We start from the raw sequence: 72,089 nt of genomic DNA, 5'->3' as shown, positions 1-72,089 counted from the left end.
AATGAAATCTTGCCATTTGCGACGACGTGGATGGAACTAGAGCGTATCATGCTTAGTGAAATAAGTCAATCGGAGGAAGACAACTATCATATGATCTCCCTGATATGAGGACATGGAGAAGCAACATGGGGGGTTAGGGGGATAGGAGAATAAATGAAACCAGATGGGATTGGGAGGGAGACAAACCATAAATGACTCTTAATCTCACAAAACAAACTGGGGGTTGCTGGGGGGAGGTGGGGTTGGGAGAGGGGGAGGGGGTTATGGACATTGGGGAAGGTATGTGCTATCGTGAGTGCTGTGAAGTGTGTAAACCTGGCGATTCACAGACCTGTACCCCTGGGGATAAAAATACATTATATGTTTATAAAAAAAAAAATTGGAAGGGGAGGCGAACCATAAGAGACTATGGACTCTGAAAAACAACCTGAGGTTTTTGAAGGGTCAGGAGTGGGAGGTTGGGGGAACAGGTGGTGGGTAAGAGGGAGGGCACGTTTTGCATGGAGCACTGGGTGTTGTGCAAAAACAATGAATACTGTTACACTGAAAAAATAAATAAATTTAAAAAAAAAGACAGTCTTGGGGTGCCTGGGTGGCTCAGTGGATTGGGCCACTGCCTTCGGCTCAGGTCATGATCTCAGGATCCTGGGATCGAGCCCCGCATCGGGCTCTCTGCTCCGCAGGTGAGCCTGCTTCCTCCTCTCTCTCTGCCTGCCTCTCTGCCTACTTGTGATCTCTCTCTCTGTCAAATAAATAAATAAAATCTTAAAAAAAAAAAAGACAGTCTCTTCAATAAATAGTGCTGGGAAAATTGGACAGCTGTGTGTAGAAGAATGAAACTCAACCATTCTCCTACACCATACACAAAGATAAACTTGAAAGGGATAAAAGACCTTGACATGAGGCAGGATCTATCAGAATCCTAGAGGAGAACCATAGGCAGTAACCTCTTCCATGACTCCTAAATTTAAATGAGTCCTGTGTCCTCCTGTTGTAGATATTCGGGGCCCATGAGATGAATGATGGGACAAGAACACGGGAAATGTCAAATAATAGGTTTAATGCTATATATTAGAAAACAGTATGAGGAGAGGACACCATACTCCACTCTGGGGCAAAAAGGAGGCTAAAAATGGCTCTGTTTCCCTGCTACATTTCTACATGTCAGAGAGGGAGGGCAGTGATTACAAAACCAGGTGATCAGAAAAGAGAGAGAGAGTTTTAGACTCGGGTGAGTTAAATAATGCTTTGTCTTTTATTCATTCTGGTTTAGGCATAAAAACAAAAATCGATCATCATCACCTCTTACATTTTCATAACCCTCACAGAATTTGAACGATCTGGGACACTCTGGTAGGCAGGATAACAGACCCCCACAGATCTCTCGATGCTAATCCCTGTGAATATGCTGAAAAAAAGAGACTTTGTAAGTGTGGTCCAGGGTCTTGAGATGGGGCGATTATCCTGGAATATATCAGAGGGGGACAGTGTGATTATAAGAGTCTTTATAAGAGGGAGGCAAGATGGTCAAAATTAGAGGGGCGCCTGGGTGGCTCAGTGGGTTAAGCCGCTGCCTTCGTCTCAGGTCATGATCTCAGGGTCCTGGGATCGAGTCCCACATCGGGCTCTCTGCTCAGCGGCAAGCCTGCTTCCCTCTCTCTCTCTCTGCCTGCCTCTCTGTCTACTTGTGATCTCTCTCTGTCAAATAAATAAATAAAATCTTTAAAAAAAAAATGGTCAAAATTAGAAAGAAAGATGTGATGTTGGAATCAGAGGTTGAGTAGTGCTGCTCTTTGAAGAGGAGGGATGGGGGCAGGGAATGTAGGTGACTTCTAGGAGCCTGGAAAACAAGGAAACAAATAGATTCTCCTTCAGAGACTCCAGAAGGGAGGCGCCCTGCTGACACTTTGATTTTGGTCTTCTGACTTCCGCACTGTGGGAGAATATATTTGTGTTGTGATAAGCTACTAAGTTTGTGGTAATTTGCTTTGGCAGCTATAGGAAAGTAATACAGGATCATCTGGGGGAGGATGGTACATTGTAAAGAAGAGTAAGTGAAGGAACACAGAACTTGAGTGTCTCAATTTCATATACTTATTAAACGACAAGGCAATTTCTTCATTTAATCTTGCTTTTATTTTGGTGAACTCACCGGTATATACGTATTAAGTATCAAAAATGCTCCTAGCCCTGCTCCCTGGTTTCCCATTTTAGGGGCAATGAGGGTGTTTGAGCCGCACAACAGATCTTGAAAGGCTTTCGAGTCATCATGGAAATATGCTGTAGGTGGGAAAATAGGAGCTCTCTGTTGGGCTTTTTTTTGAGGAAAGAAGAACAAGAGGCTGGGCAGGACTCAGTATAAAAAAAGCAGGGCTGGGGGCGCCTGGGTGGCTCAGTAGGGTAAAGCATCTGCCTTTAGCCTGGGTCATGATCTCAGGTTACTGCTATCCAGCCCCACATCCGGCTCTCTGCTCAGCAGGGAGCCTGCTTCCTCCTCTCTCTCTGTCTGGCTCTCTGCCTACTTGTGATCTGTCTGTCAAATAAATAAATAAAATCTTAAAAAAAAATCAGGGCTGGTGGGTCAGGCGTGGGTGCTGGCTTCACAAAGACAGGAAGGGAACTTTAGGCTTGCTGTCTGTCCTCCCTGGGTAAGGAAACTGGGGGCTCAGGCAGGATACTCCATATCCATATCCATATTAATATGAGTATTCAGGTACTCATACCTGGTAGACAGAGTGTGGGTAATGAAGGAACCAAAAAAAGAAATTTATTGCCCTTGGGCACTGTCAGATTTGCCCCAAGAACTTAGATCCTCCTGGCTCCTGAACCAGTGCTCTGCTCCCCTCCCCCTCCAAATCCACAGCCTCCAAACAAAAAGCACTTGGCACATGTAATTCAGAGGTTGTAATGGGTCTAGCCGAATTTCTGGCTTTTCGCTGAATAGCTGAGTATCCCCAGACAAATGGTTGAACTTTCCCAATCATCTTGCCATTGTGAAAGACAGGTGTGAAAGCTGTTGGAAATTGGAAGCTATTTTACATGGTAGGAGTTAATTGTGCTAACCCTCCTGGGAAATTGTGTGCATTGCTTTTTTTTTTTTTTTAATCTTAAACTAACTCCCTTTATGAGAGGTGAGAATTGTATATATCCTTCTTTGAAATAGATTATTCTTAGGAAATGCCTCTGTAAAATTATAATATTGTCTGTCATCAGGTAGGAATAACAATAGCCAATATTTATTGGGCACTTACAGTATAAATTGCCAAATGGGTAAAATTGCCAGATAGGTATATAAGAATATATATATTATATACATAATATATATAATATAGACTATATATATTATATCAATATATATATTGATATAATCTATATATATTATTATATATAATTATAGAATTATATATAATATAATTATGTATTAATTAATATAATTATATATAATTCTATAATTATATTATATATATGTATATGTATATATATATAATCAATTATCATTGTACCTCACAACAGTTAAGTAAGGTAAGATGTATCATTATACCTATTTCATTGATAAGGAAACTGAGACTTTAAAGGAAAAGGCTACCTGCATAATAAAGTCAGACTATGGTGGAAAAAAAGGTTGCAACCAAGTTTTCCCAAATTGTGTACTGGATCCAGGGAATCATGCTCTTACTTCAAAGTGAGAACTTCATTTTCTTTAATTTTGAAAACCCAAGGCATCGCCTAATTCAAAGCCGACAACAGATATTTAAACATGTTTCTTGAACTTAGCTTTCACTTGGAATTCAGGCACTGGCTTTGTGTCAGGGTGTCATGTCCATTGCAAAAGGCTGAGCCCAAGAAGCTCATGAAAAGTCAACACTATGGAGCTCTAAAATGATGGTAAGGAAATGTAAGTTGAGTGCATCCTCTTGGGTTTGTCCTGTCATGCAGATGATGAAACATGCATACCAAAAGAATTGGGTGGATGGCCCTGGGTCCCTCATTTGAGGAGCCTGCCAGGTAACCCCTCCAGCAGTCTCCCGTGCCTTGGGAGAACACTGGTATACAAGCCCTTGACCCCCAACAGATATTTCCCCCCACAGACACATTAACCACAGAAAGCAAGTGGTAAATATCAATTGAGTAGAGATTGGCATTTCTATATCAGAGGCAGCATGGATCCTGCCTCTGGCACTTTTCCACGCTCTTCTCAAGATGTCCTCCTACAACACCTATTACAGTCTTCTCCACCCCTGTCCAAAGACGGCATGACAGATCACACAAACAACTTTGGCTAATTGTCATAAGCAGTGACTTTATTGAGTAATTGGTTGATTGATGAATGAGGGTTCTGGTTCTAAGAATAAGCTGCTTGTAAAAGAAGAAAGTGTAGAAGGAAATCACTGACAGTTTGCACAAGGGATGGATGCTATTTTCTTATCTTAGAATGAAGAGAGAAACTGAAAAAAAATTGGAAATGATGTGTTGACCTATCTCAGAAACCCTACTGGGGTCTTTTCTTGATCCACTGAGAATAATATTTTTAGTAGGAAGAGTTTATAACCAGTAGCCCTGTGTGTGAAGAGCATCTTTTATTCATTGGACACAACAAAGAGACACACTGGGATGAATTAAAAACATGGGTTCTCATAAGCCACTTGAGACTTTCTTAATCAGCGTTCAAGTGGGGCTTTGAAAATTTCTCCTCCATGATGCCTATGATGTAATTAAGTTGGGGACTGTTAAACCGGTGCCCTTTTCTTTCACTCTGCCAGTGACTCTGCTGATCATAGGTTATGATGTCCTGCCACTTAGGCAGTCCATCTCTCAAAAAACAGGTGATAGAATACAGTACATGTGTATAGAGGGGAAGATCCCAGTAACTGTGATATCTCACACTCGAGCAGACTTTTACAGAGAAAAGACAAAGTTTGGCCTTTCTGTTCTTCAAATCCTATAGCTCTGTGGATTAGGCAAGACAGAGATCATTTGTTTGGGAAGACAAGGATGCTGAAACTCAAAAAAGTTAGGAAACTCAAAAAAGTTGGGAAACTTATCCAAGACTGTGTAAGTTAGAAGTGGTCCCAAGTAGGAACCAAACTCAGCTATCCTGACTCAAATTGTTTTCTTCTATAATTGGCTGTCACTGATTTGGCTATAATGGTTAAACTTGTGCGTAAACACAGAAGGATCAACAAACACCCTCTGATCTTGATCAATGAGGTGTACTTATATAGCGATCTGCCCTATAGCTAGGCTAGTAGAGCATGACTGGTATGTCTCTAGTAAATACACATTTTCCCCTATAAAGTTTCTGCATTTGTGTTTAGCTAAGTACATAGTCATACATTAACTATAAAATGTCTTCTAGAAGCTTGCGTTAAATATTTAACAATATAAGTGACTCATCACTAATCTTCCATCCTGCTAATTCTCCACCAATGCATGATATGGCTTATGCTTTCCATTTTCAGAGCTCTGGCTTTCTCTTGTAAAAAAATAGGATAATCTTTGGTACTCAGCTTTGATGTTCTGTGGCCTTTGCTTTTATTGTTTTCTCTGTATGAAATGCCTTTTACCACTAACTTTGCGGTTCCTATCCAGATGGTATAGCTACTGACGTCAGCCGCAGGATCTAGGACAGGCAAAAATGCTACGTTTTGCTCTTGCTCTTAATGATTAGGACATATAATCTGTACTTCCTTGTGTCTCAATTCCTACCTCATTGTAGTCGTTTTTGTAAACATCTTCTCTATCCTGTTGAACTGTGTACGTGCCTTATTCTTCTGAGAGATTCATGGTCCAAGCACAGTGGCGGGCTACCATTTTTTGAGGACTGTGATATTGGAACTATCGTTGTACCCAACTGCTAGCCGAGGAAACCAAAGCACAAAGAGGTTAAGTAAATTGCACAGAGTCATGAAACAATTAAGCGGCAATAACAAAATCTACTCTTGTGACCACCATACCATGCTGCCCCACCCACTGTTATTGAAGGAAGCTTATGAACTCACCTGCGTCCAGTCTCCTTGATGCCTTGTAAACCCATTTACTTCTTCAGAAAGGAAGGAAGCAGGAAGACTGATCACGTGTTCTACCAGGGCACCAGGTAAATCTGTGGCCCCGATGGCGAAGGAATCAGCCAGGTGGAAACTGAGAGCACCTTGGCCAGGTTGGTGCGATTATTTACTTTCAGGAGCAACTACCCTGTCAGTCTTTATAAATCCAGAAAAAAAGCTGCTTTTGGCAAATGTTAATAACCACAAATAAAGGTTCCATTGTCTCCTCACCTCCTCATTTGTACCCTGTGTCTCAACCAGGACTTAGGAAAACAAAGAAGCAGACTCTGCGGGCCTGGACCTATCTCCTGGGGCATGTTGAAAATGAAAGAGAAATCAGCAGCGCCGGATGGAATCACTTTCATGCTTGTTTGATAACAGTTGTGCCAGGGAGAGTATTGAAACACAGTAAGTCTTTGGGATTATTGTCAGAAACAGTTTTGAAGCTCACTTTGTAAAGAGAATGCTCTACTTCAGGGCAACATTTGGCAATTTTTTTTTCTCTAGAAACAAATGGCAAATAGTTTAGACTTTGTGGACCAAGAGGTCAAACTGAGGATATTTTGTGGTTATTTATATGACCAGAAAGATTAGAGAAAACTTCTACCCTGGGCTCCATTTGCCTGGTGTGGTCCAAGGCCATCCAGGCCCAGGGCCTGACAGACATTGTTCAGAGGAAGCATGAGTGGAGGAGGGAGGGTGTCCAGCTGTGTTCGTGGGGGTGGGAGGGTGTTCCCTCACTTTGCACCTCTGTCCCAGGACCAGTCAGATCCAGGCATGTCCCTTTCTGCTCCCAGAGAGCCTGGTCTTCCTAACTAAGGAAGCTGGCTGGAGGCACAGCTACTCACTGAGATTCTAGATTGAGCTTGCACCACCCAGTATCCAACAGTTGCCAAACGGCAGAGACCCCAACCCATAGTGGGCAACCAGTCCAGGGTGTAGCCAGTGGCAAAGCCAACCTCTGGAAGCAGAATGGGGGAAATGGAATGGAGGTTACCCTGGCTTGGTTTCCATGGATCAAAATGCTAGTCCATTAGAGCTGTGCCACGGGCTGTAAGAAACAGGCAAGCCCTGTTCTAGGGCATGGCTGAGCATGACATGATTCTATTGAGGAGACACAGTGAAAGTAAATAGAAACTAGAGAAAAATGTTCCTACAAAGAACCTGAGAAGACAGTTTGAGCTACACCTACCTGAGCATAGTCCAAAAAGAAGAATTTGAAGGTGTAGGCATAGAAAGTAATTGTCATCATGGACAGTACCACAAAGGCCAAGGCTAGCACCGTAGGCAGGGGTTTTATAGTGACTGGGATCTCAGAAGCCAGTGTGGCTCATTGCTTCCCCCTTCCCTATGAAAGGGTTGGACATTGCTGCCCTTCACCATGTAACTTGGGTTTTCCTGTGGGGGCATTGCTTCCATCTCACCATCTGGCTCGGCCACCTGGTTGGATTTGACAAATGAAGTTCAAGAATAAATGACACAGTGTTAGGTTGGAGCAGAAGCTTCGTAAAACTTTTCATGCTCTCTCAGTGGTTCTCTTATTCCTTCTGCCAAGAGAACATCTGCACTCCTTTACCTGAGCTTTTGGACAAGCTGCAGAGCCACACTGCCTCTCAGCCCATTCGTCATGAGGTCAAGAGATAACAGTCCATTTTTTATAAGCCACTGAGATCGGGACATCACTCATTACTGCAGCAAAGCAGATACATCAGTGAAAATCAGAAATGTACGACAGAAACTGTTAGGGACAACACCAGGCTAAGGGTTGGGGCCAGGACTCCAGCTCCTATGAGGATAAAATAAGCCAGGACATGAAATCTAGAAGCCCTAATCCAGGATATGTGATAGGATACCAACACAGGAATTGAGATTGAAGAAAGAATTTTTCTTCCTTGAGCCACAAGGTTATGGTTGGCAGTAGTAACCTGACCCCAGGCTGAGCTAGCTACTCTCTACCAGTAAGCAGACTGGGAGCTAAGGGATCAGAGTCAAGTAAGAATGACGGGGAGGGGACATCATGAAGTTTCTGTAGAGGACATAGGGTCTCAATGGACGAGTAGATGAGTAGGTTGAGCAGCTACCACATATAGCAGCACAGAAATGAGAGTGGGCCAAGTTCCTGAAATCCTTGCCGAGCTGAGGCTGCTCTAAGAGCCGTTCCTCAAGGGCTGTTTCATGAACCACTTGCACCAGAAGCAGCTTCCTAGAATAAACAAGTCCCATGCCCCCAGACCTACTGAATCAGAATTTCTAGATCTGAAGCCTCAATGTATCCCAAACCAACTGACCCTCTGAGGGACTCTTTGCACACTCCATCTGAGACCCAATGGTATAACCCATTCTCAAACCGGCTATGTATTGAGTCATCACAGCACCCTTTAAACAGAAGTCGCCTGGGCCTTGCCCCAGAGACTCTTAATTTGATTCAGCGGGCATAGGGCACGGGCACTGGTGTGTTTTAGAAGCTCTGAATTTATTTTTATGTTCAGTCTGTTTGAGAACCATTGGTACAGAGAAAGAAATCAATTCATATTACTGCATATCCATCATGTGAAGACAACATCCAGGGCACTCTTGTAACTACAGTGACAAAATTGCTGCCAGTCTTTCTGAAAAGGACCTTGCCATAGTAAAAGCTGGTAGGAAGGCAGCGCCTGGCACAGAACAGATGTCCGAGGTCGTACATTGAGTGAATAGTTGAGGAGAAACATATCCAAGGAGGACGTACACTTTAGCCAAGCCTTCCAGGTCATTCTTGAACGCCCTAACTGAAGTTCAGGAGCCACTATATTGGAGAGAGTCAGGGAGCTAGCCCTGAGTCATGGAGTAAAAGAGGAGAGAAGCAGCGTGAGTGCAGTCGGGCTCAAGACTCCAGGAACCAGGCTGACTGGGATAGGACAATCTGGCTCTAAGAGCATAGGAGGCTCCATGCTCCTGGCTTTGGGGGCCTGGAGCTTTCTGTGTTCTGGCTTCTAATAGAGAACGTATCCTCAGAACACATGTGAAGTTATCTTCCAGTTTTGGGTTTTGCTTATTGCATTGTCAGAATCGAATTTTTCAAGAGCAATTGCCACAGTACAATTTTGTGAACTTGTAGCACTGAACATTTCTAATTAGGTTGCTATAGCCCTTAGCCAAATTACTGCAAATGTCATCTCTCTGCTCTCTTTTTGATGCAAGAATGTGGGGCAGTCAGCAATATACACAATTTAATCTTAATGCAGGCAGATGCCGCTCATGGTAACAGAAGGGTCTGTTTTCCATTAACCCAAAATTTGCTTAGTCAAGCAACTCCCTCATTACACAGCTTGCATCCAAAAGGATGTTTCTGCCTTTCAAGCAAGCTGCTACTTTAGCAATTAGCTGTCCATAAAAATGTGAGTAATTGCCCTATCTCTAGATGGTTGGTGGGTTGATCATGCCCACGGGCCAGCCTTGGCCATTCTGAGTCTCCTCTGTTGGCACAGACCCAAGCTGCAAGGACTGAGTGCATCATTAAAACACGTGACAGCATTGACAAGTGATTTTCTGGCCTTGTCATGTTTCCTTCAGTGGAAATCAGTATTCATGCAGAGGAAACATTGATTTATAAATTCCAATTTGTCAGCCCCATGATCTAACTCCCTTAGTCCTAGGGACTTAGGCCTAAGTCCCATCTTTTCAAAGCTAGTTCCATTAATTTTTCCAATGGGAGGCTCACCCCTACACATCAGCCTAGACCAGTTCATGTGCAAACAAAGCACAGGGAAACAAAAAGAACAATCAGTCAAATGCAATGCTAGTCATCAGCCTTGAGTACTCACGATATATGAGACATTACATTAGGGCTTTTATTATTAGTTTTTAATTTTTATTTTTTTATTTTTTATTTTTTTTTAGAGAAGGAAAGAGAGGGAAGGGAGGGGCAGAGGGAGAAGAAGAGAGGGAACGTAAAGCAGGCTCTATGCTCAGTGCAGAGTCTGACACAGGGCTCAATCTCACAATCCTGAGATCATGACCTGAGCTGAAATCAAGAGTAGAAAGCTTAACTGACTGAGCCACCCAGGTCCCGCATATTAGGCCTTTTAGATCTCAATTAATTCTGACTACAGTTCAAAGAATGTGCATTATTGTTCCCCATTAACAGATAAGAAAACTGAGTCAGTAGAAGTAAGTGGCCTTCTTAAATGTCACACAGCTGAGTCATGAAACTGCTTGTTGTACAACCTCTTGATTCTATAGCTCTTTCAAATACCTCCTAAACATTGCCATGGGCTTTGAAAATAGTCATCCTCTCAGACGTGGAATCCTCAGCCCCAGTCATGAGCTGAGAGCTCTGTGGATGTATACCCCACCCTACTGTGCACTCTTTTGGAGATGAAGCTGGCTTTTCAGGGATGATTTCCCTGGTCTTTGGAGTCCGTTGCCTATGAATCATTATCTAAAATGAAGCTTATTTAAACCCACAACTCCTGTGAAGTGTCTACTTCAGATTCTTTATTGCTGAGATTGTTCCGTCAATTAGAGCCAGAACTGATCCTCTGATGTCACCATTAGACACTTTGTGTCCTGATCTAGGAGATGGGGAAGAAACCCATGTTTGTGGGAACTGAGATATTTTCATTCACAAAGTCAGCATTGCGTAATAGCAGATACTTCATATCTTCTTATTATCAATCACAGCCTTGATGATGAACTGATTTTTCTGATCCATTTCTTTTTCCCATCTCAGGTTCTGATTGTATAAGATTTTTGTTTCATGAACTCTTCTGTATTTTTGACCTCATTTCCTTCCCTGTTTCTCTAAGGTGATTGCAAGTTTTTCCCTTGCCAATGATTTGGTTTCTCTCACTGGCTCTATGGCCTTCAGATAATTCATACCGGAATTGTCACTAGCTTCGGTTTTTATTTTCTACTCAGCACAACTAAAAATCTCAGAAGTACTCTTAATAATGCTTTCTTCTCACCATTGACTTTCAACCAGAAGAGTGTCCTATGGATTTTTTTTCCTATATATCTTTGAAATTCTTTCCTTTTTCTCCATGATCTTTTTGACTTTTCTAGTTCTAACCATCATCACTAACTATCTAGATTATGGAAATTCCTGCTAAGTGCTTTCCACATCTTCATCTTGACAGCCCCATATTCTATTTTCTCCTTTTCCAACAGAGTGATCTATCTGAAGATCATGTCTCTTCTATTTAAAACTCTTCAGTGTAGCTTGGAATCAGCCAACGTGATGCCCGCAGCTTTGTTTTTCTTTTTCAACATTTCCTTGGCAATTTGGGGGCTTTTCTGGTTCCATTCCAATTTTAGGACTGTTTGTTCTAGCACTTTGAAAAATAATATTGGTATTTTGATCAGGATGGTGTTGAAAGTATAGATTGCTCTGGGCAGTATAGACATTTTAATATTGCTTATTCTTCTGATCCATGAGCATGGAATGTGTTTCCATATTTTTGTGTCTTCTTCAATTTCCTTCGTAGGTATTCTGTAATTTCCAGAGCATAGATCTTTACCTCTCTGGTTAGGTTTATTCCTAGGTATCTTAAGGTTTTAGGTGGTATTGTAAATAGGATCAATTCGCTAATTTCACTTTCTACAGTTACATTGTTAATGTATAGGAAAGCAACTGATTTCTGTGCACTGATTTTGTACCCTGCCACATTACTGAATTGCTGTTTGAGTTCTAGTAATTTGGGGGTGGCGTCCTTTGGGTTTTCCACATAAAGAATTATGTCATCTGTGAAGAGAGAGTTTGACTTCTTCTTTGCTAACTTGAATGCTTTTATTTCTTTTTGTTGTTTGATTGCTGTTGCTAGGACTTCCAGGACTGATCTGAACAATAGTGATGAGACAGCCATCCTTGTCATGTTCTTGATCTTAAGGGAAAGGCTCTCAACTTTTCCCCATTGAGAATGATATTTGGTGTGGGCTTTTCATAGATGGTTTTTATGAAATTGAGGAATGTTCCCTCTATCCCTACACCCTGAAGAATTTTAATCAGGAAAGGATGCTGTATTTTGTCAGATGCTTTTTCTGCATCAATTAAGAGGACCATGTTTTTCTTGTCTCTTCTTTTATTTATGTGTTCTATCACATTGATTGATTTGTGAATGTTGAACCACCCTTGCATTCCAGGGATAAATCCCACCTGGATGAGATGGATAATCCTTTTAATGTACTGTTGAATCCTTAGCTATGATATTGTTGAGAATTTTGGCATCCATATTCATCAGGGATATTGGTCTGTAATTCTCCTTTTTGATGGGGTGTTTGCCTAGTTTGGGTATTAAGGTAATTCTAGCTTCATAGAATGAGTTTGAAAGTTTTCCTTCTGTTTCTGTTTTTTTTTTTTTTTTTTTTTGGAACAGCTTCAGGAGAATAGAATTCCCCAGGAAATCCATTAGGCCCTGAATTCTTGTTTTGGGAGAGTTTTTTTTTTTTTGAATATTTTATTTATTTATTTGACAGAGAAGGAGATCACAAGTAGGCAGAGAGGTAGGCAGAGAGAGAGGGGGAAGCAGGCTCCCTGCTGAGCAGAGAGCCTGATGCCGGACTGGATCCCAGGACCTTGCGAGCATGACCTGAGCTGAAGGCAGAGGCTTTAACCCATTGAGTCACCCAGGCACCCCATGTTTTTGATCACTGTCTCAATCCCATTACTGGTTATTGATCTATTCAGGTTGTCAGTTTCCTCCTTTTTCAGTCTTGGTAGTTTATGGGTTTTCAGGAAGGCATCCATTTCTTCCAGGTTGCTTAATTTATTGGCCTATAGTTGTTGATAAGACAGCATGGTACTGGCACAAGAACAAACACACAGATCAATGGAACAGAATAGAGAGCCCAGAAATAGACCCTCAACTCTATGGTCAACTAATTTTCAACAAAGCAGGAAAAAATATCCAGGAAAAAAGACAGTCTCTTCAATGAATGGTGGAGGGAAAATTGGACAGCTATATACAGAAGAATGTAACTTGACCATTCTCTTACACAAAGATAAACTCTAAATTGGTGAAAGACCTCAATGTGAGACAGGAATCCATCAAAATCCTAACCTAAAAGTAACCTTTTAGACATCAACCACAGCGACTTCTTTCAAAACGTGTCTTCAAAGGCAAGGGAAGCAAAAGCAAAATGAACTTCTGGGACTTCATCATGATCAAAAGCTTCTGCAAAGCAAAGGAAACAGTCAACAAAACAAAGAGACAATTCATGGAATAGGAGAAGATATTTGCAAATGACACTAGAGATAAAGGGCTGGTATCTAAGATCTATTAAGAACTTCTCAAACTCAACACCTAAAACACAAGTCAAAAAATGGGCAGAAGACATGAACAGACACTTCTGCAATGAAGACATACAAATGGCTAACAAACACATGAAAAAATGTTCAACATCATTAGCCATCAGGGATATTCAAATCAAAACCACACTGAGATACCAACTTACACCAGTTAAAATGGAAAAAATTGACAAAACAAAAAATAACAAATGTTGGAGAGTTTGTGGAGAAATGCGAACCTTCTTACACTGTTGGTGGGAATGCAAGTTGGTACAGCCACTTTGGAAAACAGTACAGAGGTTCCTCAAAAAGTTAAAAGTAGAACTACCCTATGACCTAGCAATTGTACTACTCGTTATTTACCCCAAAGATACAGATGTAGTGAAAAGAAGGGCCATATGCACCTCAATGTTCATAGCAGCAATGTCCACAGTAGCCAAACTGTGAAAGGAACTGAGATTTCCTTCAACAGATGAATGGATAAAGAAGAAGTGTTCCATACATGCAATGGAGTATTACTCAGCCATCGGAAAGGATGAATACCCAATATTTGCACCAACATGGATGGAACTGGAGGAGATTATGCTAAGTGAAATAAGTCAATGAGAGAAAGACAATTATCATATAGTTTCACTTATTTGTAGAACATAAGGAATAGCATGGAGGACATTAGGAGAGGGAAAGGGAAAATGAAGGGATGAAGTCAGAGGGGGAGACACACCAATGAGAGACTATGGGCTCCAGGAATCAAACTGAGGGTTTTAGGGGTGGAGGGGATGGGTTAGCCCAGTGATGGGTATTAAGGAGGTCACGTATTGCATGGAGCACTGGGTGTTATCTGCAAACAATGAAACATGGAACACTGTATCAAAAACTAACGATGTACTCTATGGTGACTAACATAACATAATAAGAAAACAGACAACAACAATAACAAAAAGCCTGCAATGGATATCCATGCTTTCTGGATAATGTCTAAACCCCTTATGGAATCTATCTTAAATATTTCAAACAGTATTCAGCTTTCAAAACCCAATACAAATTTCCTCTCCAAGCCTGTCAACTTCCTCCATCCCCAAGTATTACTATTACAGCATTTCTTAAATTGGACCGTAACTATTTATAGAGAAGCCTTTCTGCCCACTCTGAATCTAGATCCCTTGACTAGGTAAGGATCGTGTCTAGTTAACCTCTATCCCCAACTACAGTGCACTGCCTGGCACTTAGTGGATATTAAATAAATGCTTGCTGGAGGAAAGAATGAATGCATTGGTCAGTGGGGGAAATTGCCCATGTCCACATATAGGGTGGAGAGTTACTTACCCAGATATGGATGGAGGTTGCCATTGAAAAGTCAGTGAAACTGCCCAGTTTCTTGCAGAGTGGATATAAGCCAAAGTAATTCATTCAGCCTTTATGATTTAGAAAACTTTCATCCAAAGCATTTATGTATTAAATTCAAATTTGCATATGTCCTTAGCTTGTGGAAGAAGAGATGATGTTGCAGAATTATTATAAGTTTTTGTAACTCCAATAGATGGAGGATAAAAGCAGGAGGGTTGAAAATGTTGATATCTGAGAGAAAATGAAAATTTGCTTGTGGGTGGAGAATAGGTTCAATGAGTGATTTCCTCTCATGTCTAGCTGCAGTGTGTTCGGACAGAATGAAGTGGAGTGGAGGGTTTTGGAGGGGTCCCGGGACCTGTCATTCCACCAGTTCCTTACTGAACCCCATCTGGTGTGAGGCACTCTACTAGGCTCTCAGCTTAAATAAACAATGAAAGTGTGCTCCTGCTCCTGGTGTGCACGTGGGTGGGGGGAGGCACACAATAGGTAATTACAAGACAATGTAGAACAAGCTAGACAAATGAACTAAATGCACTGGAAATACTTTGGAGAATTTACTTCGTAAATTCCGATTCATCAGCTCCACAACCTAACTCCCTTGTTTTTATCCTACTGGTGTGCTTCTCTCTACAGACCCCAGGAGAGCTCTGCAGAAGTGTCATTGGCAGTGAATGTAGAAGGGTACTTCCGGGTATATAGCATTCCAGCTAGAGAAAACAGCTGGTGTTAGATTCCCAGAGTGTGACACGGCATGGTCAAGGAATGACACAGGGTCATGGTGAGTGGAAAGATGACAAATGAGGAGGAAGATGACAGTCACTGGCACTTCATACATAGGGAGCAGGGAGCCAGAGGGTTTGAAAGAGAGAATTGGTTTGATCACACTAATATATTGTATATTCAGGGGTGTTAAGATTTGAAGTTTATGTAATTTATGGAGTTCTTTATAACATAAAGAATATTTTATATTTGCATTTTATATTAATATAAAATTAAGCCCATGCTTGTGAAAGTAAGCAGCTCTAAATTCCTTAGCTATAAGGTAAATCCTTCTGTTTTATAGAAAGGGGACTTGGTTGGTTTAAAATGCCTTTACTCTCAAAGAATTTCTGAGGATAAAGAGGTATTTGCTTTGTTAGAAAGAAAACTGGTAGACCCATAAAACATAGAAGCCCAGTTTAGAAGGACTGGGCTGGCTGCCTAGAGATGTCCTCTCTGCCTCTAGAAAGCTGTTTGTCTCTCTTAAGTGGGAGTGAGAGACTGTGTCTTCTGTCAATCCTATCACATCTCCTCAATTTTGCCTCTTGCTGCTCCTGAAAGGGCACCAGTTCACTGAGGGAGAAAGGTGGGAAAGCTAAAGGGTGTGGAGGGTTTTTGCTTTTCAAGTTTGCCATATATCCTGTGTGTAAGTACACGTGGTTGATATTTCAGTAAATTGTTTGGAGGAAAGTGTCATCAGAACTACTGCTCTTCTCCCTAACAAGATCTGAAACAATTACTCTATAGACCATTTCTTTCCCCTTCAAAGCATCTCTGGAAAGAGGATGAGGAGAAAAATTTGCTGATTTCTTCCAAGATTTTCTGCAAGTCATGCATCATACACCAGTCAGTTACTTTGGATTTCTGAGCACTTCTGACACCTTTTGTGTCCCTACTGTGTATTACACATTACATTATCTATAACATGACACGTATTAAAGGAACAACCTGGAAAAACTTGAAACCCGGTCTTATCCCAAACCCAAAACTTAATCTTTTCCCAGTAGAAATTTTATTTTCTTCTGGGTAACACAGTTCTATTTTTTTAATTTAATTTTTAAAGATTTTATGTATTTATTTGACAGAAAGAGAGAGAATAAATGGGGGGATGGGAGAGGGAGAAGAATCTCCCTGCTGAGCAGGGAACAAGATATGGGGCTTCATCCTAGGACCCTGGGATCATGACCTGGGACCATACCATGAGTCTGATCATGATCAGACACTTAACCAACTGAGCCACCCAGGCATCCCTGGGTATTACAGTTTAAAATATATATATATATATATATACATATATATATGTATATATATGTATATATATATATATACATGGGGCCATCAGGGGCATTGCTCAGGCACCCACAAACAATTCCAATTTGCTTTCAATGAATGCAGTTTTTAAAGAGCTTGGGGTTTTGCCTGCTGTTGCTTATTAGGAGTTACAAGAATGAGCACAAGTAATTTATCTTGTTTCTGTCCTGCCATCTCATGAGTCACAAGCCCTCATTGGGACCTCATCTCCCATGCAAATATGGCCCTCCTCATGCTGGCATGCTGACCTAATTTGATGTGTGGCAACACCGTATCTCAATTCCACAATATTGTGTGGTTCTTTCACTAATTGGAATGCACTATATATTCCTATGAGTTCTTTGATTTCTTGCCCAGCAGAATTTATTCATTCTGTTCTCACTCCTGAAAGGTTTCCTGCATTATTAATTATTCCAATATTATTCTGCTTTCAGAGCTAACTTTGGCGCTTGCATGTGACTATGTCTCCAAGCACATTTGGGGTCTACATTGTATCATCTTATTTAAATGTCTTGTCTCATCTTCTGTTACTGCCTAGGCCTTTCTGAGAATGTAATCAGTGTCTGGCTAATCTTTGTATCTCTCACAGCACGGGCATGGTACTGGATACGTTCTTGTAGCTGTGAGAATGAATGGGTGGATACATTAGGTAGAATGATCTTTGACAAATCTCATTACTATGGTGACATCTCCATACTGGTAGAATTTGGTTAGAGACAGCTAGCAATTTTTATGAACTCTTCAATTTTCATATTCAATACTGGTTCTCAAAAACTCTGTATCTCAGTGATAGGAGGAGAGCAGTTTCTGATGGAGAGATGTATCCACACAGGTGATTTCACCTGTCTCTTCTCCAATAACAGGCAGATACAATCCCTCTTTTTTAAGGAAGGGGGAGCCAACTTGCCCAAATAAAGAGATTAAACAAGTGAACGTGATGTGGTCCCATTTCTATGCAACTGGCTACTGACACTTAAATTAGTGTCATTCCCAGGGTCAATATTCTTTCTCAGTGACAGAGACTGTTAAGGGCCTTGTGGGAAACATCATGTAGAACTGAAGAAAGAACCCAGATGGATTCAAGGGATTAAAGGTTTGAAGAGTAGAGAAAACGAGTGTCAGGGAAGGATCTGATGAAACAGTAACTGCAAAAGGGATAAAAGTGTAAGTTCATCTCCACAGTTTTTCATCTTTCTCTCCCCTCCCAACACCACCTCTCGCTCATAAAACAGAGGGGTGCTATAAGCATGGGGAATCTTCTACAGGTAAGGAAAAGGAATTTGACCAGGTTCCTCAATATGTACCTCTTGAGTGGGAGACTACAGCTATAAAACTGGTAAAAGTTTTATCCAGTGAAGGTGGGAAGTAGACAGCTGCCATCCTACAGGATCACTGTTAACGAGATGCTGTAAGACTATCTCCTTTGTAATGTTTGCATGCAGAAATCGTGCAGAAATATGTATAGTCCACATATAGGAGAAATGCATGAAATAAAGCTGAGTTGGATATCTCCACACATGAAGTTGCATTTACAGGGGTACAGTGTGTAGGAAAAGGGAGAGGGCACTCTGCTGCCCAGGTAGAAATAAGAGTGATGATGAGGAATCTGAAAGTGATCTTGTGAGAAACTTTTCATGAAGACCTTACATGTCTAGGCTAATTGGTAGATCATAGGATGCTTCCTTAAAGGTGAAAAGACACACTGACCGTGATTTAATTGTTATTACATATTGCAAAGTCCCTTGTGTTGGACATGGGTTAGACCTCATCTGTGTGTTCACAGAATAGAACTAGGATCAATGAGTAGGTGTTCCTTGAATCAGAATGTTCCTGCATGTGGAAGTTAATTAAATCATGAAATATTTTCTGAATGCTGTAATGGACTAGGCATGAGGATACAGGACAAGTAGGACAGAGTGGGCAATCTAATGGACAGAGACATAGGTAAACAAATAACTGAATGCCCATGGCAAGAGTGTTGTGGGTTATATTGTATAGACGGATGGACTCTCTCCATCAAGGCAACCTTCAGAAAACATCTAGGTGACTTTTAGGGGTTTAGGTTTTTAGTTTGGATTTCTTTTGAAAATGTCACAATGCTGAGATCAGTATTGAGGATGAGAGCAAAAGAAGCACAAATGTATTTGGCTTATGAAAGGACAATGAGTTTTAACTATCTACATGTGATTGTAAGACTTTCAATAGGAAAGTTTGTTCAGGAGACCAGGGAATGGAGCTCTGGGGGTGTGAAACAGGGCATCAGGCATCAGGGCTGGGAGGGACCAAGGTCCCCAGGGCTGCCCTGAATACCCATTACTGTTCTGCATAGCTCATCCATGAGCTATGAAGGTCATTTGTTAACCTTGAAGGTCATGTGCTAACTGTGAGGGAGAATTAACATATTCAGGAATACCTCAGTTTTCCAGCAGAGGTACTGTATAATTTGTTTGCTCGGCTGTAACAGTATCGTGAACTGGGAGGCTTCACCAGTAGAAATGTATTATCTAGTCCTGGAATCCAGAAGTCCGAGATTTGGATGTTGGTGGAGTTGGTTCCTCCTGAGGTTGTGGAGGAGAACCTGTTCCACACCTCTCTCCTAGCTGCTGGTGGTTTGCTGGCATCTCTGGCTTGTATAAGCATCACTGAGATTTCTGCCTTCATCATCACATGGTGTTCTTTCCCTGTGCCTGTCTGTCTCCAGAGTTTTCCTGTTTGCAAGGATGCCAGTCATTTTGGATTAGGGCTCATTCTAATAACCTAATCTTAGCATGACAAACTCTATTGAGACCCTCCTTCTAAATAAGGTTACATTCTGAGGTTGTAGGTCTTAGGATTTTATATATATATATATATATATATATATATATATATATATATATTTTTTTTTTTTTTTTTGGTAGAACACAATACAACCCATAGCAGGTGCCTTATGAACGTAAGGCATCAGTAAATTCAATCCAATTTTGTTGAAATTGTAGGCAGTTCTAAACAAAACAAACACTGCAAAAATAATGTGGAAACGGGTGAAGTGAGTTAGAAAATGGTACAGTTAGCATTTAAAGAGAGCTAAGTGTGGAGCATTTATGAAAACAGTTTTGTAGATCAATAATACATTGTCCCATTTTTCTTTACCTTTTGTTGAGGGACACAATTTTCTTATCAATTGGTTTCAGTTTAGCTAGTGTTATGAACAGACTTTGGAGAGGAAATAGTAATTGAAGTGTCTACATCAATAATAACCCCTTCTTAGGAAAATGAATGACAGTTGTTCACACCATCAGAAATTCATCCATTGAAGCTTGGTATAGTAGACTTGGGCTGAGAATGCTAAGTTCTGGATTTTAGTACAAATGCTGGTGATCTCTTTATGCAAATCACTTGATAACTGTCGGTTACAGTGTTTTATCAAAATCAGAGGAAGCTGTATTCGATTTTATAAATACTGTAGATGTCTCTATTAGTCTTTGAGTCACTTCTGGCTCATTATGCCATACATGGAAATAAAGTAGACCAAAGACCCAATGGAACACTGAACAACAGGAGATGAATGTAAATATCAACAACAGGAGATGAATGTAAAAATCAATAAAAATGGAAAAAGAAATGTGAGTAAAATAAAGCACTAGAGAGGTTGGTTTGATATAATGAATTATTTGATTATTTTGTTAACTAAACACAGTTGTTTGGAGAACTTTCAGGGAAACTCTACTAGATTCTTCAAGAGGAGAATAGATTGCCATTTTTCCATCTAAAACAATATTAAGACATTTATTTGAACTATGGGTCACTGTGTTTATGAAATTGATTTAATGTGTCATGACCAGAATTAGGAAGAAAATGGAATATCATATAGGTGAACAGGAAGAATAAAAAAACAGGATACATTTTTTTCTCATATGTATGTATATGGAAGGGAGGGTAGGGTTCAGAAGGACAGTCTAGATGAAGCAAGTCTAACTGTGAGTTGCAATTGTGTGTATATACACACACACACACGCGTGTGTGTGTGTGTGTGTGTGTAATTGAGTTATACCGTCCTGTGCATTTCTAACCATGGATGTTGATCAGAAGTTTGAAAGCTGCTGACTGTCTTAAATATCATTCACAGAGCACTGCTTTTTCAGAGGTTTGAAACCACTGAGAGTCAAGGGGAATCTAGCAAAAGATGATGAAATCAGAGAAAATTATTCAATTCTCATTTTATTTCCATTTTCTTCATTAAGAAAATTGATAAGCCTACTAGAAAAGGGGGGGGTAAGTGCTTTATAGAGCAAAATTAAATCTGAGCTAGAAAATAAATTGGTTTGTGAATATGTGATCATTTTAAATGAGCCCACTTCTCCAAATCTAGGTATTAATACACATCAGAATGCTGAAAATTTCTAATGTGACATTGCAGTAAACTTAAAAGGATAAACTTCTTTAAATTGAAAATTCCAAACGTTGAAAAAAGCAGTATAATAAAAGTTCACGTGCTTATTTTCTGGTTTCAACAATTAAAACTTAGAGTTAGACTTGCATCATCTAGACTGTCCTTGCCAAACTTACCCTCCCTTCCGTTAGTTTGAAGCACATTCCTGCCATCATCACCAAACCAACAGACATTAATGGTAATTACTACTGTTCATAAATGCCCTGTTAGAGTTCATATTTTCAGTAGACTTTTAGAAATTCAGGGATCACACTGAGATACTACTTTACACCCACTAGGACGGCTTTAATAATAATAAAGAGTTGGCAGGGATACAGGGAAATTGGAATTTTTATACACTATGGTTGAGAATGTAAAATGGCACAGCCACTTTGGAAAACAGTTTGGCAATTGAATAAAATGTTAAACATAGAATTATCATATAATCTCATAGTTCCACTCCTGGTTTTATACCCAAGAGAAATGAATACATATGTCCACACGAAGACTTGTACCCAGATGTTTACAGCATCCTTTCTCATAATAGTCAAAAGTTGAAACAATAAAAATGTCTACCAATTGATGATTGGACAAATAAAAGTGATATTTCCATATAGTAGAATATTATCCAGCAAAGAAAAGGAATTAAGTATAGACATAGGCTACACATAGATGAACCTTGAAAACATTATGCTAAGTGAGAAAAGTCAGTCATAAAAGGCCACCTACTATGTGATTCCATTTTAATGAAATGTCCAGAACAGGGAAATTCATTGAGACAGGAAGGGAAGTAGATTAGTGATAGGAGATGATGGAAGGGAGTGGAGAGAAATAGATTGCTAATAGCTATAGGAATCCTTTTAGGGGTAAAATATGTTTTTAATATGTAGTGGTGGTGGTTACACAACCTTGTGGATATACTAGAAACCCTGAATTATATGCTTTAGGTAAATTGTGTGATATGTAAAACCCTTGAAGTGTATATTTTTAATAGGTCAGTGTTATGGTATGTTTATTATATGTTAATAAATTTGTTATTTTATTTATTTTTTTAAAGATTTATTTATTTATTTGGGGGGGAGAACATGAGCAGGGGGAGGGGAGAGGGAGAGAGTATCTCATGCAGATTCCTAGTTGAGTGCAGAGCCCAACACGGGGCTCCATCTCACAACCCTGAGATCATGACCTGAGCCCAAACCAAAAGTCAGACACTGAACTGACTAAGCCACCCAGGCCCTGAAGTTGTTATTTTCTAAAAAAAAAAAAAAAATGAGGGAGAGGAAAACATACAAATGGGTTAAAATTCCAAAATCAATCATTACAAATTTAGGCTTACCTGGGTGAGTAGACATTCTTGAAAGGGAAAAAAAAAATAAGGCAAAGAAATTATATATTGGAGGCCATTTTTTGTTTGTCTTTGTTTTTTGGTGGGTTTTTGTTTATTTGTTTGTTTTGGAGGTTTTTTTATTTTTGTTTTTGTTTTTTGTCTCTGGCAAAGGGCTGTGAATTTGAACTTCTCACCTATTAGCGCCCCCAGGCAAAGTCTAGGGATAACTCTGGTCAAACCCTCTTTAGGCTTCCTATTCCCCTCGCTTTAGAGGATTCAGTCAGTCATGGCTGTGTTGCCTGTTTGAGACTGTTGTTAAGATACAGCTCATAGAACTGACATAGCATGTCCTGAAAATCAGGGAATTGTGTTATTGCCACTACTATCCGTGTTGTAGAAGTAGCCAGATCTATTCACAGGAAATCACATTTGATGTCTGACCAAGAGACAACAAATGCTATGGATATGGTTGGCTACAGACAGAGATACTGTCCCGGACAACCCATGGCTGACCTTGGACTCTCGCCCAGCAATCCTTGTACCATTGTTGCAGCTGTACAGTGCGTACATAGGAAACATAATAAACCCTATTGCTGTGGCTTATTCAGATTCACAGATGTATTCATGGAAGGGGTCCTCGAGAGGGGTGCATTTGTGTTCTTAAAGAGCAGGCAGATGTTCTTCACCAGTGTAATACTTCAGCTTTCCTTCTGGACCTCTTTTTCTGTCCTGACCTCTAAATTACAAACTTAATTCCAAAGAGTAAAAGGAGCTTTCTTTCTCTCTCTCTCTCTGTTTAAGGAGTGGGGGAAATGAACAACCACCGCTTCTGCTTTTGCAGAGGTTAAAGAAAACCTAAGTGTCTTTCACTCTGAGACTCCTTTGCACTCCTCTCTGCCTCCCTTTCTGCCTGGTCAGTATTTTTACATTTGCATTTTTAGGAAGTGGCATCTGAAAATGATGCATTCATCCCTCCCCTGGGACTGGCTTTCTCCAACTGAGCTATTGGGTCTCCATGATCAAATTTGTGCATCATGCCGCCTTGTAGCTGGAAGCGACTTCTGATAACGTCTTTTGAAACCTGTATTTACAGAAGATATTAAGAGAAAGTGGAAAAGCTGTGCAGGGCTCACCTCCTCCAGGGCTTTCCCTGGCCCCTGTGGCTGGGAGTGTACTTTCCTCCAAAATCCTCCGTGCTGGCTCAATCCTGTTACGGCACTCACCGCATGGCTCAGTGATCCATCTGGCTTCTTGTTTTCTGTCCTCCGAAGCTCTGAGTTCCTTGAAGGCAAGTACTTTTTGTTGTGCTTGTTTTAAACAAAGGCTAGAGCATGGTACCCACCCAAGGCAAGAGTCCTTTTCAGACCAATCCTTATTTCAGGAGCGGCAACTGATAGAAAAAATGTGTCCTGCCCGTAGCTAAGAGACTTTTATCTGAGTATTAGCAGCAAAGCTATGTGCAAAACAACGAAATGCATCTCCCTGTGCTTCTGTATCTCATGGCCATTACCACGCCATAAAACACTAGATCTTTTGGCTTCAAGATCTTTGGTCAGGAAGCAACAAATATTTGTGTCCTATTTTTGTATCATGCAAACGTGCAAGTAAAGCAAACCAAACCAAAGCCATTTCCTTCGGGAAAATGGCTACACAACTCTTAGCCTTAAATGTGGCCTTTGTGTGTTTCAGAGTAAGCTGCTTTTTTTTTTTTTTTTTCCCCCTTCAGAAATGTTTTTAGAAACCAAAGCTTGATCATCTTTTTATCCTGGCTTGACAGCATTCCAGAGGAACTGTCACTTTTGCATCATAATTAAAAAAGGAAATAGAGCTCTTTTCAGCTATTTTTCTCCAACTTGCCATTAGGAATGAACACAAGCTGGTGCTGATATATAGATTTATATTTCCTAGAAATAGTGATATTGATGGGCAAGAAGATATAAACCAACTTAAATTAAACTGGTTCTGCATATGAAATGGGTGCCTGCTTGGGGCCGACTTTATTCTGCCCGTAAACACTTAATAGAAATTGATGGTCTGTGGGTTTTGCTAGTGGGAAGGCTTTTCACTCCTGATTTTGAAGACCCAAGTGGCTCTGGGAAAAAAAAATTGCTGAAAGTGATTTATTTTTCTGACACCACTTGGTTGTCACATATTCCCAGTGGATGACCTTGGGCATCTTGAACTGTTCCCTATGCCTTGGTTTTATCATCTGTAAAAAAGATAAAAATGTTTCTGTTCTGTCCTATCAGGCTCCTGGGAGGGTGAGAATGATAGGCGAGCTGCAGCTGGAATGCACGTGGGTTCGTCCACAGGCATTCTGGAATCTCATTAGTGATGGACGGTAAGAAGCAGGAATCGGAAGGCGGCTCCAGGAACTGGCCTGGCTCTATGGCTGGCTGGTGATGGTGGCCAACAGTCACAATTATAGTATCCAGGGATGCACAGAAGTGGAGTGTAATTTGAGCATAAGTTAGATTTCAGGGAAACAAGTCCAGAATATGGTTCTTGGGATAAAGAACCTACTAGAAATGATGAGGCTCATGGGCAGAACATGGCTGGATGCTTGCACTGGGTTTCCAGTTGGTCTGTCTCTTTTGAGATAGCCAGCACATGGGGGTGTGTTGTGTGTGTGTGTGTATGTGTGTGTGTGTGTGTGTGTGTGTGTAAGAGGAGCAAGGGCGGGGGGCTTTAGAGGCTGGTAAAGGACAAGCATGGAGAAGATTCTAGCTCTCAGAGAGAGGACTTCGCAAACAGCAGGTCATATGCCCAGGCTGTAGAGAAAGGAAATGGATTCAGAGACAGAACCCATTCTAAGAGGGACCTAGAGGACATCAGGAGTGAGGAAAGTACCATGGTGCATGACAGGGCGGTGTGGCTCACAGGGCACAGATGTGCCCAAGGCCTCACCAGCCACATCTTGTACCACTTGGAGGAATAATGAGAACTCCAGACTAGACCTGCAGGGGAGGCTGAGTTGCCTGGAAACAGCTGAGAGCCAGTTTTGCTGAGGAACTTGCCAGCAGGGACTTCAGGCTGCAGGTCTTTACTTCCTGCCGCTCTCTTGGGGCTGAAGCAGATGAGCGGTGACTCCAGCATTCTGGCCAGAAGAGTATTTTCTAGCCTCATTAGCTGGCCTTTGGTCTCTCTTAAACCGCTTTAAGTCTCACTTAGTTGTGTATTAAAATTGGACTCTTCATTTGGTCCCACTACGTTGTGACAAAGGGGTTGAAAAGCAGATGAATTTTTTAGATGAAAGTAAAAACGTTTATTTCACTGAGCTTGAGCTTTGGGCCATTTTCTGCTATTAGATAAGAGAACAAAAATCTCCTGTTTTTAAGAGCTCTGATGATGAACATATGCCACCGAGGTAAAGCTCTCAAAAGAAAATCTATTTTTATCCAGGCCTATTAATTCCAGGGATAAAAGTCAAATGTAAAGTAGGTGTCTACAGCATTCATAGCCTAGCTTCTCACCCCAAGCTTCTGCTGGTGTGTGTTTTCTCCGAAAGATAACTCTGTTCCGAGGGAGAAAGGGGCCTAAATGCATCTGTAGCAGAGGCAAAAGCTGAAGCTTCTGTTGACTTACTTAGCTGGTCCCCAAATCATCTGGTTTCTGTTTCCTTTTGCCCTGAACTTTCCTCATACCAGCTAGTTGCTGATCACCTGCTGCCCTGAGCCTTGGATCCTGGGGCAGGTGTAATGCAGTAGAGGCTGAAAGAGGAACCACCTTGAGTTCTTTGTTGAGAGGAAAGGTGGGGTTGAAGAAAGCCAGGCAGAGGTGCCAGACAGAGAGCTGGGTCTTGGAGGTCTGGAAACAGAAGAAAGCCAGGCAGGCATGGAGGGTAGTGGCCTGGTGAGATTTAGCAGAGTCTCAGTTTTTAGACTAGGAGAAGGAGGGAGCGGACAGACGGCAGTGCTGGCCACGAGAAAGAGAAACTGAGGTATCGCGCTGCCTTTCAAGTCAGGGGCTCAGGCGCAGGGAAAAAGACAGGTGTGAGTAGGGAGGCGTGGATGTGGAGTAGGGGGGTATAGCTGTGGAGTACAAGGACACAGGAAAGAGGCAGGAGGCTAATTACTGGAAGGGCAGACCAGGGATCATCGCCCGTGGACGGATCACGGTTGGTTTCAGTGGCACATCCAGATCTCTGAAATTGGCCCTCATTAAGAATAGGACGCTGCCCTGAGCTCAAAGAGATCAGGTTCAAGGAGTGAGCTTTTATAGCAGAACAGATGATCTTAGAAGTAGGTACGTGAAGCATGGCAGGGGCTGAGTATCAGGCACATCGTTAGGACTTCCCCTTGTAAACTCAGCAACCTCGTGTTCCTCCCACACTGCTGCCTCCCATGGGTATCAGGAAGAATGGAACCTTCTGGAACTCATTTATACCTGGTGTGGGAGGTAATAGCCCTTAGTCCTCTGTGTAGCCTGAGATATGGGAAGTACCCCTTCATTAACTTCAGAGGAATGTTTCAGACCTATGGGGGAAGCCAAATCAAACCCTGAATGATGGATCTTCCGTTAACACCACAAAGGTAGCACTGAGCAGTTCATCTGGTAAGGTAGGCGTGAAGGAGGGTATTTGGAGTCATGAGCACTGGGTGTTGTATGCAACTGATGAATCACTGAATTCCACCCCTGGAACGAATAATACAGGGTATGTTATTATAAAAATTAAATTAAAAAATAAAATATTACTTATCACTGCAATACAATGGCTTTTCTGAACTACACAGAAGCTAGAGAGTGGATGTTCAGGCTGACCTTTGTGTGTTTATGTGACTCTATCTCTCTAGATGTATATATCTAGAGAGAGAAAGGGAGAGGGAGATATATGCATGTATATGTGTATATAATATGTATATATTTGTGGATGTGTTTTTTAGTTTGTTTCTTCCTTTATTTTTTAATATCTTCCTCATTTGAAAATAAATGGGCTTGTAACACACGCTGCTGGTGTCCATGCTCATAACCTGAGAGGCAGGCTGACTTCTAGCGACCAACAACTGCACCTCTGAGGGCTGTGCTCAGGCTGGGAGAACATACACTGGCCAGAAGCACGGTCTGGGAAATTCCCGGCACTACAATCTCTTTCATGGGGGATACTCCTAATCAATATCTGAATGACTCTGGATACACACCCCAGCCCTCTCATTCTTGGTGGGAATAATTTTGAAATATGTGGTTTATAATTCAGAACTTCCCTGTTGTATTAAGTTGGTGGTAGTTGGTTTAATAATGTTCCTTCTTATTAGCTCTGTGCCTAAAACTCATCCCCTAAACTAAATGCACTCGATCCTAGACTCTGTTCCGGAAAGACACCCAACCTACATTGGGAAGTCAATTATTTTTGTACTGTTTTGCTAAAAAACATTTACATATTGATGTAACCAATATCAAACATAAGTTTGATCAAAGTCAAACAAAAGTTTGATTTCCTAAAATATTTCTTTAAAATAATTTATTTATTTGAGAGAGAGAGAGAGAGCACTCAGTGGGGAAGGGCAGAGGGAGAGGAGAGAGAGGGAGAATCCCAAGCAGACTCTGAGCCCAAAGAAGGGTTTGTTCTCATGATCTTGAGATCGTGACTTGAGCCAAAACCAAGAGTTAGATGCTCAACCAACTGCACTACCCAGGCTCCTCTGTTTTCCTGAAATACTTCTTAGTCCCTTGTTTTTTTTTTTTTAAATATTTTATTTATTTATTTGACAGGGAGAGAGGTCACAAGTAGGCAGAGAGACAGGCAGAGAGAGAGGGAGAAACAGGCTCCCCGCTGAGCAGAGAGCCCGATGTGGGGCTCGATCCCAGGACCCTGAGATCATGACCTGAGCCGAAGGCAGAGGCTTAAACCATTGAGCCACCCAGGTGCCCCCTTAGTCCCTTATTTTTAAAAATCATTTTCATTACCAAAATTAGTCATGGCTATGATTAATGACTTAAAATTCAATAATGACTAAAAATTCAACAGTCTTTTTAAAGGTGAATCTGAAGTCCATTATTTGTCTTCCAAAATTGGTAAATTATGCCAGCATGGCAAAGAGTTTTAGAACAAGGAAATAAGATGAATTTCGATCTCAAAAATTATCTACTGTGCCAACCCATCGTACATCATACACTTAAATCCTGTTTTACCAGTTTGTGGTAGACATATAACAAGGATTTGTGAAAACACACCGGAAATCACCTGGTGGTGTCAAGAGTTCATGACGAGAAGCTCTTCCTATAAACAAGCTCAGGTTTGGCTTCTAGAGCATTGGATTCTTCTACAGCAGCTTCAGAAACAATGCAAACAATACACACCTCAGATTAAATCACCCTGAAGACAGCAGGTAAGAGAGGAACCAGTAATTGCAGCGTTATATTTCTGGTTCTGTCAGAAGCCCAAACAGGGCAAGGCTGCATTAAAAGGACCACTGGATCTGCCAGAAGGGAATTCAGACTCACTTTATTTGATTATAGCAGTGTGGGTATGGAGGTGGTATGGGCAAGATCATGTTCATGATTCCAACTTTTTTTTTTTTAATGATAAAAACTGGCCTATATTGAGAGAAAGAGTGTATTGGGAGTAGAGGAGCAAAGCAATAGGGACTCTGGTTAAAGAAGATTGTGTGTGCTTAGTAAAATACCCGAATAAGAGTTTGTTGAAAGAAAGAATATCTAGACAAAAGAGTCTGCAGGGACCGAGCTGGGGGACAGGTATTAACTCAAAGCCAAACAGAGACCTACAGATCTACATTGTTATGACAGCTGCCTTTGGCTCTCCAAGGGACTGTCACAGATAAGGATTAGACTTGTTGGTTGTGTCCTCAGTATACAGAGCCAAGACTGATGGATTATAGCTTCCAGAAGGCAGATTTTCTATTAATATAGGAGAGAACTCTATAACCTGATAATGGAGTGCAGCTTGATCCCTTTAAACAGATGTATGCGGAGAGAAGTTGACTTCTTGGACTCTGGCTTAGATGAGTGTGTCAGAGGAAGTGATAGAGATTGGTGGTTTTGGGGAGGAAGATTTCCTCTACTCTCTAAGGTCCTTCTAGCCGGACAAAGAATCAGATTGACAGGAGACACATTAAGGGGAGAAAATCAACTTCAATGGTCTTTGTAAAGGGTATCCACACACTGACATGGAAATTCCAAAGATAGTGAGGCACCTTAATATTTATGTGAGCTAAAGAGAAGGGGTAGGGGACCTAAGGATACAAAGGGGAGAAAGACCATTAGCAGGAAGGTAAAAGGAGATGTTCGGAGATCAAAGGTTTTCTTATTATGCAGATACACTTCTTAGGTTTCTTAGATGAAGAGGAAATCTCTGGTAGCCTTCTTCCTGGTACAAGCAGGCAGTTGAGGGGGAGGCAAAGAGCCTCTCCTGAATCCGCTGAGTTTGGATTGCTTTTAACTCAAAATAATGTCCATGCCAAAGTGGTCTATCTTAGGGCAGCTTGACCATGGCCACTACAGTGGTTTTAAAACTTTCTCTTTGTATTAACATCAGAATACTTTCCTCACAGAGAATATCATATGGAAGCACAATATATAAAACCTAAAAGGAAAGCTGCTTTGCCTGAATGGGGTGTGAGTGCCCACAGCTGTCTCATCTTCTAGCTGAGGCAGCCCTCATCGCAACCCTGAGGGACCCCTGGGCTCCACTTTGAAAACTGCTGAACTAAATAATTTTAAACTATTCTTCAATTTCTTAAATGCAATATTCACTAGGACTTGGTCTCCATTTAATAATTTTAGAAAATATTTTATCTTCTCTGAAGTCCCGTTGAAAATCCCTGTTTATCCATTAATCAAAGAGAAAAAATACATGCTTTAACTTTATTCATAGATCAGTGTTCCCTATATAGGTTGTAGCTCATGCCTTGGTTGGGGCAAATGTTTTGGAGACCTCAGGAAGAGAGTTGATTGCCTCAGGACTTTCATGGCAGTTGCAGTAGCCAATGTTCGTTTGCCTTTTAAAGTCTTGTGTTTGACTCTCAATTCTTTCAAGTTGATCTAAGTGGGCCAGAAAGCCTCCTGTTGGTTAGGGACAGTGTCTGAAACAGTGTCAAACACAGGTCTGCTATCTGAAAAAGTAATGTCATGTATTCAGTGATTCAACTATACTGAGTGTCCACTTTGGGACAGACACTGCTCTGGACGCGGAGGACACAGTGAGGAAGAAAACTAACTCTTTGCACTACTTGAGTTTGTCTTCTAATGGGGCTAAATGTGAGCTTTCCACCATGACACCATCCACAAAGAAAAATTATCAGGTGCTGTATCCCTGTAGAAGGCAACTGTACCTAGAGAAAGACTTCTCTGGGGAAATCAGTTTTTAAGATTTTCATCTTGGAAAAATTTAACGCTACAGAGAGGTTAGGAAATAGTACAATGATAATGATTTCAAAATAAGATATTTAAAAAATAATGCAGTGAACACCCATGCTCAGTCACTTAAATTCACCAGTTATTACTAATTTGCAGCATTTAACTTTTTCTCTCCATTTAGGGTGAGAGGAGAAGTGAACTAGAAATAGAGAAATTGAGTGATTTTGGGGGGGGGGTTGCTGAAACATATATGGACATCTCAACATTTCATTCCCTTAAATACTCCAGCATGCATCTCCTAAGAACGAGAACATCTCCATTATAACCACTATACCACTGTCAGGCCCAAGAAAATTAGCAATCATTCCCTAATGCCATTTCATTATGGTTCATACTCCAATTTCCAAATCATCTCAAAAATGTCTTCTTGCTGTTTTGTGTTTTTTTCCAACCCAGATTCCAGGCATCCATGTGATTAAACCTCTTTTCAATGCCGGATTTTCTTACTTTGAGGTGTTTTGAAGAATCCAAACCTGTTGCCTTGTGGAATGTTCCAGAATCTGAATGCATCTGTGTGTTGCATCACGAAGACATTCAGAGTAGACATTTTTGGCAAGAATACTTTAGGAGGCAAGCCATATGCTGATATCACATCAAGAGATACCTAAGTCAGGTGGTCTCACTCTTAGTGATGTTGAGTTATTTGGTGAAGGCGGAGTCTGTAGTATTTCTCCATTGTAAAATCACATCCTTCCTTTCAAAATATTAAGCGGGTTATGAGTAATACCTGGAACAGGTATCACCCTCCCCTTCCTGCAAGAACATTTCCTCCAGTGCTCTGCCTCTCATGCATCTGAGAAATGTCTTCATTCTCATAAATTCAATCTGAGCACATCTGAATTACGGGTTAACTACTTGCATCACCAAGGACACACCGGACCAATGACAAAATCATCCTTAATAGTCCCTGCAGCACTTTTTGGAAGGGAATGTCCAGCGACAGCACGTACTTACTTCCTTCTTCTCCTAAGGACTGCCTCTCCCTGCTCACATTACCCAGACTTTTAAGTCACAGGGAACTTCAAGTTTAAAGTCTTCTGCAGGGCTTACAAACCCGTGTCAGGGGTAATCTGCTCACCCGCATGTCAACACCATCAGTGAATAAGGAACATTCGGTTAATGTACTGCCTGAACTAAAAAGTAATCCTTGCTTGGGTCTTCTCCCTCAGCAGAAACAGCTGTGGATTTTATCATCTCAGGAGGAAAAACAAACAAACAAACAAAAAAACCCTAGTGGAGGTATTTTCCTCAGGGAGCAGTTTCGTGTGCCTCGGTATATGAAGCCAAAAAGAAGGTTAATTGCTGTGCGTAAGGGCAGATTTTTGGTTGCCGCTCAGGGGCTGGAATGGCCTCTCTCTCCCCAGTTTTCTTGCGGGCACTTAAAACAGGCCATGATGGGAGTTCCTACACCACAAAACCCTGCAAATGCTACAAATTGGACTCTTCTTCTTTTCCTGGAGAGCTGTTGTCAAATATTTACCAGCACATCACTGAATCTGGACTAACCTCCGCCCCTGGTATAGACCACAGGGGGATGGTCCCACTGGAGTGCGTGTTCTTAGAGGCCAAGGATAATACAAAGCAAGTAGATAACAGAAATTCTAGTGCAATGCACTGGGTGGGAGCCTCTTGGGGGTTATGGTGACACCCCGATATGGGGTGACAACCCCCCCTTCCCGAACAGCCTAGCAGACACTTGGGAGATACGGCAGGTAGCATCTGGGAGATCAGTGAGCAGGCAGCCAGATCAAGGTGAAAATTCCAGACTCAGTCTCTTAGGAGGTGGGTTTGGAGGGCATATGGCAAAGAGAAGGGAGGTTCCAGGTTTTATGGCAACAAGGGCTGTGGTCTGGCCTGCAGAGGGAACCTCAGACATAGGAGGTCAGTAGGGATCCTGTTATCAGAACAACTGTCATCTCTGGAGAACATGCTCTAAAAAAGTTCACGTTCTGTTTCATGGTATATTGTAAACTTCTTCCTCACTAGCTTCTGCAAAGTCTGCTGAATGATCCCAGGAGACTGAGGCTTCCTTCGGCTGTTGAAACACAAATCAGCTTGATTGGTAAATGCTTTCCCCTGACTGTGTGAGTTCCTCAGGGGGCGTTGCCACTCCACTTGGTGACTGGTTTCCTCAGCTCCTGCTGCCAAGACAGTGCTCAGCAAGTATTTGTAAACCATGAGCTTCTTCAAAAATGATGTGGTCTCATGAGAGAGGCAGGGGTCCAGTGCCCCTTGTTTTTCCAGTTTGTCTTCTCTCCCTGGAATGTGTGCCCATCAGAGTATGCCCTCAATTGCCTCATTTTCTGCTCCAGCCTCAATGCCTAGAAGGAGGTCTGGCACACAGTAGGTGCTCAGTACATATGTGTGCAATGTCCAGTGACTGACCAGTCATGGGCCACAAGGTCAGAGAGGCACTAGATAGTCTTAGTTGAGACTGATTTTGATGTGGGTCATCAGAACTCCCTAAATCTTGTTGGCTTAGAGGCAGAGATGGCTTCAGACTGTGCTGGGCATGTAGGTGTGTGTGTGTGGGGGGGCAGTCAGTAGTCCATTCCTACATTTAAAGTAGGCTGATGGGTCAAGTAACAAGGTCAGCCTTACTGTCTGAGTTCACAGACTTGAGTGTGTGCCAGAATCTCCCGGAGGGTATGGTGAGACAAATCCAAGAGTTTCTTTTTCAGTAAGTCTTGGGATAAGACCAAGCAAGTGTTTGTTTTTTAGTAAGTTCCCATGTGGTGCTGATGCTTCTGGGGACCACACTTTGAGAACCACAGTGTTAGTACAACCACGTGGGGGGCGGGGCAGCTGATGGGTGTTTTCAAGACAGTTTGGCCCAGTTTATCAATAGAAACGGAAACCCCCTCTTTTTTCCCCCCCCTCTGCCAAATTGTGCACCATTCTGAAAGAAACTTGTCAGGGTGCGTGGAAACAGGTGCCTACCCTCTTTAATAGTACGAAAACCAGTCCCAAAGGAAGTGCTGCATTTGGTGCAATAAACTATCCTCCGAGGGTAATCAGAGGCCGACACTTCCACAAACCTCCCATAAATTCTGACACACCAGCCAAAATCCATTCTGCTTCCCCCACATTCGGAAGTTAGCATTTTATGGCCTCACCATAATGAGATCATCTTACTTTGGAGTCATTTATGTTGTGATTGCTTTAAAATTTCAAAGTGCTCTGGATTTCTACACCTCATTAAATTAGATTACATCAGGAAACTAGGTTTTTTGTTTTTGTTTTGTTTTAACCAAAAAGTGACCTTTCTTTGTTCCTTTATCCTATCCTGTAGTTTCCTGGCATCGTGTGTTTGCTACTGGACACCACTGGACCGTAATCCACAGATGTTAGAAACTTCTAGAAGATGGCATGCAACTCTCCTCCTGTATTAACCACGTTCTGTTCTTCCTTCTCATCAGGTAAAAAGAACCACAAGTCACCTGTGGTTTGGGTTTGAAGTCTGTGTAAGGATGGCTCTGGCCTGACTAACTGATCACATTCTGTTCTGCTCGCCTTTGGGGTAACTGAGAGAAAACAAGTACAGTTTGGCCCCTCAGCATCTGACAGACCAATACGAGATGATAGGAGGAGGATGGGAAAAAAGAGGGCTTTCTTGGGGCACCTGGGTGGCTCAGTGGGTTAAAGCCTCTGCCTTCGGCTCGGGTCATGATCCCAGGGTCCTGGGATCGAGCCCCACATCAGGCTCTCTGCTCCGCAGGGAGCCTGCTTCCTCCTCTCTCTCTGCCTGCCTCTCTGCCTAGTTATGATTTCTCTCTGTCAAATAAATAAAATATTTAAAAAAAAAGAGGGCTTTCTCCCCCTCTTCCTTATTTCCATCATCGTTTTTTTTTTTTTTCAATAAGCTCATCGTTTATAATGCTTACCATGTGCCAGGAATCAAAATCAGTTATTTATATGCACTGTTTTAAGATACCTACACATTAACACTATTAAGTAGACATGCGTAAAGGACTCAGAGTGACTATGTGACTCCAAAGCCTGGAGATTTCCACTACATTATGATTCTGGGAAAAGAAGATTGTTTAGAAGTACTACAGGGTTTATGTATAAAAAAAGATATAACAGGTATTTCACCTGTGCTCCAAGGAAGTTCAAAGAAGGGAAATTCCCCATTTCGATTTGAGATGCACATTGATTCACACTTTAGTATCTCTGAAATAATCATCTTGCACTTAACACTGCTTTAAAATTGCAGCATGATGTGGTCGTCATCAGTTCCTACATGGGCATGAACTTGACCTTGGTCATTTATCTGCTATCACTTGCAGCTCTAATTCCGTCTAAGAACCTCTTTGGATAAGTCCAAAATAAGACTTCTAAATGATAAGAAAAAGATAAATGTTTCTAAAAAAACAAAAACCAAGAACAGAAACAAAACCTTGTGTGTATAAATGTACATTTAGTGTCGTCCGCACACATACAAATACAAGCGTAACTCAACTTCTACACATGTACACTGATGTGTGAAAGCACATTGCTGTTCTCTCTCTGTTCCTGTCTGTCCATCACTCAACTCTTTCCTGTTCTGTGGGTGTCTCTCCACTGCTCATTTCACTGTCAGTGTACTTTGGAAGTGGAAGCTACTTTACACTCAATATTACCTTATTTATTAAAGAAAGCACTAGGTCCATCGTTCATCATTTAAAGTGAGCTGAATTTTCATATAGTGCCTCACAGAGATAACAAACATACTAAATATTCACTCACTCAAGCTGCTTTTTTCATAGTCTAAGCATTCATGTGCATGTGTATGTGTTAGAGAGGGAGACAGGGGCAGAGCGAGAGAGAGAATCTTAAGCAGGCTCTATGCCTAGCACATGAGCCCAATGTGGGGCTTGATCTCATGACCCTGAGATCATGACCTGATCCAAAATCAATAGTGAGATGCTTAACTGACTGTGCCACCCAGGTGCCCCATAGTCTAAGCATTAACTTGAGATTTTTCATTGTGTCCAACCTTCAAGATGGGGTGTGTGGGTAACTTCTTCTGCTGGGATATGAAATGTTCTTGCCTTGCTGACTGCAGACAGGGTTTAGCTAAACAGCCATGAAACTCTCGATGAGTCATTGCTGTGTGACAGCCCCCTAGGTCACTATTCTCCCTTTGCATATTTGGGGTGAAAATATTGAAGAGGTTAACATAGTTTTCAGTGTGCACCCATTACATTAGAATAACTTGGTTTAATTTGTTGTCAAAATGTGGCAGACTTCCTGTTTCCTGGGGTTGGGATGATTCTGGGTGAACACAGGGAGATGTTTCTCACAGAGTAAGGTTTACACAGCGATGGCTGAGTCCACCTGCCCCGTAACCCATGCAGCAGATCGGCTACACACATGCCAGTCCTTCCCTAGTGGTTTGGTCAAGTGTAGTTGCTTGCTTTGTTTTTGTTTTATTTTATTTTTTAAAATATTTTATTTATTTATTTGACAGACAGAGATCACAAGTAGACAGAGAGGCAGGCGGGGCGGGGGAGCAGGCTCCCTGCTGAGTGGAGAGCCTCATGCGGGCTCGATCCTAGGACCCTGGGATCATGACGTGAGCTGAAGGCAGAGGCTTAACCCACTGAGCCACCCATTTGTTTTTATTTTTAAGTGAGATCCTAACTGGGGAAAAAAGAAAATATATCAGAACTATTATAGGGAGGCATCCAGATGAAAAAGAGAGAAATTCTTTCTCATTGCATTTGTTGATCACATGAAAGTTACTGACCACGCCGAAGGATTATTAAATAGGACATGCTGACTTTGTGAAAGCTCCTCCTCAGACCTATGTGGGTTGGTGCCACTATGATCAGGGAAGGCGCTTCAATCCAGACTAATCCTAACACCTACTTACTTCTCAGGTATACCTCTGAGGAATGGATTGTAATGTTTTATAGTGATTATACATTCGAATGATAATATTTTTGACACACTGGATTAAATAAGGTATGTTCTCAACACTAATTTTAGTTGTTTTTAAGGCAGCAATTCAAAAATGTCGAACTCCATTTGCAGCTTGTATTATATTTTTATTACATAACACTGCACTAGACACTGTGCAAGGCACTTAACTTCAAGTATCCTGGAAAGCCAGCACTGTAATACCCATTTTGAAGACAAGTAAACTGAGGCACAGAAAGGTTGAGCAAATTGCCAGTCATTTAGCTTCTATCCAGAGTCTCCCGGGTGTATTGTGCTAAGCCTAGTGAATTTCCTTTCCCAGAACAGTAGCTTCTCCTTTGCAGCAAATGCTTCCCCAGTCATACTGGAATGTCCAACTGTGTTCAAGCAGCAATGGTGCAACCTCCCCAGTATGGCAAGCCCTGGAGGGTGGCAAGAGGGACTGAATCACAGCTTTCCCAGGAAAAGCTTTACCATCTTCAGAAGAGACGTAGTAACCAATCACACAGTTAGTGAGAATGACTCCATTCAAGAAGGAAAGAGAGACATGTACGTGACCTGAAATTGATCATGATGATGATGCTGGGAGTAAAGTAAGGCTCATCATTCGAACATTTCCTATGCCCTTCGTTTCATTAGCTGCTGACTTGATCCAGCCTCTCTGAATAGCTGTCTTCGCATTTACAGATAGGATGCTGTCTTACCTAGCTGGTCTGAATGGTCCTCCCACGCATTTACTTGTTATGTTCCCAACGGAAAGGGAAAGTGGTGGCTAATCCTTTCTAAAGGGTCACAGGGCCTCTGAACCACACAGAAGACTCTGATTCAGTTTATTATCTCAACAGATATGTGAGCATTTCCTTGCCCTGTTTAGCATCCCTTCTGTGCTTAGTTCTATGAAATAAACCAGCTTTCATGAAGGCTGAGCAATAGGTGTCAGGGAATGGGTAAGTCAATCTTTCCTTATTTGTCTAATCTAAGCTTTTGTTTCTTTGGCTGTGCATAGGGAATAATCATTTCCCTTGCAAGGCTGTCATGAGAAGTGAAGATGATAATAAACCTCATTTACCAGCCACAGTGGCTGGAGCAATAGGGTGCTCAGTTGATGATTTGATGATCTCTAGTATTTAACCACATTACCATAGATGGCACTACAATGAAATGGGTCTCATCTGTGTTGTGGGTGTTGAAAGGGAGAGGAGTGTTAAGTACAGAACCGAGTGCCTCCCTACTGTTCAGATAGCTTCATAGGAATTAGTCACTCAGGACTCTTACCATTTCAAAATGGTATGTGGAGAGCCTCTTCTTCTTCCACACAGGAGGTGTTGAGAGGTGGCATGGAGAGTGAGGAAACAGAAAATGTAGGGTTGGGTCTCTCTCTGTGATCTCTTCCTTGCTCTCAATTTTTTCACTTACTAGTAGGACAGGATATAACAGGGCAATCTTTTTAAAAATATTATTTATTTATTTATTTGAGAGCGAGAGAGAGCACAAGCAGGGGGAACAGCAGGCAGAGGGAGAAGCAGATTCCCTCCTGAGCAGGGAGCCCGATTTGGGACTTGATCCCAGGACCCTGAGATTATGACCCGAGCCGAGGGCAGAGGCTTAACCAACTGAGCCACCCAGGTGCCCCATGACTGGACAGTCTTTAACATCTTGTTCTATGTTTCACAAGGCTTGGATTTGCCACATATCCAGTAGAAACCTATATTCTAATACAGGAGATAAAAACAATTGAGCTAGCGTCTATAACAAAGGCTGCTGAAGGGAAATAGCTTGAGGGAGACACACAATAAAATAGCGTTAGGTGTCAGAAGGAGGGGTGACCGCTTTCATGTGGGGGATATGTCAAGTTTTCTTAGGGAAGCTGGCATTTGAAATGTGTTTGGAGGACAGGATGAATTTCAAACATGGAGAACTCCAACCAGAGAAATGTGTGAGCAGTGACATAGGAGTGTGGAGGGGAGAGGGTCACTGCTGCGGTGATCAAAGCGTGGAGTACGTTGAAGGATTTCACAAACTAGATGGGACTAGAAGCAACAGTGTGGCCAGACTGTGTGTTGACATGAGGATGAGATTTAGCAGCAGAAAAAGATAGGACAGGCGTGGAAACTGCGGTGCTTGGTTGTTGATAATTCTGGGGACAATGAGCAGGTAGGGGGTGGCAAGAATCACTGAAAATGATGGATCTGTTGAATCTAAAGACCCAGAGGGATGGGATACTGGAAAAAAGACATTCTGTCAGGATTATCCCACCAAATGTTGTTGTTTTGAATGACACTTTGAATATTTTATAGGGACTTGAGTTACACAGGCACCTTCCCATTTCGTGTGCTCCCAAAACTTAGAGAAGCTGGGATACCTACACTAAGTCTCCTGTGTCTCGCATTGGGCTGGGATCAAAACGGCTAGGAGGCCCAGCCCAGCATGAATCACCAAGCGCTGACATCAGTGAAGCCTGCCCAGGCTCCCAGCCACACTTGGTTAGAGGAAGCATGGTACATCAGTGAGGACGCTAGGGTCCTGCCATTGTCCGAATGACTTTCTCCATGCACCCCCCTTCCATAGTGGGGCCTGAATAGTTCTCATGGAAGAACAATGGCTGGAAGGAGGATTGATGAAGCGTTCAGCACCACGTGGTGGGTCCTCAAGCATACCATGACCAGAGGAGCCCAGAGTTTCTCAAGTTCCCCAAAGTGGGCAGGCTGGCCTGGCTTTGTGCACTGGGGAGAGGGTGTGTGAGGCATGATCGGAGCTGTTCCTTGTCAGCTGAGCATGTCTAGACAAGGGAGCCAGCCTCCACCGCTCACACACACACAGAAGAAACCTGTCTAATGGGCTGGCCTCCAGGGAGAGGGGAGCCAGCACAGCTGGTGCAGAGCGCTCCCTAGTGCCTGAGTGTGTTGAGAACAGAGCCCAGAACCAGGGCAGGCGGCAGGGCGGCATAATTATCTTGTCAGTTTCTTTAGGGTCACCTGAGCTGTGGACACCATCCCTGGAGGTAGTGTGGGAGAAAGGACAGGAATCTAGATGTCAAAAACCCGTTTTTGAGTTCTCGTGTTCACCATTACTTTCTGAGGGGCAAATTGCTGAAACTGTGTATTCTTTACACCAAGAATAATGCTACCTCCATTTCTGGGTTATTGTAATAACCTACGCAATCTGGCACCCAATAGGTCACGAAGATGGTTATGGCTTGGAAAAGTCACTTTGGCGAAATCCCTTGGCTAAAGGCTGTGGAAAAAATTAAGGGAGAAAGAAGATAACTATTTTCCAGGGTGGATGACATCCGTTTTCTTTTTCCTTACTTCACCTTTGTTACAAATGGAGACAATTTATACCAGCGAGTTATTTAAAGCAGTTCTTTAGCAGTCACTGAGTTTAAAATGCTTTCCTAATGGTTAGATAGTCAATACTGTGTTCCGTGATCTTACTGCTGAGCACAGCTCAGGAGACAAGCCTGGATCAGTGAAGTCCATTAAGTGACTGTCATCAGCATTCTTTTTCCGGAAATAACATGGGGGCTATTCACATGTGATAGATATTTAAACTTCCTCGTGAGATTCTAGAACAATGTTAATGATAGTTGAGCAGAGTAGTTAGCTTCTGCTAGTGTACTTAGCCTATCTGAATGTCCTATGCAACCCCCCCACCCACCCACCGAATTCATTCTCATCCTCCCAAGGCTGCTAATTAAGGAAACCTGTGGCTTCCTTCTAGCCAAGAGCAGGGAAGCTGGAAGTTCCAGAGAGTAGATGCCCCAGAAGAACTTCTCAACCAATGACAGACCTGGAGTTGATGGATCAAACTTCTTGGTGATTCTACATTGTGCTTTATACTGTCTCCTGGAGTCCCCGAGAAGACCTGCCCTTCAGTGGTCCATGGTGTTCGCTGGCTCCTAAATCTTCTATCGGATTTCTTCCCTTGTCGGGCTTACTTCCTCACTCCTTCTGCAGTGTTTTCTAGTGTTGTCTTCCAAACGATGTAATTGCTCTCAGAAGCTTGTCTCAGAATCTGCCCCTAGGGAAACACACACCAAGTCACATTTTAGCTTTTTTTTAGGTAATTGCACTGTTGAGTTTTGTAGTGTAAGGCCTGGAGCCAACCTACATTTTTTACAAAGTGTAGCAAATGGACATCTGATCTTAAGAGCTACAAAGGGGCAGGATCCAAATCTTCTAACAAGTCCAGTTGATGGTACTGGCCATAGTCATTACCAGGATACCCAGGCAGGGATGAGGAGCACAGCATTAGGGAAAAAAGGAATAGAAACTAAAACATGGAACTTGGAGGAAGAGACATTCATGATCCGAATGATATGTAGGGTCTAGGGGTCCCAGGTGTTGGTGCTGGGCACCAGCATTTATCTATCAAAGTATATGACTGGGTCTTGGGGTAACAGTCATTAGAGGTAGGGTGGTATAGTTCCATGGCCTGAACCTCCCTGACAGTTACAAATGGATGTAATGAGTTGCATTAGTTAAGGTTGATACACCATTTTTGTCTCTGTTCTTTCACTTAATTCTAATGAAAACAATGAAGCAGGTGTTATCATCTCTGTTTTATAGGTGAAAAAAAATGAAGTTTTGAGGTCATCTTCCCAGGAAGTGGAGCTAGGTCTTGATGACACCCAGTTCTGACCAATTCTGTAGTTCATGCACATTTTAGCGAAAGTCCAAAGGGTCCAAAGGCAAACAGAATTTCCTAGACTTTGATACTGTGGGTACCAGCCTCAACAAGATTGGCTGCAGGGTAACCTGGGGATTGCAGAGATTATGCTATATTTCACCATCAGATCTGTGGGAAGGGTTCACAGAACTGGCTAAGGAATTAAGGCACATTTGATCACAAAAAGGGAGCATCATTTTTGGGTGCCAAAAGCCAGAGAAGGTATAGGAAGAGGAAATACTCCTAAGAGATGTGCATGCATTGCTCCTGGTTCTTTGAATATTAGGGACAGTGCCCAAATCCATCCAGGATTCTATTGATAGGGAAGATACCATTGTTCTTTTAGTCTTAAGAGTTTATTCCTTATTGTGAAGTATACAAAAAAAATGTTCAACTTAATAAGAATTGTAAAATGAGTACCCATGAAACCTCTATCCAGGTCAAAACATTGACTATTATCAACCCACGGTGGTCCCTCCCTTCCTGTCCACTGGCCGTATCTTTATCCTAACAACATACTATGGCACTCGGTCCTTTTTTTTTTTTTTTAAAGTAGTTGTAATTACTACTTCTTCATTCTCATAAAATATAGCTTCATTTCTGCTGTGGAGCTTTATATAAATGATCTATACAGACTTTCCAGCCTTCTGTCCTGTTGTTCTACTCTGAGCTGACTTTTATGAAGTTAACTACAGATTTCAGGGACTTTGAAGACAGCCAGGCAATTGGTTGATGTTACATCCCTTAGAGGACCTATGGCCAGAAGACACATTGTGTATCATGGAGAACAGAGACCTACAAGCCACTTGGGAGGCATGCACAATCCTGGTCACCGAGGAGGATTTAGTGGCTGTCTGTCTGTTAAGTGTATTGTGCTCCTCCTTCATAGGCCAGGGCGTATAATTAGTGTCTGGATCAGCAATAGATTCATGGAGAGTGGGTTCTTTCACTGTTAGCAGTTTTCCTCCTGGAGAAACTGAAAGGTATTCTCCTTTTTTTTGTTCCTTGAACAAGATACACGGTTTTGACTTTGCGACCTTAGTTCACACTTTTTCCTTTCTGAAATTGCTTCTGTCCCTAGAAAATACTTGGTCTTCAAAGTTCAGCTCAAATATCCTTTCTTAGGTGAAGACTTTCCACTGTCTTCTCCTTGAGGAGGAAATAATCTGAAATTCACTACCCAGAGGGAGTATTTGGACCTAATTGTATTGCCAATAACATAGTTGCATAATTATGTTTACATGTAGATCTTTTCTACTCAACAGTAAGAAACTTGGGGAGAGGAATGATATCCCATTTATCTTCTCCCTTCTTAGTGACAAATGTATAGACATCCACTCACTTTTGTTGAATCAATCAGTCAATCAATCAGTGAAGAGATAAAGTCCTGTGGAGAGAAATTAATTAGTGTCAGAGACTCATCACAGTTTAAACTAGAAGGACAAGGCAGGGTTATAAATTATAAATTATAATAGTCAAGCAGAGTTGGAGAAAGGATCAAGAAGTGATGTGTGAGTGAGATCTAATGGCATGGGTGGTATAGATGTTTAATTCAAGAACACAGAAAGTCACAGATGGAGTGATGAGAAGAGCTTTGGTGGGCAGAGCATCGTTGATCTGGGCTAAGAGGAGGGAGATGCCCAAACCATCATGATCTCTTTCATACAACCTGATTACATTTAATAAACTAATAATCTCAATAAAAGTATTATTTTCATGAATGGAATATATAGAATTAAAGAGAGAAATTTATGGATGAGGGGAACATAGATGGTTGGTGGTTTTAGGAAACTTGGAAACTTCTATATGTTATTCACTTTAAATAATTGGAGAAAAACTTCCATAAAAATAATACAGGTGCTTTTATAACTGGAGCTATTTTAAGTTAAAACTTTTCAGTTAATCTTCCCGAAGACCTCAGGATCCTACATACTTAATCCATGCAACACATCCTGGTGAAATGGTAATGTAAAATTATGGTGCCCGTGGAGGTGCCCGTGGAGGTGCCCTGAAAATTAGAATGCAGAGCTTCTGATGAACCCTGTTCTTGCTTGTGAAATGCAGTGGTCTTGGGATCAAATGCTCTTGCTGTCAAAAATTAGTGTTGAGCTCCCTTTTCAAGTGTCTTTTTTTTTTCTCTTTCTTTCCATTATTAATAACTTTTTCCTCCTGTACTTCTAAGTGACACAGGGTAAATCGTAATAATCACAAGGGATAGTGATGATAAATGATGGTAACGTTCATAAATATGTCTGTTTCCTCCCACACAAAGGTGCTGCACAAATCGAGAACAGTTATGGTTATTGGTATGGAACCTGGCAACTAAACTGTTGTAATTTGCATGTTAGGATGCTATGAAATGAACAAGAGAAACCTCTTTTGAGTGAGGGTGGAGGGAGCAGTTGGTAAAGAAATTTATTTACTTTCTGTGTAGTGATTGTATTTCACAAATGTTTCGAGATTTTCTAAAGGCAGGTAAAACAGGAATTGGAATCCCACATTTGGCATTGCTCTTTCCAGTAGCTTCTTTTTCCTGCCACCCAAATTTTCTCAAATGTATTTTTCATTCTTTCACATTCCATGCCTCTTTGGGTGATCTTTCTGGGTCATGGTCACCTCTCTCATGCAGTCTTGGAACCCAGGAGGTCCCAGTCTATCCAGTGACTTGAGGGGAGGCGTGGGTCTAATTGTCTCTATTTCTGGGGAGTTCGTTGTCAACATCTGGAGTTTCATGGTAGAAATTCATGGTTCTTGACTTTTTACCCCACTTGGACACTACAACCTGTTTGGGGGTAATGCTCTGTTTATGCATCGTGCGTTGATAATTTCAGTTGGAACATGAATGCAAACTAAACAGTCCTGCAGGGTTTTGGAAACAAAGCCTGGATTTAGAGCGGGTTTCATCAGCTGCTCACATCCTCTTGTTCATTAATTCATTAATTGTTTATTGATCAGTCACCATGTGAAAGACACTTCCTATGGCACTGAGAATACCCCACCAGATAAGAGAGTGCTGTCTTTGAATATGATTTCAGATGTTGATCCTGGGGCATTTGCTTATGACAGCAGTTAATGTAGAAATGCAGAAAGAAACAAAAGTGGAAGGAACAAAAGAGTCAATATTCATCTCAAAGAGGATATCAGTACATATAACAAACAGTAAGACAATAGGCTTGAAAATAGTAAACATTCAGAAAGTATTTACTGAATTTATTATCTTTTCTAAAGACAAATATGGCATTATTTTTGTGGGAACCTCAAACCTACCCACCTGCAAAAATCTCAGCTTGCTTTCCTCTTCTCCGTGTGGCCCTGCACTTCTCCTGTTCTCCTGTCCTTCTCTCCTAGAGTTTCTCTTCTTCTTCAACCAGAAGCCACAGGCCATCTCCTTGCATACGGTATACTCCTTCATTTTCATTCTGTCCTTAATCGTATTTTCCTATCTCTTGCCCCTAGATCTTGATAATACTCACCTCACATACAGTTTTTCAGGGGATCCATAAATAGTCCCTCCCAGCAAAGTTACAACTTCTGATCCCTGTCAGTGCCTGTTGGGTAGAGTACAGATGTCTTAGCACTAAATCAGTGCTTCACCATAAATCCCCTCCTGCAAATTTGGGCTCAGCTTTCATTCACACACCCACCCACCCCAACCAGGATGCTTATGGACACACAGATCTCTTCCCTGACAGGCTCACACTTTGCACCATAATTTTACATGCCCCGTTTCTTTACACAGGCTCCTCTTGTCCTCTAGAATGCAATATCCAAGAAATTTCTTTTTTAGAACTCACCTCAAAGAGGATCTCCAGGATGAAACTTTCTCTGATAAATCATTATAATTGGTAGCTCTCTCCTTTTTATCCAGTGAGTCCTTTTCCTACTTCCTAATGAACTTTGATGGTTCTTGCCAACCTGTTTGTATTTCCCTTGATGTGCCAGGTCTCTCATACTTTGATGACTGTGTTCCTGGAGCTCCTTCTGCCTGGAAGTGTTTCCCTCCAAAGGACATCAAACACTCTTTGGAGATTTAAGGATCAACTTCTTTATGACACTTTAACTGATCTTCTCACTAACTGAGGTTAAATTACTTCTCCTTGTTTGATGTGGATTTTGTGCTCATAATATAGTTTGTATGAACTTCTACCTTGAATCTATTATATCTTGGAAACATTATATTTGTCCATTTGTATCCTACTATAAGACTATAGGATCTTGAAGAAAGGAAGAGGATATAATGCATGTATCTATTTATTCATCTAATATGTATATATTGAACATTTGTGGATTTCCGCCATTGAGCTAAGTGCCAAAGATACATTAGTAAGCAAGACAGGCATATTTCTTGACTTCATTGTACTTTATACTGCTTTAGGAAAAGGAGGCAATGAACTAGTCATATAAGTCTGGTATTACAAATATATCATGGGTATGTGAAATGATATATCAGGTGGTTTAACCGAGCTGGATTGTAGTGGACCTGGTTACACGAACAAGCCTAAAGTATGGTGGCTATCTTCTGAGAGTAGAAGCCTGCATTCCTGAATTCTAAGGTAGGAGAATTTCAGTGGGTGGCAACGTGCAGGCTGTGACTATGGTTACAGTGAAGAGGAGAAATTTTTCCTGATCTAGCACAGTTCCTGAAACATGGGCTATGAGCAATAAATATTAATTGAAGCAATTGAGAATATGAAATTCTTTCTTAGTTGTTATTAGCCTCTAATGAACAGATTTCACCTCCTTCTGGGGTTGACATTGGTTTAGCTTCATGTGCTCTTTTTCGTCATAGTACAGGATTTCATTCATTGATTTCAGCAGATGCTCTCATTTTTATTACAGCAGCACATTCATGATATCGTGAATGAATTATTCTACTTTGCTATCTCAGAATGACTGCCATTTTAGATCAAGAGGCAGAGGGATTGTGGGGAGTGGGATGAGCCAAGTTGACTGTTGTGGCCTGACACATTCTCTCCTTAATTTTCTTCTCTCTGAACCTAGAATACTCTGGCCTGTTCCATGGGAGTTTGAAAAGTTGCTTCCTTGCCTTCTCAGATAAGCCTTGGAAAAGAACTCTGAGGAGATTAACAAAAGAAGGAGGATTAGTGGATTAGCAAAAGCCTGAACACAAGGTATAGTTCCCCCGAAGGCTCTTCTTCCAGGAGAGAAGACGACTAATGGCTTACAATCGCCTATGTCCTTGGACAGTGAGGTGAGAACCTTAGCTGAAAATATTTTGCAATGTTTTCTTCCCTCTCAGTCCTAAAACCTGCTGATAAGCTTTAGTTACAAGGGCCACACACTTCAATTTGGAGCCTGGTTAGAAGGAGAGATGCTGGCAGGTAGTGTTTCACTGACAGGATCAGTTTGTTTTCAGACTGGGAGCTCTAAAGAGGAGAGGAAGTCTTTTCAGGCCGTGTTGACCATGTACATATACCCTATTTCAAACTCACATGGCACCATGAAGAACAGGACAGGTTCTGTTTCTACTCAACCTTCTATCCTTGGCTCTTGATGACTGACCAATACAAATCTACTCAATGGATGGATGCACGCATGTGCTAAGTATCAACATTAACTCACAGGAGGGTGGGATCTGTGATATGTGAAGACTCAGCACTCAGGAGGAATCTACTCACCTCCAACCTTAACCTCAACTAGAGCGATAATCTACTATGTCATCTTAAACCACGTGAGGGGTGCCTGGGTAGCTCAGTTGGTTAAAAGACTGCCTTCCCACTCAGGTCATGATCCTGGAGTCCCGGGATCAAGTCCGGCATCAAACTCCCTGCTCATCGGAGTCTCCTTCTCCCTCTTACCTTTCCCCTTTCATGCTCTCTCTCTCATTCTCTCTCTCTCAAATAAATAAATAAATAATAAAATCTTAAAAAAAAGCCACATGAACTCCTTGAACCTGGTATGTATGTAATTACAGGCAATTTCTACCACCAATAAGTGAGGCTTATGAGTGCAGCTCAGTCTCTGGACTTGGGCAAAGTATTTCGATTTTCTGGGCCTTGGTTTTCATATCCTTAAAATGCAGGTCATTAAGTGATCTCTTAAGTTTCTTTCAGCTGACAAGATTTTAAATAACATAGAGTTGTCTTTTGTTTAAATGCACAAGAGTTTATTTTTTAAAAAGATTTTATTTGTTTATTTGACCGACAGAGACCACAAGTAGGCAGAGAGGCAGGCGGGGGTGGGGGTGGGGGTGGGGAGAAGCAGGCCCCCCACTGGGCAGAGAGCCCAAAGCAGGGCTCTATCCCAGGATCCTGGGATCATGACCTGAGCCAAAGGCAGAGGTTTTAACCCACTGAGCCACCCAGGCACCCCCAAGAAGTTTATTAAGTTATAAGAAGTTTATTAAAACTTAACTTACTCCCTAAAAATATAATCTTAGCCAATTAAATACAAATTATAATACACAGTGTATTGATAACTTTTAACCAACTATGAAAACGATCCCTGAAAGTATCATCTTTGTTAACAGCTTTTGATAACTCTTCCTTAGGCATTTGCAGATGTTCTTGTTTAGGTAAAGATAAAGGGCAGGGCTGTCTAAATCCCGAGTCCCATTCAGGATTTCTTTCATAATCTGGTTTTAGTTTTAGCTGCTTCTGTACATCGTTTTTTCAGTGTCTTCATAGTTCTGTGTCAAACTGATTTATTTTTTTTATATTGAAAAACTTAAACATGTTAAAGATCATTCTCAGTCTCTTTCCCTCTGTAGAAGCTTACAGGACCCACTTTGGGTGATCTTCAGCCATAATCCTTGTTTTGTTTGATCTATATTATATGTCACAGAAAGGAGAATAGAACCAACTTGCGGTGTATTTCTCCCTACGGCTCTAAGCAAACTTGTATGAACCTACTGTAAGAGGGCATAATTGCAGGCATTGGTATGCTGGAGCTGGGATCCAATTGTAAGATTTAGGAATTTTGCGATCTGGTTATTAAACACAGAATTTATTAAGAAGTAGTTTTATGTGTATAGTGTACATATATTAATAATTTATATCAAAAACAAAATTAAGAGACACTCAAGGTCCATCACTTAAATATTTTATCACATTTACTTTTGTGTGTGCTCATAAATATATGGATAATGCTGACCATCCCTTCTCAAATCTGCATTCACTGCTATCATGTTGGTAACTTGGAATTGGCCAAAGTGGGAATATTTACACTACGAAAATCAGCAAATGCTACAGATTAGCCCTCTCCCCTCCCCTCTTGGCCTGTTGATAAATATTTACCAGCAACCACTGCTTCTAGGTGATCCATAAAGTCAGAGTTGAAAAGTGGGCGTAGCATTTGGGGAGATCCAGTGTTCCTGTGGAAGCAGGGGCAAAGATGTAGAAGCAGCACTTCATACGCCAGGGCGGGTTCATAATTAATAGGTGACTGGCAAGATAATTAAAAGGTAACCAAGAGAAACATTCTGTGCTTTGGGCCAAGTACCATAATTAGGTTCAACACATGCTTTACCAGCTAGAATAGAGTAGGAAGCAGGTATTGCATACTCTGAATGTAATGAAGCTACATTGTCCGAGGCTGACGAATGTCTCTGATAGGCTTTGTGATGAAGATAGCTATTGTCTTTGTAAAAAAAAAAAATAGACATATATGAACACAAGTAGTTTTATTAGTCCAGAATGCCTGAGGTTTCGGTATGAAATACATCTCCCAACCTTTACATAGATCTAGTTGATACAAAATATTTGACCCGATTTACCTTTAATACTCTTGAGTTAAAGACGTGGTAGGTCTCCAACAACGCTCTGCTACTGTGAGTGAGTCAGGGGCAAGGTAACTAGCATTTAGCAAGCATCAGCAATGTACCAAACAAGTTGTTGGGCACATAATATAAGTGATTTCTTGCCACCAGCAATCTGTAAGGGGGAGAGTGAACAGGAAAGGGAGGGAATTAATATATACTGAATACAAACATATACTGTTCATATATTGTCTTGAATCATTATGACAATTTAAAAGTAATACTATCATTAGAGTCATGAAATGGAGGCTCAAAAATATATAAGAAAATGTTCCAAAATGGTATTGTAAGTAGCAAGGCCAAGGTTTTTTATTTTTTTTATTTTAAGATTTTATTTACGTATTTGACAGACAGAGATCACAAGTAGGCAGAGAGGCAGGCAGAGAGGGAGAGGAGGAAGCAGGCTCCCCACTGAGCAGAGACCCCCAATTCGGGGCTTGATCCCAGAACCTGGGATCATGACCTGAGCTGAAGACAGAGGCTTTAACCCACTGAGCTACCCAGGCGCCCCAAGGCCAAGGTTTTTTAAACACATACATATCTATGATCCTTTCACTCAACAAATGTTTTTTGGGTGCATATTGCCTGCCAGAAGGTATCCCGGGTGGCTGAAGAAAATGGTGAACATCACACTATCTCTCTACTTACAGAACTTACAGTATCCTGTGGGAGGAAAATAAGTAAATAAATTATTATAATCATGTGTGTGAATATTGTAGAGGACAACACACTAAGTTCATAAGGAGCATATTCAGCAACATTTTGGAGCTTAGTGCAGCGTCCTGGGATGATTCTAGATTAATACTTAAAGGACAAACGGAAATTAGGCAGGTCAGATGGAAAGGGGTGGGTGAAGAACATTCTAGAGAGAGAGAATAAAATGCAAAGGGCTGGGGTCAAGAGGACCAAAGCAAGTGAATCATAATAAGAGATAATATTTCATTGATGACTTTCTTAAAGTGATTTATTTCTTCAGACCTTTTAAGAAATTTATGAGTGGGCTTACCCAGCATAAATGAGGTTGTTCTAGGTGGTGGAGTAACTGGATCATGAATTTCCATAACATTACAAGTTTGTTTTTGTTTTTTTTTTTCAACTTGAGCATAGTGTTCCAAACAAGGAAATAGAATAATCAGATTAATATTTTAGAAAGACCATTCTTAGTTGTTTTTTTTTTTTTAAGATTTTTGTTCCTTTATTTGAGAGAAAGTTAGAGAAATTAGAGAGAGAGAGGAAGAAGCATGCTCAATGCTGAGTAGGGACCTCAATGTGGGACTTGATCTCGGGACCTTGAGAACATGACCTGAGACAAAGGCAGATGCTTCACCAACGGAGCCACCCGGGTGGCCTTTGTTAACCCAATCTTTAGTGGGTCTCCTCTTGGCCTCCGGTATTCTATCTGCTTGGAATGTTGGACCACCCAATGCTGCTTTTTCCTGCAGTGGCTCCCTCTGCTGAATTTACCTGGTGAACTTCCAGTGGATTTCCATCACCATGGAGGCTGAGGCAGGAGCCATGGCTGGAAGAGTAGTTTTCAGGACTTACATTTTAGGAGTAGCTGTTAGAGGAGCTCAGGAGGAGATTCTTCAAAAGATCCATTTAAAAATCAACCACAGAGTCAGCTGCTGGTGATTACTAGGCTTAGAGATCACGAGACAGACGGTGGCATGAAAACCTGTCTGCCCTCTTTTGCTCTATTTGCTTCTCATTTTTTAGCCCTAGAGGGGTCAGTCATAGCAGCTCTGAGTGGGGCAGGAAGTAAAGGAGGGAAAAAAAATTGAAAAGTAGATTCCTTGTCATCTTTATCCAGTTTAAGTCAAGGAGAAGAGAGGCTTTAAACTAGCTCTTATAAACTTTTCCAAGTTGTAATTAATATCTGGAAGAGAATTTTTTTTAAACAGAATTGAGGATATGTTGATAATTTAACCAGGAACCTTTCCATGAGTAATCATAAAATCTGTGGAACTGCTTGAGTTTTTATAAAATAGTAGTTGAAAGAAGTTCCTTACTGATTATGTTTTATGAGAAAAGTAGGAAACAAAATATAGTTGTATATTTAATATATCCTATCAATCATACATTTTCTAATTCCTAAAAATAGAATTTTTGAATACTAAACTGTGGGGTTGGTTTGAAATGGGGAGAAACATGAAAGAAGATGATAAATTCTTGGACATATAACATTATGGTGAAAGTTGAAACCTGAATTTTATTCAAGTGATTACACTGAAATAAAAAAAGCAATGCATAATTCATGTATGATTCACCAAAACTGGATTAAAGATTAATCCATAGACGTCACAAACCAGAGATGCAGGATTGGAACACTGAGAAAGATGGAGAATTCGAAACTATTTACCTTTTAACACATCTTGTCAACCGCTCAGGACAACCCACCATCCAGTTTCTTCCTTCGCTATCTTCATGCTGCAGGTCATTTATGGGGGCGGGTGACCCGGGGTAGGTGGGATGGAGCTTTGCAGTGTCCTGTAATGGTTGGCCAGTCTCCTTCCTAACACACTCCCATGGCCAGCCCCGTTCCGCTCCATGACAGCACAGCGAAATTTTCATTTCTGTCCCCCCTTGGCAGCCCTTGCTGTTATCCTTGCCCAACACAGGGACATTTGACTCATGCTATTCTCTTCACCAGGTGTTATATTTTTTTTCTCTTGCTGCTGAGATTTCGCTTCTTAAGACTTTCCTTTTTCTATTCTTATAACACTTTGTTCTTACTTACAATGAAGGAACTTGCCCCTTTGCCTTGTAACAGAGACTTTCTGCTTATCCTCACCAGTTGTCCTAAGATGATATAATGTGGGGAAGAGTTCAGCAGTCACATGCCCTCCCTCCGTGTCAAAGACTACTCTAGACAGCTTGCAAAGCATCTTATTTAATCTTCAAAATAAACCTATATTGTCTATTATCATCTCCGTTTTACAGAGAAGTTAAACACTCAGTAAGGTAATTAACTCATCTGAAGGGACACTAGTGGGAAGGATATAAACTAGGTCTTTTCTGTCTCAAAGTCTCTACCCTGTTCACTCTGTTGCCATGTCTTGAGATCATGAGTTAGAGTTTCTTTAATTTAGTTCCCAGACTTTATACCTTCTGGATGCTGCCTCTGGATCATTTCCTCCTCCTATCTTTCTGAGTATGTTTTCCCTCTCTACCTTTTCCAATTATTTGTATTTCCTTGGGACTTCTAATTTAATTTGATTTAATTTTTAAAGATTTTAAAATTTATTTGACACACAGAGAGACACAGTGAACACAAGCAGGGGTAGCAGCAGAGAGAGAAGGGAGAAGCAGGCTCCCCACTGGGAAGGGAGCTGGACCTGGGCTAGGTGCCAGGACCCCGGAGATCATCACTGGAGCCAAAGGCTGATGCCTAAACAACCAAGCTGCCCAGGTGCCCCTTCTTGGGACTTTTTAAAGATTTTACCATACATATGAATATGGAAGGGGGTCATCATAGGGATTCACTATGAGGAATGCTCTACACTGAGGGGCTGATGTGATGGTCTGAGTGACCAAACATTATATAGTGAGTGGCCACTGTGGTACCCAAGAGCAGAATCAAGGGGGAGGACACACATATTTCAGCCTCCATCCGAATGTTACCAGGCACTGGGCAGGTAGGACGGCCTCTGTACCTACCATGCAGGTGAAGCCAGTCATCCAGGATGCTGCTCATGGAGAACCAAAGCCTTGTTAGGATAGACACTGTTCCATTGGTCAGTGAAGGAAGCAGCCTACAGCTGCTTGACTCCTGGTCAACCATCCTTCCACTACTTGGGCGGAGGGGAGAGAGCAGTAACTATTCAGCCTGTGGCCTGGTACAGATTCTTCCTCTCTCTGAGAATCACTTCTCCCTCTTGTATAATGAAATTATGCAAGATTGGCTCTAGATGTGTTTTCTTGGTCAAACAAATGGAGGTCTTTTTAAATAAATGACTTCTTTTCCTTCCTTCCTTCCTTCCTTCCTTCCTTCCTTCCTTCCTTCCTTTCTTTCTTTCTTTCTTTCTTTCCTTCTTTCTTTCTTTCTTTCTTCTTTCTTCCTGTGGTTTCCTTTCAGGAAAACAGTATAATCTTCCAACTCCATAACACTAGGTATTAAAATAGCAAATCTATTCATATTTTAGTTGAAGAAACTCAGAAGTAACCTGGAGAGATAAGGTGGTTCCCGAAGTCATGGAACAAAGTAACAACAGAGCTGAGATGTGACCCCGGGTCTCTTGACATTTAGTTTAATGTTCTTTCCGTCACATCTCTGTTGATTAAAAAGGAAGGGGGGGGCGGCAAAGAAATAGTAAAAGGAATCATCCCAGTTGAGTTTTGACAAGGCTTGTACTCTGTGGAGTTATTAAGAGGAAGCTCAACACCTGGGTTACTTTTGATCACTTGATGGCCCTAGTGACAAGGATTTGAAGAGTTCAGAATGAAATTGGCTAGAAGAACAGTATCTGTCTTGACACACATCACAGCTTCGAACATTTCCAGCATTTACCTACATTAGGCACATACGTGAGAGACTCCAAGAAATCATGTACGAAAGCTGGTATGTTTGACGTCCCTTCTGGATTTTTGTAAAAAATGATGACACTAAAGGAAATGGCTTTTCAAATTAAAAAGGAAAAAGACAAAGAGCTTTGAAAAGAAGATGGAAGTACTTTTTACTCAACATAGAAAGAATCCATTAAACCTATTTCCTTATTTTCTCAGCATGCCAGATGTGCTAGTGTTCATTTATTCAGTTTCAAATGAAGTTCAGAAAGTTTCCACTTTACAAATCCACACCCTGGGATCTTTAGACTACTGTCCTTCAATCGACATTCAAACAAGCACTAAGAGTTTCTCTAAGAGGAAAATACACTATTTGTGATCATGAATGCCCTCAAGCTCCCAGTCTTCAGTGGTCACCTTCCTGTTTAATAGCTAATCGTGCTATCTGAGCTTCTACTCTTCCTGTCTGCAGATGCCCCATCTTTTATGGATATCCCACCCTTAGTTTTCCTGAAATCACCAGTGAGCTCCCATATCACCAAGTCAGTTTTTTGGTATGGTTAAAATATACTATGAAGAGATATCGGCCCTGGGATTAAAACTGCCCAAATAACAAAAGTAACATAAAACAGGTGCCTTGTATGACTAAGTCCCATGATTTGTCTGCTTAAGTGTGCCCATTCCTGAGTTGGGTTGGATCTTCTCTGTTGTTAATGATCTCTATAGCATTGTATACTTTTCTTTGAATTATTGTCCAGATCAATTGATTATTTTATTTTTTTCACATCAGAGAATTATTTCCTAATTGTTAATTGTTATGCTAATTTATGCCTGTCTTTTGCATATATAGGAAATCTTATTCTCAGTGGGAGAAACTTTGTAATTGGGAATATATCTTCAATTTGCTGAGACTTTTCTATATCAACTTCAACTCTTGTGGGCTTGATTGAGGCATCTCTTTGCTCATTCTACACTCTTGGGCTGTATCCCAAGAGCTTCCAATTTTGTCTACTTTCTTCCCCTCTTGAATTAATTTTACACTCTGATTTTTTACTATAACATTTTTCTATAAATAGCCTGACAGTCACTAGCTTTAATCAAGACTAGTTTTCTATTGAAATTCTATGGCTCTAGGTCAATCAGGACCAAAAGAGAGAAAGGAGAAAGAAACAGCACAGTAACTGGAATGGATAAATTTAATATAAAGAATCATTATTGATAACTAAAAGGAGGATAAGAACAGAGAGAAGGAAGAACTTTGAAAAATATTTCAGTTGAAGGAAAAAAAAATCATGGAAAGGATAAACTTGGAAGGGGATGTCCTCATCCTCTTCTTCTCCAAGACTAAGATGCAGACCTCACAGGGGAAGGAATAAGCTCCCTGCATAGGACAGACGTTCTCTGGGTTTCTCCGGGTCATAACTGGTCAACAGTCAGTTGGCAAGTAGAAAACACTCTTCCTGGATGAGGGTAGACCAAGGCTTGGAAGCCAACTGTGGGGATGCCTGCAAAGCTCCCTAGAAATCTACTCACAGGGAGCCACTGAAACTCAAAGGGAAGTCTTCCATCTTAACTGTTCATCCCCCATATTCCATTATGGTTTTTTACATATTTTTAAATATTTTATTTATTTATTTGACAGAGAGAGACACAGCGAGAGGGAATACAAGCAAGGGGAGAGGGAGAGGGAGAAGCAGGCATCCCACCTAGCAGGGAGCCTGATGTGGGGCTCAATCCAGGACCCTGGGATCACAACCTGAGCCAAAGGCAGATGCTTAACAACTGAGCCACCCAGGTGCCCCCCCCCATTATGCTTTTTAAAATAGCCCTGTTCATTAAGTAATCCTTTCTACAGGTGCTAGAGTGAGTGGGCACCATCCCAGTTTTCTTTCTTGTTTCATTGTGAACCATTTTATGAATTGTAAATAATTTTCAAAAAAGAGACAAAGAATCAAAGGGAAAATGTTGGCAGTGAAGAGTGTTTGCTTCATTCAGTGTAGCTGCAAAGAATTTCAGCAAAGATTTCATCTTCTGAAAGCAACAGAAGCCTTCTCCTCAGTCATTCCAGTTTGCCCCATGATGAATCAAAATCTGTCAGTCTTCAAAGCCTGTGCCCTTCCAGAAGTGCAAGCCTAGAATATGGTTCTTGAAGTCAAAAACTTCACCTCAAAGAGGTTGGTTGACGTTGACTTCTCCTTTCTTCCCAGCTAGCACACTTCTAGGTCCTTAATAATGCTTCATTTCCTGTTATTGGAGAGGAGATACTGCCTCTGTAGGACTTTATCAGGATCATCGATTGGACAGCTCTACCCATCTGGGCTTCTCTCTCCATTCGGGCTATCTCCCCATAGTCCACTCTGGCCATACGTATTTTGCACCAAAGTTTCCCCACCTGAAATTTCTTCCTTCCCCTTTTATCTCATTTTTAATCTTCCTTCCGATTTCAGCACAAGTATCCCTGTCTCTGGGAACACTTCCATGACCTTCCTGACAAGGTCAAATGTTCTATCAACTATTCTCATAGGATCTTGAATGTCTCATTTATAGCACTTGTCAGAATTGGAGTTTTGTATTTATAGTGTACTGTTTTATTATTCTGTCTCCCCCACCCAACCATTTACTCGAAGGCTATGGTGTGTTGACTTGTCATTATATCTGGTGATCTAGCACTTACTCACAAAGGGACTATTTGCCTATCTGTCTGTCTGTATTTCTGCCTTTCTCTGGACTTTCTTCGTGATGACTCCTTCTTCAAGGTGGGCTGGCTTATCTGGATTATTGAATTACTTAGTTTGATTCTGTTACTTGGTTTCTCCTAGGCTGCTGAGTCCAGTGCCCTCGGTGCTTATTCCTACTTGACGCTGAGTCTCTGATCCACGTCATCGGCTGCTGCTCTTACCAAGATAAAGGCTCTTTCTCATGCTCAGAATCACATTTTCTCTTCTTTGAGGCACTTGTTGCCAGAATTCTGAAGGGCTTGCTTGTGGGACATGCTTCTAGCTTTCTTCTTTGCCTTCATTCAGAGTCTGGCCTCCCTGGCTGTCCATGATCTTGGGGCAAGTTTTCTGTTTCCTCACTTGCAATTGTAGCCCTACTGACCTCACACCCTCCCCCAAAGCATGACCTCAGACACAATCAGGAGTCCAGTCCCATAGGCCAACATTTCACCTGCTTAGCACGTAGACACTGCATATCGAAAGAAGAAACTCCTGGGACGGGCATGAGCATTTTGGAACTTCCAGAGCTCAGCCAGCGACTGAGAAGCAAGCAAGTCAATTTTGATGTTGTTAGTTAACAACGACAAAGGCTTTAAAAGCATCTGAGCAGTCAGTCTTGAAAGGCTCTCTTTTCTGGTATTTTATCTGGTTTTATAAGTAGGGATGTTGGATTATATATTATTATAAGTAGGATTATAAAAATGTAAGTATTCAGTTATACTTACTGAATGTGGGAGAGCTCTGGGAATTTTTCTTTTCTGTATACTCCATCAGTAGACTAGCCATGATGTTGAAAAAACAAAAATGAGAAAAACATAGCCTGAAAAATCTTTAGTGGCTAAATTTAAACCACAAGTCCAAGAGAGAGTGTATTTCAGCTATATGCTTATTTAGATTTCTATTTCTAGAAATAAACATAGTTAGATAAAGAAATCTACAAGACTGCTCATTGCATAGCATATAGTTTGAGACAAATGCTTAACTTTTTAAAGGGATTTATTTCTTTATTTGAGAGACAGAAAGAGAGCATGAGTTGGGGTAAGGACAGAGGAAGAGAATTTTGAACAGGCTCCCCACAAAATGTGGAGTCTGATGGGGGGTTCGATCTCACAACCCCAAGATCATGACCTGAGCCAAAACCAAGAGTCTAATGATGAAGCGACTGAGTCACCCATGGCCCCAGAGTGTGGTTTTTTTGGTTTGTTTATTTTTGTTTTTTTGGCTTCAGTTTTCTCATCTATAAAATGACAACATAACAGTACTGCCACGTAAGGATGCTATGAGAAGAAATGAGTTCACACATTTAAGCATTTAGAACAATGCTTTCAATTTTCCTGATTTCTTTCATTCAGTCTAGATTTTCCCAACAGGGTGTAGACTCATCAAATATGTTCATTGTGGATCACCTTGGACCCTGGTAGGAAGCCTCCATGTAAACAGCACACTGTCCTTGAGGAAAATGTGCACAAATGATCAGTTAGAGGATTTCCAATGGATTTTCCCTGCTGTGGACATGAGCTTGTATTCTGTTTTAGTTGGAACATATACAGTGTTATTCCCAGGCTTTCATTAGTGCTTTCAAACTCCCAGATGCCCAAGGAACAGACAGGCGATTAGTTCCTTTCCTTGTGTGGGCGATTATGAAGTCAATACCTTGTAGTAAAAGAGCACAGGACAGGGATCCAGCAGATATGGCCTTAAGTCTCTGATCCTGACTTTTTCAGAGCTTCTGTGTGAGACCAGGGGTTCATACCATGAGTTTGCAGAAAGGATTTGAGTATCACATGTGATCAGCATATAAATTCACCTTGAAAATAGCAAAGCTTTGATAAATTTGAAAGTTAACATTAATGATTGATAACACTGTGAACTTATCATTACAATAGAAAGCAGAAAACATATTCTACACGGAGATGACCATAAGTTGGATCTTCTCCCAGTTGGGGGATAGAGTGTGATGGAAGGTTGTAGGTTCTTTATTCAGACTTTCTGCCACAATAACATCAGAGCCATGGCTGCAGAGAAAGCATAGGAACCAAGGTGTCCCATTCTTCCTAAGAGAGGTAGAAACAAAAAGAAATACTCACTGTGCATGCTCTGGAAGTGAATCTGACCACTATCCCCCTAGAGCCATTAAGCTGGAAGTTAGGGTCTGAATGGTACTGCAGAATTTGGGGGAGTTAAAATTTTACTGTAATCCCAAAAGATCCCAAAGATCTTTTAGGGGTCAAATGGTCAGTTTGGATGAACTTTGAGGCCCCTACCAACTCTTATATTCTTGAATGCCATTACTTTTGGAACTGTGAAATTGGAAGAGCGACAACAGCCCATACTTACACATCACCTCAACACATGTGAGGGACTGATTTAAGTGTTTTACATATCACTCCTTTCACCAGTACAACAGCCCCATGAGGCAGGTGCTACTGGGATCTCATCTATAAATGAGGAAGTAGATGCACAGAGAAGTTAACTGACTTGCTGAAGGAGCAGAGTCATCAGCAGCAGAGTCGGAATTTGAATCTGGGCAGATTGCCTCAAATTCACAACCTTCATACCACTCCTCAAGACCACCACCAACCTTGAAGCCAAAGCCAGAATCTTTCCATCAAAACTAATTTTATCCCCTCCTTTTTCTACTACTTTGCTCAAAGCTGATGCAGATTAGATCCTCTTTAAAAAAGACCATCTTCTTAAGAACATGCTGCTTTTATTAGGTCATGATCCTTAGGGTCCTGAGATAGAGCCCCATATCTAGCTCCCTGCTCAGTGGGGAACCTGCTTCTCCTTCTCCTCCCCCTGCTTGCTGTCTCTCTTTCTGCCAAATAAATAAATAAACAATCTTTTTTTTTAAGTCTTAAAATTTAAAAATGAATTTTTTTTAAAAAACTAAAAAAAAAAAAAAAGAAGAACATGCTGCTTTTAGACTTGGTGCCATCTCAATATCCAATGTATATCTTTCTAAATTAGCAGGTTTATCCCTTAATTCAACAGACAGTGAGCACTGCCTCTCTCCGTTACTGAGCTCAGAAGAGAGAAATGAACAATCATGCTGATGTGTCTCATGGTGCACACAATCTGTAATGGTAGAAAAGAAAAAGACTTGATCATAGTAGAAAATTAAAAGTGCCACCAAAAGGCATGTTTATAGCATCACAAAGACCCCAAATCCAGAGCACTGTGCCTCCTAAGGGAGGTGAATTATGAGCAAATTCAAAAAGACCAAGACAACCCAAAAACATTTCTCCCGTTAGCAAGTATCTCTACTGTGAATGGCTGTACCTCTGCGATGACACACTAGTCCCAGATCATTGGTTCTTGAGGCCCAACAAAGTCCTGAAGTGAAACTATTGTACAAAAATTGGAGCACGTGTTCTCTAAAAGATTCATCCCCAATGGGACTTGCCAAAGGTGGCAAAAACAAAAGGGAAGTATATGCTAGTTTTGTAATTAAGTAATGAGTTTGAGATACTCCAGACCCCAGGATTTATTATGAGGAATAGTCAAAGGATCATGTTACTTAGATCAGGTGGACCTTCAAGTGGACCTCATACAGCTTCTGAAGAATCATGCTGGTGAGTGGAACATTCTCTGTTTGAGGTCTTTTAATGTATAGCAGCTAACTGCCCTGTAAAGTGTTCTTGGATATACTTAAGTTTTACAAATGAATATAAAATATTATACTTAGCCATATGTTTCTCTCTGTAGCATCTACCTCTTGGCCTTTGGGTCATTTCAGAATGAAAAAAAGTGCATTTCTCATTTATTTTCATTGTTTATACTCCCATACCTTCCAAATCAATATTTAGCATTGGTGGTTCAGTGGTAGAATTCTCGCCTGCCAAATCAATATTTAATTAGTTTATTAATTTATATATTCATTTAAAACATACATTTCTTTAAAACATGGTTATGAATGCCTATTGTACAAGTCTATGTAGTTAGTATTGGTGAAGGGGGAAGCTGGGCCAAAGTTTGCTAATGCCATGGAATTTAACAGCCTTATAGATGATTCCAATTTTAAGACAAGGAAAATATAAAAAGATCGAAGTGTCAGAGGTATCACACAAAATGGAAAGGTCTGAATAGGATGCTGTGTGTGGATGTGAATGAGGAAAGATTCAGGGACTTTAGAAGGATAAAGAAGTTGGCCTCTCGAGGACCTGTAACATCTTCATCGATGGTTCTACTTTCTGGAAGTGGAGTGACAGTCCTCTGTCCTCATCCCAGAAGTATATAAATATTCTAGCCCTGGTCTGGCTATAGCACTCATGGGCTTATTCAGCTACCCTGCCCTCAATCACAGAACACTCTAGACCAGATATTTGTCTCTTTTTAAAAAATTTAATTTCAATATGTAGACCAGATATTTGATCTCTTGGCCATGTATTTCAGTTATAATTCACTTGGATCTTGGGCACCTTTGGTGACAAGGCAGTATGGAGGGAGGAAATGAAATTATATGTCTAGTATGAGCAGGCTACAAAATGGCTCTTGAAGTTCATTACTTCGCTTAAATCTCAATTTTGTAATCGAAAACTCAAAAGTCCACTCCAGAATTCCTTGCTCTAAAGCTAGAAAGCTCCAGTCCCAAACATTATTCTGGGTTCTGCACAACTGAATTTGTGAAATATAGAAGAATATATATAAATATGGAAGTACATATATAATACAGGAGTGTAAATTTACTTCAAATTCTGAATTTCCTTTAAGAATAAAGAAATGACAGCATTATTTTACTATCAGTTCTCAGTATTTAGTAGGTTTCTTCATTGATGACTGTTTCTAGAGTCAGTACCTAATATGAGACAGTTGATGAGTGGATGACTGTGTTTGGTACTTAATACAAGATGTTTTATTTCAAACAGTTACATGTAGTTCTGTAATTCCTTGATAGAACTAAAAATACAAAGGTTTTGGTTCCTTTGCTTGCTTCCATCTCTCTAACTAAGGAATTGCTGCTATACTCTCCTCCCCCTCTCTTTCTCAATTTGGCATTTTCACAACTGGACTGCAGGTAGGAATTAAGGTTTTGAAATACTGCATCCACAACTTGTTCATAACACAATTCAGCAGGAGGAAGGAAAGGTCAGATGATTTAGGGCTTGCAATCTGGGTACATAAGCACTCTAAATTGAATCCCCTAAATTGTACAGGTCGTCCTTTACTACCTATTAAGGCTTGGCAGGAATGAGGCATGGAATGATATATTTTAAGGTTTAGGGGCTTGTGTAGGGAAAGGTCTGGGGATCCACAGAAGTGTGCGTCTTATCTAGAAGTGAGTGGAATGATAAGCCACCTTGATGTTCCATGCCATTAGCAGCACAGTTGCAGTGAGGACAGAAGGCCACATCTACTGGAAAGTTTTGCTGAATCTGCCTTCTTTATTCCACTCTCACAGTGACTGTCTTCAATGTCTTCCTTTCTCTCTCAGATGGGTGGAATGTACCAATTACTCTTTTTAGTACCACTTTCCTCCATTTAATTTCTGTGTCACTTCAAATATTTTGAAATGCAATCTTCATGATTCTCTCACCTTCTTAAAGCCATTGAATGGTTATTACGTTCACAATAGAGCTCAAGCACCTTAGTAGAACATTCTACATCCTTATGTTTTATGTCCTATTGAGCTCTCAGGCTTTCTCACCAAGTCCCTTTCCACATCTTCATTCTAGCCATGCTGAAATAGCACTCAATCCCTGCAAGACCTTTAGGTCTCTGTGCTTTACGTATGTTGTATCCCAGCAATTGAAAAGCTTTGCTCCCCTTTTCCTTACTGAAAACCTATGGATCCTGACCACACAAACAAAAAAAGATCCCTTCAAAGCCTTTCTACTATAAGTCAGATTTGTAGAAAATATTTTGCTCATTTATTTAATTTATTTGAGACAGAGAGAGAGTGTGGTGGGGAGGGGGAGAAGGAGAGGGACAGAGAAAATCTCGAACAGACTCCCTGTTGAGTGTGGAACCCAATGCAGGGCTCAGTCCCACGACCCTCAGATCATGATTGGAGCCAAAATCAAGAGTTGGGCACTGAGCCAACTGAGCTACCCAGACACCCCTAAGTTGGATGTTTTCTACTTGGTTTCTGTAACTCTCTGAGCACACCTACATAACTGCATCCACCTCATCGTATTATACTCTACCTACCTATATTTCTGTCTTCCCTGCTGACCCTCCCCTGCATAAGTTCATCTATTTTCTTTCTTAAATTCCATATATGAAAGAGATCATATGGTATTTGTCTTTCTCTGACTGACTTATTTCACTTAGTATAATACACTCTATCTCTACCCATATCATTGCAATGGCAAGCTTTCATTTTTGATAGCTGAGTAATATTCATATATATATATACATACACACACACACACATACATACATACACATATACCACATCTTCTTTATCTATTTATCAGTCAGAGGACATTTGGGCTCTCTCCATAGTTTGGCTATTGTTGATAATGTTGTTATCAACATCGGGCACATGTATCCCTTTGAATCTGTATTTTTTTATCTTTTGGGTAAATACCCAGTAGTGCAATTGCTGGGGTGTAGGGTAGTTCTATTTTTAACTTTTTGAGGAATTTCCATATTGTTCTCTAGAGTGGCTGTACCAGTTTACATTCCCACCAAGAGTGTAAGAGGGTTCCCCTTTCCTCTACATCATTGTCCACACCTGTTGTTTCTTGTGTTGTTGATTTTAGCCATTCTGACAGGTGTGAGGTGGTATCTCATGGTGGTTTTGATTTATATTTACCTGATGATGAGTAATGTTGAACATTTTTTCATGTGTCTATTAGCCAGATGGATGTCTTCTTTGAAAAGTTGTCTATTCATGTCTTCTGCCCATTTCTTAACTGGATTATGTTTTTGGGTGTTAAGTTTGATAAGTTCTTCATAGATTTTGGATAAAACCTTTTATCAGAATGTTGTTTGCAAATATATTCTCCCATTCCATAAGCTGTCTTTTTGTTTTGTTGACTATTTTCTTTGCTGTACAGAAGTTTTTATCTTGATGAAATCCCAATAGTTTATTTTTGCTTTTGTTTCCCTTGCCTCCAGCAATGTGTCTAGTAAGAAGTTGCTATGGTTGAGGTCAAAGAAGTTTCTGCCCATGTTTTTCTCTAGGATTTTGTTGGATTCCTGTCTAATATTTAGGTGTTCTATCTATTTTGAATTAATATTTGTGTATGATGTAGGAAAGTGGTCCAATCTCATTCTTCTGCATGTTGCCATCCAGTTTTTCCAACACCATTTGTTGAGGAAACTCTCTTTTTACCTTTGGATATTCTTTCCTACTTTGTCAGAGATAGTTGACCCTATAGTTGTGGGTCCAATTCTGGGTTCTCTACTCTCTTCCACCGGTCTGTGTGTCTGTTTTTGTGTCAGTACCATACTGTCTTGATGACTACAAGTTTGTGATAGAGGCTGAAATCCAGAATCGAGATGCTTCCATATTGTATTTTTTTTTTCAAGATTGCTTTGGCTATTCAACATCTTTTGGGTTCCATATGAATTTTAGAATTGTTTGTTCCAGCTCTGTGAAAAATACTGCTGGGTTTTGATGGGGCTTGCATTAAATGTGTAGTTTGCTTTGGGTAGTATAGACATTTTAACAATGTTTGTTCTTCTAATCCATGAGCATGGAATTCTTTTCCATTTCTTTGTGTCCTCTTCAATTTCTTTTATAAGTGTTCTATTTTTTCAGAGTGAACTTCTTTTACCTCTTTACCTAGGTTGGGTTTCTAGGTATCTTTTTATTTTTGGTGCAGTTGCAAATGGGATTGATTCCTTGATTTGTTTTTCTGCTGCCTCATTATTGATGTACCGAAATGCAGTGGATTTCTGTGCATTGATTTCATATCCTGTGACTGCTGAATTCATATGCTAGTTTCTTTCAGCACCTTAGAGATACCGTTTCACTCTCCTCCTGTTGAATAATTTTTGTGTCATTCTTAACCTTCTTTTCCTGTACAGAAACAAAGCTGTTTTTAAGATTTTATCCTTATGGTTTTCAAGTTGAGTATGTTGGAGTGTGTGCATGTGTGTGCGTGTGTGTGTGTGTTAATGTTTCTTCTGTGGAATTCATTAGACTTCTTGGATCTGTGCTTATATGATTTTCATCAAATATTGGTAACTTTCAGCCCTCGTTTCTTCATATGTTTTTCTGCTCTTTCCCATTTCTGGGGCCCAATTAGACATTTCAGACCACTTGACATTTTCCCATAGCTTATTGAAGCTAAATTTATTTTTTGTGCCATTTTTTCTCTTAGTACTTTTTTCTTAGTACTTCATTTTTAATGATTATTATTGCCACATTTTAGAGTTTCCTAGCCTTTTCATCTGACATATTTAATCTCCTGTAAATCCGATCCTATTAATTTTTTAAATTTCAGATATTGTATTTTTATTCTTAAGGTTTCATTTGGTTCTTTTTTATATCTTTCCATTATTTTCATGCTTTTGCTTTAGAAAAAAAAGGTTGTTGAACTAAAGTGATATCAGGCTTATTGAGGGATGATATGCACCTGCTTATAACACTTTACCTTAATCAGGTACCATTTTGGTTTTATGTGTCTTAAAATAGTGTAAACACTTCTTGGAAAAATGTATAGCACTGCCTTACTGTATCATGTTATTCACATGCTTTATCACTTTGTCTCTCAATCAAATATAGAACATCAATATTCTGTTGTAGTGGAAATACATCTTTTATTTATATATCTATTTTATTGTCATATCAAAAAATTAAACACTGTCAGGGCATCTGAGTGGATCAGTTGGTTAAATGTCTGACTTTGGTTCAGGTCATGATTTCAGGGCACTGGGACTGAGTCCTACATCAGGCTCTGTGCCCAGTGGTGTGTTTGCTTCTCTCTCTCCCTCTCCCTTTGCCCTTCTCCTTGCTCAAGCTCTCTCTCAAATAAATAAATAAAATCTTTTTAAATATTAATCACTTTCATTATACATGCCCCCTCTTTGCTTTTGTGTGAGTGTGTGTATAACATTACATTTATAGCAAGGGAAATGTTGGTGAATTTTTTTGTTAGTTTGTTTTTCTTTGTTCATGTTGTCCTAACTTCTTGGTATCATCATTTCAGTGATCTTTCCATTAGATAGCATTGGCTCTCCAGAGATGGTCATATTGTGAGTTGTCTGTACAATAAAGGCTCTAGTTATTGAAAATTTGATTTGGAGCAATCTGAAGCTTTTATAACAAAAGTGCAAATTCAGAAAAAAGAAAATAATACTCTGAAAGCCCATATAAATTTAATATATAAAAGGAACTCTCATTCAGAAATTATTGATTCATGGTTGGCACAAATTCTTACTAACTTTAGTTTCTAGGTTTCCTAAGGCATATCACATTTAAAGTACAAAATGTGAAGAGGATTGATAATTGTGTCATCTTTACTGAGTATTATTGATCAGTTGGTACAGATGAAGCCTTGTAGTAAATTCTGAAGCTGCATAAATTTGGAACACATGATCAGGCCTTCAAATATCAGCATCAAGTTAGGACACTTGCCTTACACAGCAATAAAATTACAGTAGCAAGTATAACATGCAGAAAATCAAAAGAAAACTATAGTAGAACATTTCCAGGTTTTACAGGGTATCAGAGTTAAATTCTGAAAATGAGGAGTGGAATAGAGAACGAAAATGAACAAAAACAGCTACAGCTAACACACGTTGCTGTATGAGGTCATAGTGTTTTCCGTACATAGAGAAACAGCATGGCCGCCGTTGTGTCATTTCAGTTGTTTGTAAAGATGTCATCGTAAGATTTCCATGCGGATATTGGCTAGCTGATGTTAACAGAGCACAGAGAAAATAAATTCCGTAGTAGCAGTGACCTAGCGTGGTTTACAAGGATGGACATAAAAGTCATACCACTTGGGGTTGAGGCCTCAGCTTCATCAACTGGAAACTTGGATCAGTTTTTAACCTGTGTCTTGTTTCTTCACCTGAAAAGGAGATGGTCAGAAAACCTTCATCCTCAGGTTGTTGTAAAGATTAAATAAAACAAAATGGGTAAAGCACATAAAATAGATAATTTCCAGCACATTCTATTTAGTAATAATAACAAAAGCAAGTGTGTTGATAATACTTATCTATATACCAGGCGTTCTTTAAATTTTTTGCATCTATTAACTTACTCAATCCTCACATCAACCGTAGGAGGGAGGTACTGCTATTATCCCCATTTCCACTGGAGAAAAGCAGATCACAAGGATATAAATAACTTGCTCAAGGACTTACCTACGTGGGTAGTAGAGTCATGATTTTACCCAAGTGCTTTGTCCTTAGAGCACTTTGTAGAGTTACCACCACAATAACGTATGAAGAAGTACAAATAAATATTAGAATGACCTGAAAATATAACAAGCCACTGATTTCCTGAGGCAGTGACCACTGGATTCAAGCAAATGGCACCTAGCGAGGAGGCTGAACTAAGTAATCCGTGTGGTTGCTAATGATTTAATTATTTTAATATTGGACCCCAGTCAATGAAAAGTAAAAGGATGTTTCATTTTTATTGTTTAAGAAGGAAAATATATACCCACCAAAGAATTTATACTCTCAGAAAATGTTTAAATGTGAAATGTGAAACTCTAATTACTTTAAAAAAGTTATGTCTACAATTCTGTATATGACTTATATGTAATTTTATACATACATTTACATGAAATTTTTCATTCTCCCATCTATAGAGGACAAAGTTGCCCACCAATCCAGGAGGTACCTTAGTGAATTGATTGAACACAAAGGCTTTAACATCAGGCCAATCTGGGTTTGAGATCTAGCTGGGCCACCTATTTGTATGATGTCATTGTAATATAAGGGAAATGACAATGTGTACATGATAAGATTATTACAAGGAATCACAAAGATAATCTGTTAAAAAATACCCACCATAGCACATGGCAAGTAGTAAATGCTCATTAAGCATTATTATTACCATTTTGTAAATGAGATGTTAATTCATAAAGCATGAAAGCAAACACACACATAAGAATTTTTATCAATGGCACTCGTTTTGTTAATGAAAATGATTCTTTTAATATCTTTAATTGCAAAGTATAAAATCCATAGAGAAAAGTAGACAAAGAACAAATACACAATTTAGTGACTTATCACAGACAAACTGTGGCAAAGAAACAGAATGTTTTTAGGCCAAAAGATTCTTTCTGAGTACAGTTTATGGAAGGTGGAATTACTTTTTGGGTTATTTTCAAGTAATACCAACTGTCCCATCTAATTTATTTTATTTTATTTTTTGACAGCAGAAATCACAAGTAGGGAGAGAGGCAGGCAGAGAGAGAGGGGGGGAAGCAGGCTCCCTGCCCAGCAAGGACCCTGATGCGGGACTTGATCCCAGGACCCTGGGATCATGACCTGAGCCAAAGGCAGAGGCTTAACCCAGGCGCCCCAGTCCCATCTATTTTAATCAAAAGCTTGAACTTGTTCTAAATGTGTCATATCAAGTGACTCTGATGGGGAATGGTGGAAGGAAGAAGGAAAGAGGTGCTCGGAAGTTTCTTTCTGATTGGTGGAGTGAGCGGTTTCAGTCTCCCCGAGCTTGGCAAGTATTGGCTTTCCCTTTTTCACACAAGAGCATGTTTGTTAGTATTCTGAAACCTGCTCTTCCCTTCACTGGGAATCATGTATGCCTTAATGCCGGCAGATATATTTCCTTCCATCTGTCCACTTCCGGCTCCTTCTGTAGCTTCTGCACATTCAGCATATTCTTCATGCTGAGTCTCCCACAGCCCTCCAGGTGCTCTGGGGGATCTCTTTTACTCCTTGGACAGAGCACAGCTAGTTAGTGTCAAATATCCTCACTCCCTTTGATATGACAAACTCAGAACTTAGGACAAGTTCCACCACAGCCACTTGGTCTATCATAAGCCTAGCTTATGCAGTATCCCCACCTTGATCTTTCTTTCTTTCTTTTTTTTTTTAAAAAGATTTTATTTATTTATTTGACAGACAGAGATCACAAGTAGACAGAGGCAGACAGAGAGAGAGAGGGAGAAGCAGGCTCCCTGCTTAGCAGAGAGCCCAATGTGGGGCTCGATCCCAGGACCCTGAGATCATGACCTGAGCCAAAGGCAGAGGCTTTAACCCACTGAGCCACCCAGGCACCCACCCCCCCACCTGGATCTTTCTGACTCTGTCTGTAGCTCAGACCATCCATTCTGCTTCCCAAACTGCAGGGAATAGACACATGCTCCAGGTGCTGCCTTGAAAGTTCTTTTCCCTAGACTCGAAGAGGAGCAGGCCCTGATGCCCTTCCCTTTAATGCTAATCTCTCTAAAGGCATATTTTCTTGCTCGCACCTTCACTAACCTTCTTTATAGGCCGGAAGTGGGTGGTCAGTACAGGATGACACACCCTCATTCCCCAGCCCCAGGCCATTTGCACATCTCATATGTACCAGACTCAGAGCAAAGCCTGAAACCATCATTTTCTCATTTGACCTTCACAACCAATCCTGAGACAATAATTGCCAATTTTGTAGAGGAATATGAAATATCCAACAACTACACAAGGAGACAAACTAAGCAGGTACAATTTGAATCCACATCTTTTCGGCTAGCACGGAGCCACCTTCCTTCCCAATTCTTTGTGTGTTAACTTTCATTTTCTCCTGCATTTGCTTTCCTGTCACCCACCAGGCAATGTCATGCTTTGTGGCCCTTATCTTAGAGGTCATCTTGTTGAGATACAAACTAGTTAGTGGAAAGGCTGGGCCTTGGACCCAGGCAGGGTCCTTGAGTTCTAGTTTAGGGACTGTTCTGTTAGACCACACCAGCTGGATGGTCCTTTCCACAGGAGACAGTTCCTCTATTCACAACACCCTGCATCAATCAGTTACATGGTTTTTTATACCAAGGTACAATTAGTTCATACAGAAATATAACAAAATATTTAAGGCTGTGGGCTCTAGGACTCTCATTCTTTGTGCACTTTGAGATCACACATAAAAACCTTGGATAGACACAAGACAACTTGATAAGGCCCCAAACACAGTAGTGAGATCATAATGGCTGGTCCTAGAGTCAGGTGTGGTAGTCTTCCAAAGCTGTCAAAGTTCAGACCCAGACGTTACATCCTCGCGATGTGCTTGGGAATACAGGACATTAAATACAGGAAAATGTCGTCTGTTATGATTAAAGGAAGTGAGTAGAAGTGAGTAAAGGAAGTGAGGAAAACCCAAAGATTCTTTTGCCATGGAAATTCCAGAATAAGGCAAAGTATGGGAGCAAAATCAGGGGAAGTCCAAAAGATCCAAGAAAACTACTTGAAGGAAAAACAGTGGAAAAGGCTCCATCTCTTGACTGGAAGCCACTGGAGAACATTGAGAATTCGGTCTCCCTGGTTTAAGGGTATCAGGTAGAAGCCAGGGACAATTTTCCCATATTTTTTTCATCTCTTGAATAAAGGTAGATGGTAAGTCCCTGTGACCTTGAAAGGTCACCCCTGTGACCTTGAAACAATCACTTTCCCTTTTTCACATTTTCTTCTTATCTCTGAAATGAAAGACTTGAGGTTGATTCCTGTGATCCCTTCTAATTTCTAAGTCCTCTGACTATACTCAGTGGTGAAGAATCCTTAAGTTACATTTAAAAAAAATGAAAGGGTGTTTTGGCCATTGCTACTCTAATTTGAAATCCTAATCCAGAAAGCCGTTTCATCTGGACACCAATCTTGATATTTCAGGTTGAGTCTAAAATTGTTAAGAAATCATTTTTTTATGCCGAAGTGTAATGGAGCTTTCCATGTGAGACTATTGCCAAAGAAATTCTTACTTAAAGATATCTAACGCAATGAGTGCATTTTTAACTACTTCATATCCTTTCAAAAACTTGAGTTTGCTTTTAGTGTCTTGCAAAATTAACTGTATGTCCCTGTTAATAACGATAATGCCTTTTGAATGCTATTTTCTATTATATGCTATTTTCTAGATAAACTAATGTAAGTTAGAGCTATTTTCTAGATAAACTAATGTAAGTTAGAGCTCAGTCCCAGGAATATGTTTGTAATAATAAAACAAAATGATTTATCACTTTGCATGGTAATCTAGAGCTTCCCTTAAACTATTAGAAAATCCATACACCTAAAGAACCCATTATCTTGATGGGGAGGTAGATAATCAAGTATTATTAAGGAGTACTCTGTTGTATATCTCATTTCCCCCTCTAGTTCATCTTTTCCTTTCCCTTTGATTTCTTTAATTAAAAAACCATATGCATGGCTTTATCGAGGCATAATTGACACACAGTCAACTACACATACTAATGTTCATGACTGGACCAGTTTTGACAAATGTGTGAGTCTGTGAAGTCACCACCACCATCATCGTAGTGAACGTATTCATAAACCCTCTTCGGAATCTTCCCTCTCTCAGCCTCCTGCTTCTTCCACCAAGTAGGGTGGATCTGCTTTCCGGCACTATGGATTAGTTTGCATTTTTCTAGGTTTTATGGAAATGGAATCATACTGTCTGTGTTGTTTTGTCTAGCTTCTTTTGCTCACCATAATTATTTTGAGATTCATCTGGTTTTGTGTGTATCCGTCGTTCATTGCTTTTCATTACTGAGTAGTATGACACTACTGTATGCACATGCCCGTGGTTGGTTTGAGCGTTCATCTGTTGGTGGACACTTGAGTCTTCTCTAGGTTTTGTCTATTACAAATTAAACTGCTGTCAACATTTGTGTGTACATTTTTGTATGGACATATGTTTTCATTTGTCTTGGGTAAATGCCTAGCCGTGGGATGGCTGGATTCTATGATAGATGTACATTTCACTTTTAAAACACTGTGAGTAAAGGCAATTTCATGTTTTTCATTTCAATCTGGATGTTTTAAAATTTGTGTTATCTTTTTGCCTTATTTCACTGGTTGAGAAATTCCTTTTTTTTCTGATCAATCTGGTCTACAATTTTATTGGTCTCAAAAAAGCTTTTGGTTTCATTTATCTTTCTTGTTTTTTTTTTTTTTTTTTTTTTTTTTTTTTCCCCTTTTTATTAATTTTTTCAGCGTAACAGTATTCATTCTTTTTGCACAACACCCAGTGCTCCATGCAAAACGTGCCCTCCCCATCACCCACCACCTGTTCCCCCAACCTCCCACCCCTGACCCTTCAAAACCCTCAGGTTGTTTTTCAGAGTCCATAGTCTCTTATGGTTCGCCTCCCCTCCCCAATGTCCATAGCCCGCTCCCCCTCTCCCAATCCCACCTCCCCACAGCAACCCCCAGTTTGTTTTGTGAGATTAAGAGTCATTTATGGTTTGTCTCCCTCCCAATCCCATCTTGTTTCATTTATTCTTCTCCTATCCCCCTACCCCCCCATGTTGCTTCTCCATGTCCTCATATCAGGGAGATCATATGATAGTTGTCTTTCTCCGATTGACTTATTTCACTAAGCATGATACGCTCTAGTTCCATCCACGTCGTCGCAAATGGCAAGATTTCATTTCTTTTGATGGCTGCATAGTATTCCATTGTGTATATATACCACATCTTCTTGATCCATTCATCTGTTGATGGACATCTAGGTTCTTTCCATAGTCTGGCTATTGTAGACATTGCTGCTATAAACATTCGGGTACACGTGCCCCTTCGGATCACTATGTTTGTATCTTTAGGGTAAATACCCAGTAGTGCAAT

Source organism: Meles meles, chromosome 15, assembly GCF_922984935.1.
Source record: "Meles meles chromosome 15, mMelMel3.1 paternal haplotype, whole genome shotgun sequence".
NCBI lineage: Eukaryota > Metazoa > Chordata > Mammalia > Carnivora > Mustelidae > Meles > Meles meles.
The sequence above is the reverse complement of the archived record's forward strand: the minus strand, read 5'-3'. Positions refer to the sequence as shown.